The 72,089-nt window shown below is 36.2% G+C and overlaps 2 protein-coding genes across 2 annotated transcripts in view; one reads left to right on the forward strand and one right to left on the reverse strand.

The window, feature by feature from the left end:
• Positions 1-6,056: 6,056 nt before the first annotated feature.
• LOC115993985 (prefoldin subunit 6-like) lies at positions 6,057-23,540 on the forward strand. Its single transcript, XM_031117987.1, has 5 exons — positions 6,057-6,243; positions 6,632-6,702; positions 6,997-7,121; positions 14,118-14,178; positions 23,297-23,540. The coding sequence occupies exons 1-5, from the start codon at positions 6,165-6,167 to the stop codon at positions 23,351-23,353; spliced, it is 393 nt and encodes a 130-aa protein (XP_030973847.1). The 5' UTR covers positions 6,057-6,164; the 3' UTR covers positions 23,354-23,540.
• A 41,772-nt stretch (positions 23,541-65,312) lies between these two features.
• The window catches only part of LOC115950638 (protein PAM71-homolog, chloroplastic), an 11,241-nt gene continuing 4,464 nt past the window's right edge, over positions 65,313-72,089 (reverse strand). The window contains exons 5-10 of the mRNA XM_031067861.1: positions 68,053-68,149; positions 66,634-66,797; positions 66,436-66,501; positions 66,013-66,063; positions 65,810-65,914; positions 65,313-65,725 (exon numbers count right to left, since the gene is read on the reverse strand). Of these exons, the coding sequence (XP_030923721.1) occupies positions 65,660-65,725; positions 65,810-65,914; positions 66,013-66,063; positions 66,436-66,501; positions 66,634-66,797; positions 68,053-68,149 (549 nt within the window). The 3' untranslated portion in view covers positions 65,313-65,659. The remainder of the gene's footprint in view (positions 65,726-65,809; positions 65,915-66,012; positions 66,064-66,435; positions 66,502-66,633; positions 66,798-68,052; positions 68,150-72,089) is intronic.

The raw sequence follows: 72,089 nt of genomic DNA on the forward strand, positions 1-72,089 counted from the left end.
TTAAAGCCATGCAAGTCTATCCAAGAATCAAGTAAGAAAATGCTGGATTTTAAAACTCGACAGCTAGCATCTATCGAGGTTTAAAAGCTATTTCAGCCCATGGCTATCTATCGAGGTTTCTGATATTCAGTTTTTCAGAGCTATTTTTCATCCAATCTGTGGGTATGTGTTTAGGCTTTCTTTTCCCACAACCCTAAACATATATAAGGAATATTTGAAGGACCGTCAAAGGTTACACAAGTTGCATAAGTGTGAAGCAAAGTCTTGTTCATGCAAATTGTGATTGGAGACAGAATTTGTCCTAATTCATCTTTCTCTTAAAAAAACTGCTTTGTTTGTACACTTTAGGGCTTTGTGACTAAGGAGCTTCTTGATCTTCATTGTATGATAAATTAAAGAACTTTGCAGTCAACATCCTTCTCAAGTTGGTAATCAAGTCGCATACTGGGATTTGTGCATCTATTGGTTAGTCATGCATTGGGAGCCGTGCATTGAAAATGAGATATTGTCACTACAGAACTAGTTCAATTGGATATTAGGGTAAATGTTCAACTGTAAGTTGGTATAAGGTATTAGGTTTTCTTTTCTTGTAACTGCTTGTTTTGATAATAGTGGATTCTCGGGAGTAGTGACCTTAAAATCACCCGATGGGGTTTTTGCCGTGTAGGGTTTCCCTATTCATAAACAAATTACTGTGTCAATTTAATTTCCGCTGCACTTAAGTTAATTGATGATTTGTTTATACTGCCATGCATTTTGCATGTTAATTTGATTAATTAATAAACTTGACTAATTAATCAATTAATTCATCACAAGTGGTCAATACATTTTTGGCTTATCACAACATCTTCCTCAAGTTGATGTGTTAGTCATGTATTTGGATCTGTGCATCGATTGGTTAGTCATGTACTCGGAGCCGTGTATTGAAAGAAGAGATTGTCACTACATTACAAGTCCAATTAGGTATTGGGGTAAGGATTCAACTGTGGGTTGGTATTAAGTAATGAGATTTATTTTACTTGTAACCGCTTGTTTTGATAATAGTGGATTCTCGGGATTTTGATAATAGTGGATTCTTGGGATTGGTGACCTTAAATTCACCTAGTAAGGTTTTGTCTCGGTGGTTTTCTCCATTTGTAAATAAATCACCTGTGTCAAATTTATTTTTCGCTGTATTTAACTTAGTTGGTGATTTGTTTGTGCTAGCACACTTATTGCATGAAATTCAATCTAATTAATTTCACTTGACTAATTAATTGATTAATTTACTAAAGGGCTCAATACATTCTTGGCTTATCACAAACTTATCCCATTTTTCTATTAGAGGTTTTCACACTATTCATATCATTTGAAATCCTTGGAATTTCAATAATATTTATTTTCATAGTTTTTCTCTATTTTTGAGGTTGATGAGAGTTTACAATACACTTGAATACATGAAAATTCCTTACATGCTTGAATTTTAATTTCATTGAGAATTATATTGTATAGTCTTAAGTGACCATGTCTGAAAGTGTTTACATGCATTTGTATATGGATTACATAATGTCAAGCTTTGCATAAAATGAAAGAGAGAATATTGGTATTCAATGTACAATCTCATTTTTTCTTTTGTGTGTGTGCGTGTTTTTTTTTTTTTTTTTAAATATATTTTTTTATCTCCTCAAAATGTTTTTTTCCAATAGTTTTTCTATCATTTTTTTTATACGGGAGAAAGTTGTTTTACAACCATAGGTGGATTTTTTTTTTTTTTTGTTTGCATTCCACGTGTGTGCCATTCATTTCTTGTTGTTGTTGCATATGTTGTCCCCTTAGTATCCATTGCATGTTTATTTCTTTCTATTCATGTTTGCCTATGGATTCTTTGTGCTCCTTTGATCATCTTTATGTTTCCTTGGTGAAACTTTATAGCTTTTTGTGCCCGTATGTCAATCACAACAAAAAGGGGGAGAAAATGTAGTTTTTGGAGATTCTTCATGTTAGGCAAAGCAATACATGTTTTTGTGAGGTAGAGATGAGTTTTATTTTGCATTATGTACTTTGCGGTTTTGTACCCTTTTTTTGGTATACATATTCTTGAGTTTTACTTGTTTATTATCTGTCATTATGTTCTACATGGTGCTCACAATGTATTTGTTAAGCGCTTTTAGGAAAGACAGGTATAAAGCCAACCAAAACAACCAATCTTAATTCGTGCTATGATTTCTTGGGACTGACTGTTTTAGATTAGGCTAGTTTATTTAAGTATTGATTCATTATTTGTAATCAATTTATTATTGTATTTGGCTTACATTTTTATTTGAGGTTTTTTCATGGATTAACAAAGGGAGAGATGGTAAGAGTAGTAGCATTAGAGGGGGGTGTAAACACCTTATAGTTGCCATTTTACAACCCAACTCCTTAAAAACATGCCACATCCGATTTGCTATTCTTAAAAAATTGTGCAACCGGCTATAGTAAAATTATATATACACAACTTACTGTAGCCCAGTTGTTAAAACTAAATAATATATTCTCTTATCTACCATAGCTTTCTCTCTCCACTTTAATAAAAAAATATTCACTCTCCCTCTCTTTCTCTTTCTTCTCTCTACCTCTTACCGAATGTTTCTTTCATCCCTCATTGCTCTCACCTCTCCTATCTTAGCTATGTCTCTCTCGATGGCATTGGCAACGGGAGAGGCTTGAAGATTGAAGGTGACGATGGCAGTGGCGGCTTGAAGATTGGTTGTTCTAGGATTTGTTCGCATGGGTTTTTGCTACCGCCGCCGCTGCTACCACTCAACCCAGCACTTTAACCCTTCTACCCATTTTTCCCTTTACTCTCTCTCTCTCTCTCTCTCTCTCTCTCAAACCCAGATTTGTTCTCTCTTTTTCAACCAAACCTAGCCAAGACAAAGAAAAATTAAAAAACAACAAAAATCCATAATAGAAAAGAAAACAAAAGTGTAAGAAAAAGCTAATAATATCCATTAGCTCCTAGATTGAAGCTTCACCCCGATCCTTGTGTTCATCTCATTCTCCAATTTTTTTTCCACTAAAGGGTAAGCTACTCTTTCTTTTTCTTGTCTTTTATTATTATTTTTCACTGTCTTTGGGTACAGATTTAAGCTGTTGACATGTTTTTGTTTTTTGTGTGCAAGTGTGTGTGATTTTCATTGTAAGATGTTTGATTGTGGATTGTGTTAATGTGATTCGGATCGCATATATATATATTTTTTTTCATGTGGGTATTCCTAAAAATTTAGGATTTTGCGGTGTTTTAGTGGTGGTGGTAGTGGTGATGGATGGCTTTTGGTGGTTGGGCTAAGTTTTAGTGGTAGGTGGTTACTGGCTGTGGTGGGTTACTTGTGGTGGCGGTGGTAATTGCTAACCGTGGGTTTGATGGATAGAGAGAGTTGAAGAGAGAGAAGTGAGTTGTTTATATTATATTATTATTTGATGGGGGTAGTTTATATTATTTTAATGAGTTGTATGTAAAAATAGAAGCTGAGATGTTGGGTGAGTTGTAAAATAAAATGGTAAAATAGATAAAGTGGTGTTTAAGGATGTAAAATAAGTTTTTTTTTTTTTTTTTTTTTGTGTATCCTCGGATGCTAATGCTCCAAGTTTCATGTGTGTTGGTATTACCAAACAATGCCACATTATGTGTTTTATTTTTATTTTTTATTGAGTTCTAATGTGTCTAAAAATTTTAATTGAAGATCAAGTTGAAAACACAAGGTCTACTTAAGAAAATCTCAAGAAAAGTGCATTTTCAGCATGTTCCTCAATAGCTGGCTTGATACCTCTCAATAGATAACTCGATACCTACCCAACCTATCAAGATTTAATTTTGTTTCCTTGATAGCTATCTTGATACCTCTCAATCTATCAAGATTTGTGGATTAGCAAAAATTTAGCAACGTTAAAAAGCCCATATCTTGTTTGTTTGAAGCTCGACATATTTATTCGGATATAAACCATTGCTGGACATATATTATTCGGACATGAATCACGGCTGGACATAAACTAATTGACATACATTATTTAGACATTGACCATTGCTAGACATACCTTATTATGTTGAACATGAACCATGAACCACAGCAGGATATGGACTATTTTGGACTTATCCTATTATTAGACATATGACATTTAATTGATTATTCTCTAATATTGGACATCACCTAATATAAATAATTATAATTATGGTCTTCAAATCATTAGTTAATCAAAGCTATTTAATTAAAAATATAATTTATTTATTTTAACCATTATTATAATTCTTAGACTTTGGGATTTATCTATTTTGTAAGCTTAAAAATGCATGGAAGCCATTGGTCTATGTTGCCCAATGTCGAGTTCTAGATTGAACTCCCCAAAACAAATCTGGGTCTAGCAAAGTCACTCATTTAGTGGAAGACACGTGGCTATGCGCCAAAAATGTCCCTGTCAATATGTTTCACTTGGGATAATTTGATATTATTTAGAAGACTCAATTTTGTGGTTATATGAAATTTATTCCTTGTGCATACTATCTTTCAGTGCTTTGACTGTATTTTGGAAGTTTATTATATATAAAAATAATATATTAGTTATTTTTTTTAGAAATAATTTCAACACATGGTGTCTGTTCTTAGTGGTTTACTCTTTAGTTTAATTTTATAGATTATTTCACAATTGATAAAATTTTTTTTTTTTATGGAAGAAAATGCAATTTATCTAATTAATTTTATAAATGAGTAAATTAGAGGTTGTTATTCTTAGTGTTTATCATGCACTCTTATTTTGGTTTTGGCGTTGACAACCATCATTATTGCTACCACCGCTACATTTATTACAATTGCGTCTACAAGAAATACTATAATTATTTGTGCAAGTTGAATGACATTACTACTATGTTTGTTTTGGGTGGAAAAACATATACGGAAAATATTTTATACTTGACAAGGATGTTTGGGTGGATTGGAAAATACGGTCAAATTGAAATCAATTTTAGTTTGAGAGAGAGAGAGAGAGAGAGAGCGTTTGGCAGATATGTTAGATTATAAATATTTTTCAGTAGTCATTTTACGTACAAACCAAACATTGGAAACTATTTTTTGGTGTATTTTCCAGAACACAACCAAACAACTGAAAATATTTTTCTTTTAAAAAAATATTTTCACCTGAAATTTTTTTTCATTGAGCTAAACATAACCTACATGTATTCGAAGCTTGTTTACGAAGTTGTAAATAAACATAAGAAAAAAAGTCACTTAAAAAAAAAAGAATGTTTTTCATAAAGAACTAAACAAGCGATAGCATTCCTGAGTTAACTTTAACATAGAATTCTATATATCTTAACCAATGCATAAGTAATTTAGATTTCATTACTTCATCAAAACTTACATAAATAATAAAATAATGTTAGTGTAAGTTTATTAAAAGCTGATGATGTGGCAAAAATTAACCAATTACTATGGTACTACTTCAATTTAGTCCCTATACCTTTCTCAATTTAGTCCTTTAGTCAATTTAATCTCATTTGTACAAGTATGTTAAGTGTTGGCTAATTCCTTTAAAAAAAAGGGCGTTGTTTAAGTCCAATTTTTGACATTGCAAAAAGAAACAATATCTCTTTTTGGGTTTCTTCGTCAATTGATTTTATAGTGAAAAGATATCTTAGTAATTTTTGTCAGATTTGGATTAGGTGTAATACATTAGTCGATGTAATAGCTATTAATAGATGAGATTAAGAGTTAAAAAAAATAACTTTCAACATCCACCCAATGAATAAAAAAGTAAAAAAAGAAGTAAAAACGTAAAAATTATTGTAAAAATATTTTGATAGTGAGGAGGAATATTTGCACCTGATCCAAATCTATTTTTAATAATGAGTATTAAAATGTTTAATAAGAATTGTATAACGAGTTTCTCTATGAACTCCAGAGAAGAGAAGGTAAGAGGCAACTGTGTTACAAACTGACGCCAATAATATACACTTGGGCTTTTCAGCCCAATTAGGCCTAATCGGTTAATCCAACTTAGACCCACCCATATTCTGCCCCGACACGGGCCCATAGCAATTAGCAAAGGTCCCATTTTGCAAAATCGCTCAAAAACCCAAACCAGAGAACTCAGCAGCAGCGAGAGTCAGAAACCAGAAGAAGAAGAAGAAGAAGAAGAAGAAGCACACACAAATGTCTTCCTCAACCGTCCTTCGAGAGCTACAGCGCGATTTCGAAGCCAAATCTAACGATCTCAGCAAACTCCAAAAAGGCATGTATTTTTTATTATTATATGGTATTAGTATTTACATCCAAATTTGGGTTAGCGATGGCTAGATTGATTTTGGTGTTTGTGAGAGATTAATGGGGTATGTGTGATTAGGAAGATGGGCTCTTATATGCTGGATCTTCTATAACTTTATTTTGTGCTTATTCTTTGTTGTACTTGCTGGATTAATGTATTGCTTCAGTAACTAACTCTTATTAGTACGAGGAAATCCTCGTCTCAGCTGTGCAAGGCTATTTCATTACAGTAACACACTATGTGCTAATAAATTGATTTTTGTTTGAATATATATATTTTTTTTAATTTCAGAGTTTTTACTTTTTATTCACATGTCTGAAATTGAAGCGCTCTAAGATGGTATATAATTTGTCAGATATTGCAAAGAATCATCAAGTGAGAAAGAAGTACACTATCCAGCTCGGCGAGAATGAGCTCGTCCTCAAGGTCTCTCTCCGTCTTTCTCATTTATTTATCCCTTTCCCTTTTTTAATATCTGTTTGTTTAGTAGCAAAGTGAAGGAAAATGAAGTTTTTAGCTGAAGGAAAGTGAAAATAAAAAATTTTAAGTTAAGTGAATGCTGTTGGGAGTATATTTTGGAAGTTTTACGCGATGCAATTTTCCATAATGCTGATTAGGTTTGTATTAGATTTGACTGAATGAAGGATTCTAAGGGTTTTGATTGCAAGCAAGCAAAGTGGTAATATCAATTAGGTTTGAACTCTTTGTTTGTGTTTGTAGGAGTTGGATATATTGAATGAAGATGCAAACGTGTACAAATTGATCGGTCCAGTGCTTGTGAAGCAGGATTTAGCAGAGGCAAACGCGAATGTGCGCAAGAGAATTGAATATATCTCGGCTGAATTGTATGCTTACTTTGGAACTTATTCTTGCAATCTTTGCATCTTTTAATCCACTAGTTGAAAAGTAAGATTTAGGGAACCATGAATTTTGGATAGATGGTAATAGGAAAATATAGATGGTAATTTTGGGTCATTTTCATAGTTAGTCCGTAGTAAGAGATTACTCCCTGGAAAAAAAAAAACCGCACTTTATCCTCATAAATGATAACTTCATGTATCTTGTCATAATTAAAGTCCTTAGCTTCCTCATTTAGTAGTTACTAAAGTAACTAAATGCATTTTTGATGTCTAAAGCTTGACTAGGAATGTAGGATATTTTATTGTAAAAAAATTTGTGCGAGTTAGTTTCCTGCCATTCAAAATGTCTCACAGCAGAAAATTTTAATCAATGGCAGGCAAATCTCCTTAAGTTTGAATTTAACCCATTCGATGGAAAGAGTGTCTACACAATGACCAATGCAGAATATGATCACATAACATATTTCACATCTCTGTCATTACACTTCCTTACAACAAATAACTTGACGCATATTCTAATAAAAATGACATGGGAATTCATGCAGCCTGTAATTTTTTTTTTTTGATTTTTTTTAATGCTTTTATTCACGTAAAGAATCATTTTTTTCAATGTTGTGCTGCTTATTTTGTTTATTTTGTAAGGAACTTGGAGTTTTCAGGTTGGATTGTTTCCTAATGTTATTTTTTATTTTATTTTACTCTCTCTCTCTCTCTTGATGCTTTCCACTATTACTTGGAACTGATATCCTATGATATCTTTTACTGGAATGCGCTATGTGGGGATGTAAAATTTTTCCAGTTCTGGTGGATGGTCTCACCTCTTATCAGTATAAATTTTTGGGTTTATTTGAAGAATATACTCTTGCATTCTAAAGTTCTCTGTACCATCAAATTTTTTCTTGCACATTTACAGGCACTGAAATATCCTTGGATAAATTGAAATCATTACTGCTTCACACCTTGTTTGAGTGGTCCCGGGCTTGGGGTTACTCATTGTACTTCTATATTTGAGTTTCATTCTTCTCCTAGATTTGATGGTTGATACTTTGTAATTGTTTGAGAATATTTGTGTTCATCATCGTGAACATGAAGTAGTGGTTCTTATTAATAAAGCTTCATTACTTGAACTGATGCAGGACAGAAGCTTGAATGAGCTTTGATACCAATGCTGATATAGGATCTTTAGGCATGAAATTAGATTCTTGATGTAGGATGTTTAAGGCATTCAGTGATATCAACATTATGGGAAATCCTCATTTAAGAATTTGAATAATGAAAGTGAAGTTAGTAATGAAGAAAATCTTGTGTGGAACATATTGTTAGATTTACTTGAGAGGCCTGGCTACCTCGAATTAGTCACAAAACTTGTGTTTGTCCTCTGTTGTTATGGGGGGTTCAATTTTCTTTTTCGTTGAATCTAAGACTTTCGAATTCTCAGTCGAGGAGGGAGGTATGTATTTCACATTACACATTTTTGAGTGAAATCGGGATTCTCTCCGATCAGTTTTCATGGGCAGAGAAAGCGCTAAGTGTTTGCTAGCTATTGTGGAGGATCTAATGTCTAATAAAACTCCCGGTAACTTTGCACGAACCTTTAGGGATGATGAGAAAGTTTTTATTTTGCAATTGGGTTCCAATTCACATGGCAGTTTTTTAATGATCTCGGAACTCATCCATGGCCATCGGAAAGGATTTCTCGTGGTCCTAGAAGGGAAAGCTAGTAGTGGGTGGCGAGGTTTTGGATTTCATCTAAGGAAAGCAATTGCACCTGGGACACTTGCAACCAAACAGCCTTTTAACTCTGTCCTGAAACCGAGAGTGGAGAATCACAAAACTTTTCTGTTGGTAGCGGTGGAGGGTGATCGGAGAGAGGGTAGTGGTAGTAGAAAAGGAAAGCAATTAATGCCGGAGTTTCAAATTTCAACCGAATCAAATTTGAGCAATAAAAGCCACGATATACGCGATTTGAATGCTGGGAAGAAACAAGCTATGTCTAAGGCTGAATTGTCGGTTGAGATTACAAAGAGCAACAGCTGTGTCAATGACTCACCTTTAACGTTGGATGTTGGCCTGAGATTGGAGCGTGGGCCAGATGGTGAGTGGGAGGTAATGTGGTCCAAAGTCAAGGAAGTGGGCCGCATAGAAAAACCCAAAGACAAAAACTTTAAGCCTGTTAGCCATTTTAAACCCACAGCTCCCTTCAATGCAAAGCCCAAACTTAATCCCAAGCCCATCAAAGATTGGCGGCCCAAACCAAAACAAACACTTCAAAACGGCGAGACTCACCCAAGTAACTTGACTTCTACTTCGAAGAGCTCAGTCAGCGATCCTCGCAGAGGCGATGTGGATTCTACCTCGGGACTTCCTCAAGTTGACTCCCAAAGCTTGTTGAGGCTAGCCCAGTCGATGAAAGCCTCCGACGGTGTCGGTATTGACCTTATTGGTGCCGATGAGCCCGATAATGAGATTCTCGGCTCCAATGAGTCCGATACAGCGTTTCTCAGCTCCGATGAGTCCGATGAGTAAGCAAACACCTCCGGCGGTGAAGAGAAATTGCACCAAGACATCCATTTGATACTTCAGGAGAATTCTGGCAATGTTAGCAAGAAATGGAGGAATTCAGAATAGTGGCGGTTCCGATTCAAATTTCTCTGCCTCCAGGTGAAGTCACAGAGGTATTGGAAGAGCAAACCCAATTGGCCTTGGTCCCCTTGAAGTGTTCAGATGTTGTGGAGGTGTCATCAGCCCAAGTTGATGAGAATGAAGTACTTGCGGAGGATTGGGTCTTAGACACTTCAGAGTCTTCTGAGCTACCTAATGTAGGGGGTTTGTTGCCTCTAAGTGTAGAACCACTGGCCTTTTCTCTACCCTTGGCAATGGAAGGGCAGGAAGTGTTGGGTGTGGAGAATCCAGTGAGGGGAGAAGCTTACTTTGAGTGGTTCCAAAGCAAATTTAAAGGGTTTGATAACTTCTTGGGCACGTCCCTAAAAGGTTTGGAAAATCAAGCAACCACCTTTTTATTGGCTGTTGAGGCTGAATTACACCGTAGGGCTGCTATGGAAAAAAAAGCACGTGATTTGAAAAGTTCTGGAGTGAAAGGTATTAGAGAGCTAAAGGGTCTATTCAGCTCGATTAATTATGGTTCTACTTCAACTAGGCGCAGTGGTATTAATAGGGAGCGGGCTCTTTCTGTTCCTAAATGAATTTGAAGATGATTTCCTGGAATGTCAGAGGATTGAATGAGGCTGGGAAGAGACTTCAGATTCGTAATTCGTTGCGTGCATGGAGACCTGATATTGTCTGTTTGCAGGAGACTAAACTTGAATGGATTACTAGAGGAGTTCAGAAGGTGCTTCTGGAGGTATTGTATTGATATGGGATCGGAGGGCAGTGGAAAAGGTGGAAGAAGCAGTAGGGCGCTTTTCTGTTTCATGCAGATTTAAAAACATAGGCGATCAATTTGAGTGGGCTTTTACAGGTTTATATGGGCCAAATTCGAACAAGAGGCGTAGGAAGATGTGGGAGGAACTGACAGGGCTGATTAGTTGGTGGGATGTGCCATGGTGCCTAGGAGGTGACTTTAATATAATTCCCTTTCCATCGGAAAGATTAGGAGCTACAACTAGTACTCGGGCTATGTATGAATTTTCGGATTTTATCTCTCTTCATGGGCTGATGGATATACCTATGGAAAGAGGCCTTTATACTTGGTCCAACAATTCCTCTGCCTCTAGAATTGACCAGTTTCTTTTCTCTTCGCTTTTGGCGGATCATTTCACTCTATTTGCATAGAGAAGGTTGTCTAAGATACTTTCAGACCATTACCCAATTCTGTTGGAAGGGGGGAGTCATCGGAGAGGTAGAACTCCTTTTCGTTTTGAAAATATGTGGTTGAAGGCGGAGAATTTTGTTGATAAAGTGAAAACTTGGTGGGCATCCTATTTGTTTCAAGGCAACCCGAGTTTTATACTAGCTAAGAAGTTGGCAGCCTTGAAGCTGGACCTTAAAAATGGAACGAAACGGAGTTTGGCAATGTTACTTTAAAGAAACAACTGTTATGGAACAAATTGAATGACTTGGATGTTAGAGAGGAGACTCAACCTTTAATAGCTGAGGAGAAGTTAGAACAAGTTAATCTTCGTATCGAGATTGAAAAGCTTACTCTTTTAGAAGAAATTAGTTGGAGGCAGAAGTCTAGGATGCTACACTTGAGGGAGGGGGACGCAAGTACAAAATTTTTTCATAGAATGGCTAATTCCAATAGAAGAAATAATGTATTGAGAGCCTTATGGTTGATGGAACCTTGTCTTCTGATCAAGGTATGATTGCTGATTGTATTACTCAATTCTTTATGAATTTATACTCTGAGCAGCAAGTTCGACCTTTTCCAGAAGTCTTGGTATTTCCTAGGATATCCGGTGATAATGCTGATTGGTTAGATAGACCCTTTGAGGAGGCAGAAATTTTTGATGTCATACAGAATTTTAATGGTGACAAAGCACCTGGACTTGATGGGTTTCCAATGGCCTTCTTCCAAGCATGTTGGGTTATTCTCAAAACTGATCTTATGGCTGTATTTCACCATTTTTTTTGCTAAAGGTCAGTTTGAGAAAAGCTTAAATGCAACGTTCATCACTCTCATCCCTAAAAAAATTCCAGCAATTGAAGTCAAGGATTTTCGCCCCATTAGTCTTGTTGGGGGGGTTTATAAAATCATTGCTAAGGTCTTAGCCACTAGACTTCGCACGGTCATGGAAGATATAATTTCTCCTTCTCAAAATGCTTTTGTGAGGAATAGGCAGATTCTTGACCCTGTGCTTATTGCTAACGAATGCTTCGACAGTAAAGTGAAAACTGGTTTGCCAGGGATACGTTGCAAATTAGATGTTGAGAAGACTTTTGATCATGTCAACTGGGGTTTTCTTATGCAGTTACTAGAACGGAGTGGGTTCTCTGCTAAATGGAGGCAGTGGATTTTCTTTTGTATATCTACTATTTGCTTCTCTATCTTGATAAATGGCGCTCCTTATGGGTTTTTTGAGAACTCTAGGGGGTTGAGACAAGGTGACCCATTGTCCCCTTTGTTGTTTGTCTTGGTGATGGAAGCCCTTGGGAGAATGTTGGATAAGGCTGTCCATGATGGTCACATGTCAGGCTTTGATGTGGGTCGTTTAGAGGAAAGATCTTTGGAGGTGTCCCATTTGCTCTTTGCGGACGATACTTTATTTTTTGTGATGCTGATTTGGATCAGGTTTTGTTTCTCCGTATGATTCTCATTTGGTTTGAGGCGGTTTCTGGTCTGAAGATAAATTTGGGCAAGTCAGAGCTGGTTCCTATTGGTATGGTGCATAATCTTGACTTATTGTTGAATGTCCTTAGTTGTAAACAAGGTACCCTTCCAATGAAATATTTAGGCCTTCCTTTGGGAGCTAAATGTAAGGATAAGTCAATTTGGAACCCAATTCTGGAGAAGATAGAACGGAGATTAGCAGGATGGAAACGTTTGTACTTATCCAAGGGAGGTAGAGTCACTTTAATTAAAAGCACTCTATCTAACTTACCCACATATTTTCTATCTTTATTTCCTATTCCTGCTTCTGTGGCTAACAGAATTGAGAAACTTCAGAGGGATTATTTATGGGGTGGCAATGGTGATGAACCGAAATTCAATTTGGTCAAATGGGCTATTGTTTGCACTCCCATTGCTTCGGGTGGTTTGGGGATAAGAAAGGTAAGACTTTTTAATGAAGCTCTGCTTGGGAAGTGGCTATGGAGATTTGGGATGGAGAGGGCTGCTCTTTGGAGGCAAGTGATAGCCGTGAAATATGGTTGTGAATGGGGTAGTTGGTGTACTAGGCCTACTAATGGTCCATATGGTGTTGGCTTGTGGAAAAATATTAGTCGGGGATGGCCTACTTTCTCTCGCCACATTCTATATGATATTGGGGATGGGTCTAGGGTGAAATTTTGGCAAGACCGTTGGTGTGGTGAAACTTCTCTTGCATTTAGCTATCCTGAATTGTTTAAATTCTGCCGAGATCAAGAGGTTAGTGTGGCTGAGGTTATGAAGTTTGATAACGGAATCCTGTTTTGGGATGTAAGTTTCTGTAGGGGTGTGCATGTTCGGGAACTAGAGGCACTGGCTAGTTTCATGGATACCATATATGGTGCGTCGGTTAGAGGGCTTGGTGAGGATAAAATGTGCTGGAAATCTATTAGAGAGAAGGGCTTCACGGTTAAGGATTATTACAATCTCTTAGTGGGCCCTAATGACTATTGTTTTCCTTGGAAAAGCATTTGGAAGCAGAAGATTCCTTCTCGAGTAGCTTTCTTTGTTTGGATTGTTGCTTTAGGGAAATGCTTAACGATTGACAATTTATGAAGAAGGAAGGTTTGGATATTAGACTGGTGCTACATGTGCAAGTGTAATGGGGAATCGGTTGATCATCTTTTTCTTCATTGTCCGGTTGCAGTGGATATGTGGGCTATGGTGTTTGGGTTGTTTGGAGTGAGTTGGGTTATGCCGCAATATGTAGTGGGGCTTCTAGCATGTTGGCAAGGCAGTTTTGGCCGTCATCGAAATGGGTATATATGGCTTATGGTTCCCCATTGCTTATTGTGGTGCCTTTGGAGGGAGAGAAATAGTCGGTGCTTTGAAGATAAGGAGAGATCCATATCAGACTTGAAGCTATTTTTCTTTAGAACATTAATGGATTGGTTGGCTGCATTGCGGAACCAATCGTTTTCATCCTTTCTTGATTTCTTAGATTCTTGTAATTTTTGTTCTTGATTGTTTGACCCCTTGTACACTCCCTGTGTACTAGGGTGTTCCATTTTTTTGAGATCAATAAACTTTTACTTATCAAAAAAAAAATAAAGCTTCATTACTATTATAAAAAATGCGTCATTGTCATTATCATCATGTAATTATTATTGTTGTTACTGCATGTATTTGACTGTAAAATTTTTTCTGCATACTAGGAAACGACTTGATGGCAATCTTCAAGACTTGGAGGAGAAGCAGAATAGCAAGAAAGAAGCGGTTTGTATTCTACCTTTCCACATGCACACACACATGCGCGGTTCTTACTCTAATATCATTAGTTTTTCAAGTTCATCATACTCATGATAATGGGTTGTTACCAGGTGAAGAATCTTAAAGCGTATCAAATTAAAAAAATTGTTTTCAGAATGGAATTTGATGGAATATTTGGGAATTTGTGGAAAACTGGAAGTTTATAGCTCATCACAACATATAAATATAAATTTATACAAACTCCAATGCCAAAATTCCATTTTTCTAGTTAGAAGCTTACAGTGTGCAAGATTTTCTGGTGATATGTTATCTTGAACTGTGAATTAAATTTATATAAATTCTTCTGTGATACTTGAGTAAAATGTATGTTCCACTTGTCACATTTAGCATAAGAACATTCACTTGTGGAGCATCCATAGTTGACCCCAAAATTTTGGGACTAGGGCTTTTTATTGTTGTTGTGGAAGGTAACTACTATATATATATTTATGCATGTATGTATGTAGGTATATTTGCAAAAATTAGTTGTATGGATTTGAAGTTCTTACTCGAACACTTTAGTGTTTGGTTTTCTTCAAGGTCAAACCATGATCTTGGGTGTCATTTATGCATGATGTTTAATATAAATGAAGGTTGTAGATTTTCTGTGGTTTAGGAAGTTGAATTTTTTTTTTTTTTTTGATAAACAGCCCGAACAAACTTTCATTAACTAGAAATAGAAATACATTGGGCTACATCCATTCGAACTTGAACTGCTATACTGGGCGGAGTATCCTCTACCCAGATATTACACACATTCAAAAATTTGGCTTGCCTAGCCATAATATGAGCTGCAAAATTGCCACACCTACGGTTATGGTTGACATCCCAGGCATTGAACTTCCTCAAACTCTCCAAAATTCCTTTGACCACTTTTCTTATAGAACTCGGCATCACACTCTGTTTCTCTAGGGAGTTTGTCACCAACAGTGCATCACTTTCAATAATGACTTCTTTTGACCCGAGGTCCCACGCAAGTGCCACACCTTCCTCAACTGCCTTAGCCTCAGCTTCCAAACCACCCAAAGGCAGCCCAAACTTCTTACTCAGAGCCCCCATTATTTTGCTCCTTTCATTTGTGATAACCACCCCGACGCCACAGCACTTGATATCATCAAACGTAGCTCCATCTGTGTTAACTTTGTACCAGCCCTATTTTGGTGGCCTCCACCTTACTGCATTAGGTGTAGTGGTGTTCTGCGCACATGTTTGCTGCTTGGTATTCCTTTAAATATTCTATGGCTTCCTTCACAATCATCTCATAGCTTTTGCTTTGTCCCTCATGTCTCACTTGGTTTTTGTTGTTCCATAGTCCCCATACAGTAGTTGCAAACAAATCCCAGTTAACCCCTACCCACCTATTTTTGATTTCCCATGCAATATCAATGAAATCACTTGGGGGGTCATGAAAATAAGGGAGTTTTAACCTGGTACCGCACCACACAGCTTCGGCTATTCTGCAGCTCCATAAAGCGTGTCCTGACGATTCCCCCAATCCATACATGTCGCATGCCCCATCCTTGCCAATTCCACGTGCTTTCAGGAACAGTTTTGTGGGCAGTATATTTTTACATGCTCTCCAAAAAAGATGTTTGATTTTGTTTGGACAGTTCAAACGCCATACAATCCTCCAAATGTCCCTCATCCCTGTGCTGTCTGAGCTGCCCCCTTCCTCCCCTCTACGACCTTCTACGTTCAGCACTTTTTGGGCCACATCGTATGCACTTTTAACTATGAATCTTCCATTTGATGTCCAAGCCCATATGAGGGAGTCTTCTGGTAGTCTAGTGCTGATAGGAATACTTAGAATCAGTTCAGCCTCATGAGGAAGGAACATGTTTCTTACTTTCCCCACATCCCAACCCCTCCTATCTACATCCACCAAACTTGACACCAACTCCAATCCCAAGTGGGCGCCGACCGGGCTTGTCACTTTGAATGATTCCGAGGACGGAATCCACCTATCCTTCCAAATCCGTACCCCTTCCCCATTTCTTATGCACCATCTAGACCCTTTGTCAACCACCTTTTTCGCTGTCCATATGCTTCTCCACACATAGGAAGGCCTACATCCCAACTCCGCCTCACTAGCCATGCTATTTGGGAAATATTTCGCTTTAAGCATTCTATGGACAAGAGAATTAGGATTTTGCTGCGTCCTCCACCATTGTTTAGCAAGTAGCGCCAGATTGAAGGCTTTTAAGTCCCTAAATCCCATACCTCTCTCCGCCTTTGGAGTGCACAACCTCTCCCATGAGATCCAAGCCATTTTCCTGTCCTTATCTTTTTGGCCCCACCAAAAGTTCCCCATTAGGGAGTTCAGCTCTTTGCACAACATGTTCGGGAGTTTGAAACAACTCATCGTATACGTTGGCGTTGCTTGAGCAACCGCCTTAATGAGAACTTCCCTACCGGCATGAGAAAGAACCTTACCCTTCAAACCAGCTATTTTCCTCCCTTCTTGGTCCTTGATTCGATTGAAGGCCTTTCTTTTTCCCCTCTCCACAAGCGGTGGCAACCCCAAGTACTTTTCATGGTGTTGAACAACTCTAGCCCCAAACTTCTCCTTCATATATTCCTTTATCTCTCTGCTAGTGTTCTTGCTAAAATAGAGAGAGGTTTTTTCCTTGCTGAGTTTTTTGCCCCGAATCCCCGTCATAATCCTCAAGCACTTTTAAAACCCTATCACTTTTAAGATAGTAAGTTTTGGTAGATTTAATAGAATTGTTAGAGATGTATGTGACAATATTATTGTTTGATTAGGGATTGTGGCAATTTACATAGTTCATAGAAGTTTATTGAACTAAATTGAAAGTATTGGAGAAGGATTAGAGTGAAAGGATGAGGTCTCCCTCGGAGAACACCATTTTCAACTCTCTCAATAGTGGACATATGTCGAAGAGGGAAGCAAGCTTGTTGAGAGTGGTTTTAAAAAGTAGGTCATTGACTTATTGTTGAGTGTCCTTGGCTGTAAACAAGGTACTCTTCCAATGAAATATTTAGGCCTTCCTTTGGGAGCTAAATTCAAGGATAAGACAATATGGAACCCAATTCTGGAGAAGATAGAACGGAGATTAGCAGGATGGAAACATTTGTACTTATGCAAGGGAGGTAGAGTCACTTTGATTAAAAGCACTCTATTTAATTTACCCACTTATTTTCTATCTTTATTTTCCTATTCCTGCTTCTGTAGCTAATAGAATTGAGAAACTTCAAAGGAATTTCTTATGAGGTGTCGTTGGTTATGAACCAAAATTCCATTTGGTTAAATGGGTTACTGTCTACACTCCCATTGCTTTGGGTGGTTTGGGGATAAGGAATGTCAGAGTTTTTAATGAAGCTTTGCTTGGGAAGTGGCTATGGAGATTTGGGATGGAGAGGGCTGCCCTTTGGAGGCAAGTGATAGCGGTGAAATATGGTTGTGGATGGGGTAGTTGGTGTACTAGGCCTACTAATGGTCCATATGGTGTTGGCTTGTGGAAAAATATTAGTCGAGGATGGCCTTCTTTTTCTTGCCACATTCTATATGATATTGGGGATGGGTCTAGGGTGAAATTTTGGCAAGACTGTTGGTGTGGTGAAACATCTCTTGTAATTAGCTATCCTGAATTGTTTAGATTTTGCCGAGATCAGGAGGTTAATGTGGCTGAGATTATGAAGTTTGATAACGGAACCCTGTTTTGGGATGTAAGTTTCTTTAGGGGTGTGCATGCTTGAGAACTAGAGGCACTGGCTGGTTTCATGGATACCATATATGGTGCTTCGGTGAGAGGGTTTGGTGAGGATAAGATGTGGTGGAGATCTGATAGAGAGAAGGGCTTCACGGTTAAGGATTATTACAATCTCTTAGTGGGCTCTAATGACGATTGCTTTCCTTGGAAAAGCATTTGGAAATAGAAGATTTCTTCTTGAGTAGCTTTCTTTGTTTGGACTGTTGCTTTAGGGAAATGCTTAACGATTGACAATTTATGAAAAAGGAAGGTTTGGATATTGGATTGGTGCTATATGTGCAAGTGTAATGGTGAATTGGTTGATCGTCTTTTTCTTCATTATCCGGTTGCAATGGATATGTGGGCTATGGTGTTCGGTTTGTTTGGAGTGAGCTGGGTTATGCCGCAATCTGTAGTGGGGCTTCTAGCATGTTGGCAAGGCAGTTTTGGCTGTCATCGAAATGGGTATATATGGTTGATGGTTCCCCATTGCTTATTGTGGTGCCTTTGGAGGGTGAGAAATAGTTGGTTTTTTGAAGATAAGGAGAGATCCATATCAGACGTGAAGCTATTTTTCTTTAGAACTTTAATGAATTGGTTGGCTGCTTTGTGGAACCAATCATTTTTATCTTTTCTTGATTTCTTAAATTCTTGTAATTTTTGTTCTTGATTGTTTGACCCCTTGTACACTCCCTATGTACTAGGGTGTTCCCCTTTTTTGATATCAATAAACTTTTTACTTATAAAAAAAAAAGTAGGTCCTTGAGCTCATGCAAGTGAAAGAATGTAAAGGGGGTTGAGAGGGAGGAATGGGAGTGGAGGTGCACTTTTTTTGTTATTTAGTTGAAAGGATAGAAGGTAAAGGAAAATTAAAAGGATGGGGCTTCTTCTGCACCCGCCATTTTCAATGCTCCCAATGTGGACAGATTGGAGGAATGAAGGCTTGTTAAGAGGGTATGCGGTTGCCTCGCCTCCATTAGCCGTTCCAATCAGGGTATAATGTTAAAATAATGTATCTGTTTTTCCTTTCTTCATCTTTAGGCTCCTATCAAACTTTACCTTCTTTCCATTTTCCCCCTTCTTCCCAGCAATCCTTTCTTGCCATTTATTTCAACCAACTTAAAACCTAGAAAGAGGGATGCATTTCATAGCCAATGGCTGATTTGTGATGTCAATTTTCAGTGTCCAGTTTAGAGTTCCAATAACCATGAAGCTAAGATGAAGGGCTTTTTATGCAAGTCTTGGTATGTTTTTCTGAAAATCTAATACTATATATAAATGCAAAAGCTTTTTCCTACAATTAAGGCTGTTCTGCCACATAGGAATAAAAGCCTATCTAACTTTCTGCCATGTTTACAATAAAAAAATGAAACATTATTCTGTTTCAGCAGTACTAAAACACCGTTTAACTTAATAAAATTCAATAAAACCGTTCAACTAAATACAAAAGCCCAAAAGGAACGAGAGAGATACAGAGAGGTTGAGAGTTTGTAAGGCACAGATAGAGAGAGAGAGAGACATCTCAGGGCCGCTGCTGTCACTGTCCATCCCCAACCACCAGAAAACTGGCTTTCCTCAACAGTCATACTGTTGGACCGTTATGGGTAAGGTTATTTTTAATAATAAAATACTGAAAATAAAATGGAATGACAGATTCTACTCAAAGAGAGATACCACCGCTCTAACACCCCCTATCAGACGACCAAAACCGCTATACAGAGACTCCACAAGGTGCGAATAGAGAGATCGTTGGTAAAGTTTTCTCTTTTTCTGTTAGGTTTAGGCCTGAGTACTTTGGATGGACTGGTTTTAATTCAGGTTTGATTTTAGATTTTGGTTTATATAATAAGTTATTTGGGTTAGAACTGGTTTGGTTTTGCATATTTGTGTTAGATACTTAGATTTGGTGTTGTTTTGAGTATTTGGGTAATAAGGTTAGAAAGGAATTAAATAAATGCACGGTGCAAATACAACAATCAATATTAAATTTCTCTGCAATTTCTTAACTTTATGCGTTATTTAAACAGATTATATTTTTGGAAGTTATCCCATTTTTTTCCAGTTAAAAACAATTTCATTTTTCAACAGAAACAGGAAATTAGATGATGATTTGCCATAAATATTGATGTGTATATATTTTGTTGCAATAAACAATAAGATTTGTTTATCTAGAACAGGTGATTGCTAAGGAGGCTTACATGCTGATAACTCACTGTAAAAATCTACATTTTTTTCTTTCTTTCAAGGCTACGTGATTGTTCCTATTGTTTGTTTTAAAGCTTTTCTCAAGATTTGTCTGTTCTGTTAAGGGTAACTGGAACTCTCTCATATGTCATCTTAATCTCTTAAGGGGTATATAGGATGCCAATAGAATGAATTAATTGCTTTATGGTAGATGCTACATGTGATCTTAAATATGCACAATTTCCCATGTCATCTTCAATTTGCTTATGTTATATGCATAGTTGTCAGTATCGTACGATACGCGATACGTATTGTACGATACGTATCGTATCGTGTACAAAAAGTTTCGTATCGTAAGGGTGTATTGTAAGTGCTCATGAATCGTTCGATACATAAGTGCGTATCGTATGAATCGTATCGTATCGGTGAATCGTACGTATCGTATGATACATAGACATGTGGATTTAAAATGGGTTTTTTTGTTAAAATTTGTGATTTTATTTGATTTAAACAAGTTGTTAGACTTTGTTAACATAAATTATTGGGAAACTTAATTAAGTCTAATGAAATAGCAAGTCCATGAGTTTTTTCCTCTCTTCTCTTTCTCTTATAAAATTTAGACTATACTCATAATACTCACTTTCATATGTGCAAATTTATTTTCTATGATATTAATAATGTATTAAATGAAAATATAATTATTTTCTATTTTGTTATTATTATTTTGAATCTAAAAAGCTAGAATGCCAAGAAAAAATATAAAGAAAAAATTATTAGAATAAAAAAACCAAAAAAAGAAGAAGTAAATGTTGATAATAATAAAGAAAATGTCTATGAAAAAATAATTTTGCAAAGTGCTAAACATGATGATAACATTGACTTAGATGAAGTTGATTAATCAAGATGATGAAAAGATATTATTATTTTGGTTCATATATCATGTATTACTTCTGAGTGTAATTAATTTGAATGTGCATGCTATAAATATAAGTTAATTTGATTTATTTTGTTAGCTTTGTTAAATTTTATTACATAAGTAATGATTAAATTGGTCATTAGTTGAATATATTTTGAATTTATAATGAATATACATTTTATATATGTATATTTATAATTATTTTATAATTTTATTAGGTGTTTGTGTATCTTACGATACACGATTCGATACGATACACGATACAAAAAAATCAAAAATCGATTCACGATACGATTCACGATTTGACAACTATGGTTATATGTAATTCCTTAACACACGTTCTCTGTTGGAAAAAAATTGTTTTGGCCGTCTAATATTGAATTAGATCTGTTATAGAAACGAAAATCTACTCTTAAAATTTGACTAAAAATATGAAATATGGTCTTAACCTCCGCAATACAGATAAATGCAATATAAACATTTCTAAGCCTTAACACTCTAGAAATTTGGACGTGGTAATAGTTTCCTAACCACAGTGGGAAGGTTGAGATGTGCACTCTCTTTAGTCTGATGCTGAGTTCCATGCTTTGCCTTCTCAACCCTCATCTTGTGACTCAATGTGATTTTTCTTCAAACTTGTTCTTATTCTTGTAACTGAAAGCAAAAGTGAGGAGTTCTGCTTCTGTGGTTTACAAGTAAAAAACAAAAATCCCTCTCCTCCCAGCCAGAATTTCCTCATTTCTTTCACTGCTGCTCTGTTTGTTTTTGTTGATTATTGACTTTAGGGCGGAGTTGGCAAGTGTAAATTTTTGGAGAAAATATCTCTTGTAAGAGCATCCACAATAGTGGTGCTAAATAGCTATATTGCTATTTTAAGCACCACCAATACTTAAAAAGCATGCTGCAGTAGTGGTGCCATAGAAAAAAAAAAAAAATTATTATACTTCTTTTTCTTCTCTCATTAATTTTTTTTTCTCTTTTTCTCTCTCTCTCTCTCTCTCTCTGGCTTCTCCTCCTTCTTCTTTTTTTTCCTTCTCATTTTTTTTTTTCTCTCTAGTGCCTCCCTCATCTCCTCTCTGCTTTGCTGGCCAGCTCTCCGACTGCAGTGGTGCTCATAAAATCCATATAAAAACCCACCTGATCAGACACCTAGCCACCAGAAACAACACCGGATCGGACCACTGCCACCAAAGCAATATCGGTCCACCAAACCCACAAATCATTAAACCCATCCCAACGACCCACCACCACCACCGATTTCAGAACGTCCACCACCACCACCATTGCCTGCAATAAGCGACTCACCACAAACCCGCGCATTCACAACCACCACAAAACACAAACCCACATCACAAATCACAAACCCATGGCAGATCGGTTAAAGTAGAGAGAAGATCACAAACTCATGGCACAACCCACAAACCCATGCCACACAACCCACAACCCACAGGATCCTCGAGAACTTCAATGAGTTCGTCTCTGGTGCTAGCGAGGAAGGTTTCGGGATTGTGATGGGTGGGAAGGAGAGATTGACGACGAGACTTGTTGGGAAACGAAGGGAGAGAAGTGAGTGGAGAGTGGAGAGGCACGACACAGAGATAGAGAGAAAGAAAGAAATTAATAAAATAATCTAGCAGATATATTATTTTATTGTGATGTTTATATTATTTTATTGTATTGAAAGCTAAAATAGATCCACTGATGTTGGATGTTTTGTAAAGTGAGTAGGTAAAATAGATAAAGTAGCTTTTTATGGTGCCAAATAGCTAAAAAAATAGCACCACTTTAGCACCACTGCTGTGGATGCTCTAATAAGCATACCAAGGCAACCATGTAAGAAGCCAAGCGAATACCATGTGGGAGGTTGGTGGGACCAACTTTGACAAAAGAGTATAAAATTGAATTACATGACATTCACTCATTAGTGTTGGCTTGTTATATGGCTGACTCGGTTGACCTGCCACAAGATATACTTTCTCAAAATTCTGATACCTAGTTGTTTACAAGTTTGTCTTGATGTTTTGTAGCTAAATTTTGCTACTTCAAATTTTCATTTTAAAGATTGTCTGAGAAATACTTTCTTTATGGTTTAGTCAAAAAATCTTTGTATACTCTGGTTAAATATCAGTGGTGCACACCATGCAATGTTGAAACCTTTTGTTCACTTATTGTTTGCTTGTTAAAATTTCAGCTATATATGTTTGTGTACTAATTCATCCAGTTTTGGTCATATATTTTAATGACATTAATTGTTTTATTGGTTGTCATCTTGCAGATCTTCAAGTTACAAGAGAGGATTCAGTCTCTCCAGGCTGGAAAAGCCAAAGCATAGTTTGCTTTCACATTAGTATTCACCTTTGGATTTTTAACATGTTTTATAAATCTCTGTGGATGCTTGGATGTAGATACTTGTTTCTAATTGAGGCTGCATTTCGTATTACAAACTCTTACTATTGTCATAGTCATAGCCGTTGTGGAATGTTAAAATTGTTTGTGATATCGATTTTTGTGTTTAGTTATCCTTCTTCCAAACTCTCTCTCTCTCTCTTGTATTTTATATTTTTTATTTTAAAAAAAGGGAATCTGGATTTGCTAAACGTTAAACGAAAACATAATGCTTTGCCATTAAACAGAATAATAATTGATGAATTATGCTTGAAACTGAAATGGGATATTCTCAGTTCTCACCCGTCAAATGTACTCTGCGTCTGCTATACCATGGAATCAATATGCCTTGGACCGTTGTTGCTTTTGTTTTTTTGTTTTGTTTAAAACCAAGAATTGTGCTAAAAACGCAGTTCTAATTGGAAGTCATTTTTAAGTGAAGGGTCTGTAGGATTTAAAATTGATCAAGTTAGTGTGGCATCAAAATCTCCATTTTGTAATGCCTCGAGCCTTGAGGAGTTCAAACTACAGTTTTAGGGGACAGGGATTAAAGGACCCTTTGTTATCCATTTAATATGAGAATTGGGTATACCAAGAAGTAGTGTTTGTTACAGTCATTTTAATTTCTTAATGAAGAATCATTTTAGGAGGGTATTCAAATTGTATGCAAGGGTGGCCGAGACCAAGAGCAGAAAATGAAGATATATGCCTCTGATTTTTTGATAACCGAAAGCATAGTGGTGAACAAACAGATGCTTATGCTGAGGATTATATTGTTGATGTGATACTATCTAATGTGTGAGTCTCATGTGTTGTGAGAGTTTGGCTGTATACACCTGAAACATGTATACCATCTCTGAACGAGAGGAGCGAGAGCTGTTCAATAAAACCGGAGATAACAAATCATATGACATGTGAGATTGCAGGAACAAGCATTTAGCAATATACGGGAAAGAAAAGACTATGGAGGAAAAGGCGAAAAGTTTGAGGGAGCAATTAAGGGTGATTGATATGCTTGGACCTTAATAAATCTAACATTAATGAGCCCTAACAGATCTAACATCCCTGTGCAAACATAATGCGGCAAATTTAATACCAACTTGAATCTAGAGAGGGATTATCAAAAAAAAAAACTTGAATCTGGAGAGAAGCATGATATTCATTAGAAGAGAAATGTTGAAGTTGGAGAGTCATGAAGGAGATGATGTCAAATGAGAGAGAGAGAGAGAGAGAGAGAGAGAGACTTAATCCTATTAGACCCAGTTTTATTTCATCAAAATTATTTCCATTGCAAAAGAACAACCTCACAACACACCTCAGAAAAACATCAAACTTTTGCAAATTCAATTGTGTTCTTCCCATCATGAGTCTTCCTAAAGAAATGCTTTACATAATCTGAATAAAGAACTTGCTTGTACAATACTTTCTCAACCCTTGCAAGCACTTCCGAGAAAGGACCTGATGCAATGTGGGCCGTGTAGATGCAGAATCTGTAATACACAATTACTACAACTCTTCCACGAAACCTAAGTTCCACAAGAACACTAGGCTAGTAGGCAAAATAATAGGGAAAACATCTCTAACAAACTTTTATTAATCAACGCATAACATCAATAATCATCCCCTCTATAAAGAGTATTTATAGGAATAGAATTTCTCCTACTCCTTTTAGGAAAATAAATAATAAACCTATTTCTACTTGAGAAAGGAATCACAATTTAACTAGGAAAGGAAAAACAATTAAAATCCTAATTCAACAAGGAAAAAGAAAACAATATAAAATATTAAAATATTTTATTCTTCTTTAACCAATCTGCGTCAGGACCAATCATGTCACATGGCCTAAGATTAACAAAAATGGGAATTGAAATCCTATTCTTGCCTCCATTGGCAACAACGCGATGCTCAATGCTCTTGTATCAACCATTGCTCATTATTTGCAATGCATCATCAACATTAATCACGAGGGGGCCACTTATGGGTGGATTATGAACCTAGCTATTGTTGTTTCCTCACACGCAGAGTCCGTCAATATCATCCTGAAGGAGGATAGTAAGGTTTGACACATTAGAGTGACGACCTACTCCCATTGTGAGCTCAGGATTAGGACATATGGGATAGTAGTTAAGGTTAATCCTCATCAATTTCTTTCACATTTAACCTCTTCATTAGTGCCTCTAATAACCTTTTGATAACCAATTCAGAACTCCTCATGTATTCTAGAACTTGATCCCTAAAAGCAAACAACAATTAGTCCATTGATAAAAGTAATTTAGTTTACCAAACTAAAGCATGGACTAAATTGTAAATTGAACCCTTTTAGTTTGAAGTCATTTTGATTTTGTCCAAAAGTTTGGTGTGTAAACCCTAATATTATATAAGCCTATAATCTATATTGCTTGGTTGAATGATGTAGCTAGGGACTAGGTATTTTGTAAGCATTATGGGATGTTGGGTGCTAATTGGCTTGTGTGTGGGTGTCTATATGCGTTGGTTGCCGTGTGCCTCTCAAGAAATTGAAGGCAATGGTGGCTTGTTCTAGTTGTGATTTGCGCTGGGTAAGTGAGAAGTTTGGAGGTGAATTAATTAGGTATGGAAAAAAGGGTTTGACTAGTTTGAGATGGGTTTTTGATGGTGGTTCATGGTGGGTGACTGTGCATTGGCGAAACCAAGATTTTTGTTTGGGGGCTAAATTGTAGTATAACGTATTAGTCAAAACAAACCTCCACACACATGCATAAACACAAATACATATAAACCTTAATATTTTAATATTAGAGTAGGTTATAATTTATAGATATGTTGTATACAAAATTATCATCTTTTAAACTCCAATGAGTATAAAAAAGTTGTCTAGTTTGATATTAGACATACAAGAATATCAACAAAAGAACTTAGTATATCCTATAAAAATTATGCTTAGTATTAGTCTTTCATAGGATAAAATTCTTTTATAATTTTCGTAGTGAAATTCGTAAAATTTTTATTTTCAATATATATTTCAAATTTGTATACCAAAGTTAATAAAATTTATTTTATTTGAACTACTAAAGTTTTCAAACACATAAATGATCCAAAATTTTAATAGATACAAGAGTAATTTTTACAATAAAAGAAGAAAATTGAGAAAACATAAACTACCTTGTCTTTATAACACTATTAGATTAATTAGCAAATTCTTTTGTTTATAAGAGCATTATTGGACTAAGTCAAATATTTGGGGGAGGGGGGCAGAACTCCTATAATTTTGAAACTAAATCTATTTTTCATAATTATACATACTATAAAAGATTTTTAAAGGCACCAACCTTGGCTGTGGCTCCGCCCTTATGAAAGTGGCTTTAGTTTTGAAATAAGACCAACAGAGGTGATTTAGATAGGGTACCCTGGTTGTGGATGGTGGTGGCTTTTGGTGTCCATGTTGCCTCTAAAGAAAAATGAAAAATGAAAAACAAAAAATGAAGAAAATATAACAATACTTTTTACTAAAAATGATTTTTTTTTTTTGGAAATGATTTAATTAAAATAACACAATTTTTAAATAAATTGAGGTGACACTTACACTCAATAGTACTGAGTAGAAATAAAATAACTCAAATTAAAGTATTATATAACTTTAAGGGGTCACAATCGAAACTTTTAAATTTTAAACGACAAAAGACTAGAAAGAATAGACATTGTTTCCTAGTGTTGTTCCTATGGACCTCAGCGATGGTTTGAATGAGAAGAGAGGGAAAGCAAATGGAACCACCAGTAATAAGAGCATACTAGAAGATACACCTATATATAGGAATGATATGAACATGAGAGATAGGAAAGATGTTATGGCAAGCAATCCTAAAAATCAAGTAGTTAAGCTTAGTTAACTCATGAGAATGGAGTAGATAGATCTTCCACAGAGAAGAGACATGACATCATCAACATGAGGAGACACATTGAATGGATAGGTTGGTCTATGAACAAGAGGTGCAGAAAGAGCTTCAAATCCTATTTTCGTAGGAGCTACTAGTAAAAAGAGCATACTAGAAGATACACCTATATATGGGAATTGTATGAACATGAGAGATAGGAAAGATGTTATGGCAAGCAATCCTAAATATCAAGTAGTTAAACTCAGTTAACTCATGAGAATGGAGTTTAGGCTCAGAACCCCAAGAGATAGATCTTCCACAAAGAAGAGACATGACATCATTAAGATGAGGAGACAGTGAATGGACATGTTGGTCTATGAACAAGAGGCACAAAAAGAACTTCAAATACTATTTTCTTAGTTATTTGAAATTCTTCACCTCGAATCCAAGTAGTCAAGAAGTGACCTCCAGATGAAACAGAGTGGATAGAGAGATTCGAATAGAATTCTCTAATCAAGGCAGCAGAAGGAGACACTAGACTAGTTCAAAGAGGCAACCGGCTCCTAGACTCTAAATTTTGTTTGAAAATCATCTAGGTTATTCTGCCTTTCATTCCAGATAAACCTATACTTAACCAAAGTCTCAAACTTTTGAGTATTTGGAAGAGTATGAAACCTAATTTGATCAAGTTCCTCATTAGAGGTAGAAATGGACCCTACAACTCTTTTGGCTTTGATTTTGACATTTGTTTTATCTTTTTGTTGGCGCAAACACAATAATAATGGAAACAATACAAAGAGAAACTGAATAATACATTGAATACTATTAATTTAAAGAGAGAAATTACACAACACTATTTGGACTAAGGCGTGACACTTGCTCTCTTTAAGGAGATTCAAGCCCTTGGTTGGCTAAAATTTGTAATCGGTGTAGACCTTCTCTAACTTGTCTCCCCTAGGATACAACAGCCCAACAAATGTTTTATGGCTATAACAACTTCTGCACAAAGTGTTCAAGCCCAAAGCTCCACCAGAAGAACGCCTTTCCTTGGCCCGAAATTTCTCAAGTATTTAGGAATATTATTGAATTCACTCTCTCACACAATACACTTTGCTTTTAACTATTTTCTTCATTCACTCTTAATATGAAATTAGTCCATAGTATAGCCGTATATATAGTCTTCCAACCCTTCACATAACCTACATGTTATTTATTAGTTTAGAAAACTTTTCTTAATTTATTTACTCTAACTTACATACAAGTAACTCTTTCTTTAACAAATTATAACTCATTTCTATATTCATTTTCAGTTATTTTGAGTTTCAACATATTTAATTTAAAATGTACTAACATTCCCTCAACTCATTTTAATATTAAATTTGGAAAATGAGAGATTACCGGGCAAAGAGGGATTATTATGCATCATGAAGGTGTGCTTTGCATTGAACCTTCACTTAGTGAAACAACAATCTCTACTCCAGAGTCAGTAGTAGTCTCCAACTTGAAATATGATTGCTTAAGGGAAATAAAGTATTACTGCTCACACATAATGATCTAGGTGTTGACATGAGCTTTTATAGCTAGCACTTTACGGCTGTGTGTTGATCCCAGTTTCATGAGTGTATTTGAGATTAAGTCCAAATCTCATAGGGAGCGGCCCCACCCCCACACTCACATAGGTGAAATTTTGTCAAGGATGCTCCTGTAATTCTGACACTTCACTCATATGAGCTACAAATTTCATTAAGAGATTTTTACTCAACCTTTCCACATTACAGGATAAATGCACTTACATCATAGGGATGAACAATTAAAAAATTATTTACAAAATAAATAATTAAAAAAATGAATAGTGCATTTCTTACAACCATCGTATGATTCGTTTTTCCCATTGAACCCAATTCTTAGGATCTCTGGTCCTTGGGTTGGGTATGCTCATACATGGCTCATGATTCTATGGATTTTAGTCCCATCCCCCTCGATGTATTCCAGACCCTATCTTTTGCCAAGGCCTTGGTAAATGGATCTGCAAGATTATCATTAGATTTAATATAATCCACAGTTATGATGCCACTACTCAAATAAGATCGCACGGTACTGTGCTTTCTTCTTATAGGTCTGGATTTACCATTGTAATAACAGTTTTTAACTCTACTAATTGTGGTAGTGCTATCACAATGAATTAATATAGGTGGAATTGGCTTTTCCCAAAGTGGAATTTCATATAATAAATCTTTAAGCCAATTTGCCTCTTCACTAGCTGAAGCTAATGCTATTAATTTAGCTTCTATTGTTGAATTAGCAATTATAGTTTGCTTTTTATATTTCCAACAAATAGCACCACTCCCTAAGGTAAAAATATAACTAGTGGTAGAGAGAGAATCACCTAACAAAGTATTCCAATTGGCATCACTAAAAACTTCAATCACAGCAAGGTACTTTTTATAAAATAAGCCATAACTTTTGGTACCAATTAAATATCTCATGACTCGCTGAATAGCTAGCCAATGATCTTTACTAGGCTTGCTAGTAAATCTGCTAAGCACTCTTACTGTATATGCAATATCAGGTTTAGTACAATCAATAGCATAACGCAAACTACCAATGATACTAGCATAATCCTTTTGATTAAACCTTATCATCATTATTCACAAGAAATAAATGAACACGAGAATTAAATGGAGTAGCTACACTTTTGTGATCATGAAAATTATATTTTCTCAATATTTTCTCAATATAATGTGATTGATCAAGATATATTCCATCACATGTTTTTGTAATTTTCATGCATAAAATGAAATTAGCCTCACCAAGATCTTTCATATCAAAATGGCTTTTTAACATATTTTTTGTCTCATTTATAACATGCATATTTGAGCCAAAAATCAACATATCATCCACATAGAGGCTAATAATAACATGTAAATTATTCCATGATTTAGAATAAATACATTTATCACATTCATTTGATTTATAACCATTCTCAATCATGCAAAAATCAAACTTTTCATGCCACTGCTTAGGTGCTTATTTTAAGCCATATAGGGATTTAGTTAGCTTACATACCTTGCTTTCTTGTCCAGGCTCTACAAAGCCTTCGGGTTGATCCATATAAATCTCTTCCTCTAGGTCCCCATTTAGAAAAACAGTTTTTACATCCATTTGATGAATTTTCAAATCAAAAATTGCAACAATAGCAATTAACAATCTAATAGATATAATTCTTGTTACCAGAGAAAATGTATCAAAGAAATCAAGATCAGCTTTTTGTTTAAAGCTTTTTGCAACAAGTCTAGCTTTAAACTTATCTATTGATCCATTTGGTTTCAACTTTTTTCTAAAGACCCATTTACAACCTATGGTCTTACAACCCGGTGGAAGATCTACTAATTTCCAATTTTTATTAGAAATTCGAGATTCCATCTCATCATTTATAGCCTCTTTCCAAAATATAGTATCAAGTGATGTTAAAGTCTCTTTTAAATTTTGGGGATTTTCCTCAATGTTAAAAACATAATAATCAGGACCAAAATCCTTTTCAACTCTACCTCTTTTACTCATTCTAGGTTCCATTTCAAAATTTTCTTGATTTTGTAAATGTGAAGTAGAAGAACTAGATTGTAACAAAATATTTTCTTCACCCCCACTATTTTTCAATTTAAAAGGAAATTTTTCTTCATGAAAAATTGCATCACCAGATTCAAAAATTATTTTGTTTTCAAGATCAAAAAATCTATAGGCTACACTATTAATTGCATAACCAAGAATGTAAAGGTGCACCAGATTCAATTAACATGGCATTTGTTAACTCAATTAAAGTTCTATTTTTTCTTTCAGCCACACCATTAGAAGCAGGTGAATATGGTCCAGTAGTTTCATGGATAATTCCCAAAGACTGAACAAATGAATTAAATGCACTTGATTCATACTCACGGCCTCTATAACTTCTTATTCTTTTTATTTTTCTATCGAATTGATTTTCAACTTCTTTTAAAAAATCTTGAAATTTTTCAAAAGCATCACTTTTATTTTTCAACAAATAAATAGTTGTATATTTTGAGAAATCATCAATAAAAGTGATAATATATCTATTTCCTCCACGAGTTAAAATTCCCTCAAATTCACATAAATCGGAGTGAATTAACTCAAGCAATTCGGTATTTCTTACAACACTTTTATGTGGCTTTTTTGTAATCTTAGCTTGACTACAAGTTTCACATTTTTCAAAATATTTTGACAGTCTTGGAATTAATCCTAAACTACTCATGATTTTCACATATCTACTATTTATATGACACAAACGAGCATGCCAAAAATTAATAGAAGAAAGCATATAAACTGGACTAGTAGATGCTTTATTATTCTCAACATTCAATTTAAATATTCCATCACAAGTATAACCCTTGCCCACAAATAATCCCTTTTTAGTGATTACATAATTATCAGATTCTATAGTTTGCTTGAAGCCAGCCTTGTTAAGCAAAAAACTTGACATCAAATTCTTCCTCATGGATGGAGTGTAAAGTACATCTTTCAATGTTAGCACACGTCCAGAAGTGAATTTCAATTCAACCTCACCACTCCCAAGAACCTTGGTTTTGCTAGAGTCACCAAGCATAACAGTTTTTTCTTCCTTAAAAGGTGTGTACAACTTGAACCAATTTTTGTCATAGCAGACGTGCCTATTAGCACCAGAATTTGCCCACCACCCTTCAACATATTACACCATATTAATGTCTGTAATCATAGCCACTAAAGGCTCTTTGGTTACTTTAGCCTGCGGGATAGATTCACGTTTCTGAAATTTGCAAAATCGAGTAATGTGCCTACTCTTGCCATAGACAAAACATGATCTATTAAATTGATCTTGTGAAGGGGGTCCTTGGTTTTTATTGTAATTTTTATTCGAGTTTCCCCTTCCTTGAGGTCTATTATTATTTTTAAAGGCTCTTTTTTTTTTTTTGGCTTCAATTGACCATTTCTAGGAAAATGATTTTTGGGCATATTATTATTGGCTGAAATAAGGTTTACCTTTGTGGTGGAATTACCATTGCTCTCTTGTGTCATGAGTGCATCTTGTCCTCTAGCCTCCTCTTCCACACGAATGCGTGTGATCAAAGTCTCCAAGGATGTCTTCTTTTGTTTGTGTCGCAAAGTCTTTTGGAACTCCCTCCAAGATTGTGGTAGTTTATCAATTATGCCAGCTACCACTAAATTGTCTCCAATTTCTATGCCTTCAGATCTCAATTCTGCTACAATCATTTGGAAGTCTTGTGCTTGATCCACCACCGATTTTCCATCCACCATTTGGTAATGGAAAAATCTACTAGCAGCATACTTCTTTGCACCAGCCTCCTCGGTATCATACTTGCTTTGTAAAGCTTTCCAAATTTTCTTGGTAGAATTATAAGTTGTATCATAATAATCATAGAAATGATTGGCAAGACAATTCAAAAGATAAGAGCGACAATTATATTCATCTTTTGTATACTTATCTATTTTTTCTTGATGGAGACTAAATTCTTCCTCACTCATCTCATCGGTAGAAACCTTTGATGGATTCTTGTCAGTGAGGATGGAGGTAACATTGAGAAGACTCAAGTAGAAGAGGACCTTTCCTTTCCACCTCTTGGCTCCCTTAAAGTGAAAGGGCTTGTTGAGATCTCCAATAGGCTCATTTGGTTTCTCTTGTGTAGGCTCCATGTGCTGAATCTCCTTAAAATTGTTGGCGCAAACACAATAATAGTGGAAACAACACAAAGAGAAACTAAATAATACGTTGAATATTATTAATTTAAAGAGAGAAATTACACAACACTATTTGGACTGAGATGCAGCACTCGCTCTTATTAAGGAGATTCAAGCCCTTGGTTGGCTAAACTTTGTAACAGGTGCAGACCTTCTTTGACTTGTCTCCCTCAAGATACAATAGCCCAACAAATGTTGTATGGCTAGAACAACTTCTGCACAAAGTGTTCAAGCCCAAAGTTCCACCAGAAGAACACCTTTCTTTGGCTTGAAATTTCTCAAGTATTTAGGAATATTATTGAATTCACTCTCTCACACAATACATTTTGCTTTTAACTATTTTCTTCATTCACTCTTGATATGAAATTAGTCCATAGCATAGCCGTATATATAGTCTTCCAACCCTTCACATAACCTACATGTTATTTATTATTTTAGAAAACTTCTCTTAATTTATTTAATCTAACTTACATACAAGTAACTCTTTCTTTAACAAATTATAACTCATCTCTTTATTCATTTTCAGTTATTTTGAGTTTCAACATATTTAATTTAAAATGTACTAACACTTTCTTTGGGGCCATTTCTAAGGATCTAAAGAGGGAGGAATTTGAATAGAAACACAAAACCAAGGGCAAACTACATTAGAGAGATAAACATGACATATATATATATATATATATATATATGAAATCTTCAAAATCTATATGATGCATGATGCATTGATTCAATTGACGCATGAACTAATGCAATGAGGTGTTCAAATTCTTATAATTTTGAAAAATTGAAAAAAAAAAAAATCAAGTTTTATGAAAAATCCCCAATTTATGAAGAACATAAACCCTAATATTTCAAAAACACCCAAATTGAGAAATTGATTATCACAACAAGTGTAAAACATGTTATAATCAAACAATTAATCAATAACAACGGTTAATTTTACCCAATTGAACAAAATCCCCAAATTCTCAAGAATATATGAACCCTAATTTCGAAAATTTTCACAATCCATGAAAATTTTCAAATTAAAGCAGAGGAAACATGTATATATCATGCATAGACAAAAACCCATTGAACAAATTAGCTCAAAACTCCCAAAATCATCAAAATCCCCAAAATATTTGAGTTGGAAAATTTTAGAGAAAATGTCAGATTAATGCATGAATGTATGTAATTTGAATGAAAAGAAAGGGTAAAAAAGTCTTACTTGATATGAGAAAGAAAACCCTTGAAGCTTTGACTTAGAAAAAGACAAAAAAAAAAAAAAAAGTTTTTTGAAGAGCAATCGAGAGGAGTTGAAGAGAAAGAGAGAATAGGACAAAACTGATCTATCAAGCCTTAAGAATTTGAAATTTTCAAATTTTGATCGGTTGAGAGGAATCGAGTAGTGATCAAAAGAAGGTTTTAAAAATTTTCGATTGATCGAGGAGCAATTGAACAAGAATCGAGAGAGATAGAGACTTTTGGCCTAAAAATTGGATATTTATGATTGATCGAGGATCAACTTCGATTAATCAAGCTAGTGAAAAATTTTGAAAATTTGAAAATCTTGGAAATTTTGCAAAAAATCAATTGAAAACCATTTTTTATGATATAAAATGCACATGAATGCTTCTAAAAGATTTCAAAAACAATTTGCTCTCAAATTTTCAAACTTTTCACAAAATAGAAGTAAAAAATCACTTGATTTAAAAATTTCTAAAACTCTTTTCTTCAAATTCAACTCAAACCAAAGAAAATGTATTAAACATCACTCTATGAGTAATCAAAGATGGCCAGATTAGTCAACACATAGTCATATGTACAGGGTTTAGCATTGATTTGTGTGTAGTGTGTGTAACTAGTAAGTGTACAGAGTACAGAAAATGTGATATGTAGATAGAAATCAAAAAAATTTCTACATCATCAATCACATTGGTTTAAAAGTGATTATCACTTAAAGAGTTACATCATATAACTCTCACATCTTCTAGAAAACACACTTGCAATCATGTAAAAGAATTTTGATTCTTTTTGCCTTTTCTTTTCCTTTTGATTTTTTTATATTTTTCTTTTGAGCACAATCAGACATATCATGCATGGGCATATAGGAGATAGAAAAGAAAATACCCTTGTTACAAATTCCTTATATATATATATATATATATATATATATATATATATTTAAATAACACATTGTTTTATCTTGCTGTGCAAGTGCTACACTTTACTGAACACGCCTTTTATGATTTGCACATAGGTATTCATGATTGGCGAGTAACATTGGTGAGATGGTTATTCATGACTTTTGTCCTAGGATTTTCTAGTCCTAACAATAAAAATATGTGACATCAAAATCAAGATTGTTTGTTCAAAGACTATAAACAACTCACACAATTAAGTACTAAATAGCACAAAAGAGCAAAGTGCAATAAGTAGCTCATCAAAGCTAAGTAAGATATACAGTCATGGAATGTAAATTTCATTGACCAACCTTAATTACACACTTAGTGGTGTGCAATACATTTTTTTTTTTAATTTTCTATTTAAAAAAAAATTAAAAACATCCTAATTAACCCTATAATGAAATGCATGAATGAAATGCAGAAAATAAAATCCTAAGCAAAACATTTTGCCAAAAAACCAAAAGATTAAGCATGAGGACCATGTCAAATAGACTTATTTATGCTGAGTCTTTTGCATCCACACTTTCTTAGATGTAGACTTGAAATTGAAGTTGTTAGACACATAAGATTGCTGATCAACTCCGGTATTGACATAGAGGTTGAGAGCTTTTATCAATTCATGAATAAGTTTCATGGGATCTTGTGCTTTTGACATAGACACTTTTGGTTTAGTTGCTTGCTTGCTAGCTTGCAACTTGAAGCAGTTTGGGTGAGTATGCTTAGCTCTACCACAAAAGTGACAGAACCATTGAGGCTTGTGTTGTTTCTTACCTACAAGATGAGTACGTTTCTTGGGTTTGGTGTCACTTAGATCTACCATGATTTTCCTAATAGCTAGGACCTTATCTTTATAAACCCTAACTTTTGGTTTATGCATAGACATAGGAGGAACAAACTTAGTAGGAGTCACCATAGAAGACAACCCACTCTCAACATAACCTAACCCAGTCTTATCTAATGAAGTTTTTTGAACACTCAACATGTTAGAAGTCCTACCAATTTGTTCTCTAGCAACAAGTAAATTCAGATTCCAAACTTTTAACTTTTTCAATCAAAGACATGTTCTCAATCTTAACAGCAATTAATTGTTCATTAGCATCAAGCTATATGACCAAAAGATTTTTCTTTTCATGTTCAAGAGTGTCTATCTTTTTCAATACTAGGTTTCTTTTCATGTTCTAGAGTGTCTATCTTTTTCAAGCCTAGGTCAATATTCATCGCATCTTTTGCTACAATCTTGCATAGCTTGTTGTCAGCCTCTTGCAAGTCAGCATTCTCAGAAAGTTTCTCATCAGAAGGGTTCTCAAAATTTTTTGATTCACCAACTACAGTAGTAACAGTAAAAGCTATAAAATTCCCTTCTTGATCACTTTTAGATTTGTGACCAGATTCTTCATCATCACTAAGAGTAACAGCCATAACTTTACCCTTTGACCTCAAGTATGTGGGGCATTCAGACCTTACATAACCGTACTCTTGACAACCAAAACATTGTTGGCCCAAAGAATTGTTAGAAGATTGAACAACCTTGACTTTAGGTATTTTTGAAGAATTATTTTTGGTTTGTTCATTCTCATCACATTCTTAGGGTCAGCAACATTTCAATTTCTTGCCCTTCTATTATTGTTTTTCAAAAAGTTTTGAAAATGTTTGGCAAGGTAAGCTATCTCTGTAGATGTGATCTCATCATCAAACACACCTTCACCCAGATTAAAGGTAGAGTTTAATATGTCATTCAGTTTGGCATATAACTCATCAAAATTCTCATCATCTACCATTCTAATGATCTCAAACCTAGAAGTCAACTATTGCAATTTATTAATTTTTACAGATTTTGTACCTCCATGCGTAGTTTGTAGGATATTCCAAGTAGTAAACGCTATCTCTACATTAGAAATCCTTTTGAATTATTCTATTAAAATAGCATTGAACATCGCATTTATAGCCTTACTATTAAAGCTTGCTGCTTCTTTTTGAGCATCAATCCATTGAGTCACAGGAGTGGTAGGTCTTTCCTAACTAGTTTCCACAAACATCCAAAATCTCTCATCTAGATATTTCAAGAAGGCTTTCATCCTCACCTTCCAGTAGGCATAGTTATTCCCTTTGAAGTGGGGAGGGATAAGTAGAGAGTGACTATGTTCCATGACAGCAGGGGTCAAGGGTCAACTCTAGGTAAAACTACCTAATCAAGAGCTAACCTGCTCTGATACCACTTGTTAGTTCGCTTAGACCCCTGTAAACTCAGATTGTTTAACCTAATTTATTCACCAAGTAGTGACTTAGGTTTATTATGAGATCTAGGTTAAACACAAACAATCATATCACTAAGTTCGGAAAAGTAAAGAAGACAAGCGATATAATGACCGAGATGAAACCGTCCAGTTTCAAGGTAAAAAACCTAAGGAGGATTTAACCTAAACAATCCTCAACGTAACAAATTCACTAAATAGAATGAAAGTTTTGCAGTATATTTTTCCAAAAATCTAGACCACACAGCTCCAAATCCACAGACTCTTCTATTTGAATTCGTTGAACACAAACACCCACGTTTATGACTTTGAGATTCTACTCAAAACTTTAGATCATCAGCAGTTGTTGATCTTATATGCGGCAATTTATCTCCACCAGTTCTTGTATATGAATCTTCTTTTCAGTAGATGCTTGTTGAGTTAGAAGATTACAAAACCTTAGAAATCTCACAGGAGTAACTCATAAGACTTCCAAGAAATTCTTAAATGTAATTTAGGGTTTTCCTTTTATACCTAGTAGTATTGGAAACAAACCCTAAACGTTTCGCGGGCTTTGGGCCTGATTTAAATTTTGCAGAATTCAATTCTTGATTGGTCGAGCCTGTCTCTCAATTAGTTGAGCCTTGCAGATTTTGAATACTTCTTTTTGCAGCTTGACTATTCTTGAATCTTAACTTGAACCAACATGAGCAATGTCTAACACTGTTTTAAGACTTAAAAATCTTAAACTAGACATGTTTTAGTTCTCGGTTTGCCAACTTACATAACAATAGAATATAAACATTTATTAATCCTAAATATTTAGAAACTAACAGAGTTTATATTAATTTATAGTTTGAAATCAACTTTTAAGCATAAATTTGAGAAGATATTGTAATGATTTAGTTGAAGTAGACTTATTTGGACTTGATCTGTGATTTTTTCCCTACAAGGAGAGATTTGATAAGTTTAGGTGTAATATTTAAGGAATTAGTTAAAATTATTTGGTGTTTTTCTTAATCCATATGAGATTAGGTTGTTTGCGCATGATCCTACCGTTAATCCAAACCTTGTACGCAGTGTTGAAAACAAGGTTTTAAAATCAAGATCCTATGAAAGATTGGTGGAGAGGCATCACGGATCAGATCTAGGGTTATAAAATTTTACTTTCATTGAAAAGAAGGCAAAAAAAAAAAAAAAAAAAAAGCATTAGCGGTAACTTTTTATGTTGAATAATGATTAGAATTATTAAATTATCAATAAAAACAAAGTTTTCCTTCCATAGAGTGGCTTTTTTGGTCCTAAATCATCATTACATCTATGCTATTGAAACAGAGAGACTTTTACTTCTCCCACTTCAAAGATTTTAAAGCCCAGAATAGCCTTAAGTCCATAGCTCAGTACAATTAAAATCTTAAAAAAAACAGTAAGTCAAAAGACTCAAAAGAAAAGAAAAGACTTTTAATTCCAATCCATCTTTAAATAGTAAGATATACGCATAAGATGAAGGCATCATTTTATTTAATTCTTGAACAATACAATTCTTCTAAGAAATTGTTATTTTTTCCAACTTTGAAGAAATATTGTTATCAAGAAAGAAATGTTCTCCTTCACACAGTCTTATAATTTAGAAAAAAAGGTTGATGATCAAAACATTTAGAAAAGTGACTTAAGACTTACGTATGGTGTACCTAATGTGGGTTACAGTACAACTCATTTGGAAAAATAAAAAGCTAAAATATTGCTTTTTTATTAAATTTTTTTTTGCATGAATTTTACTTTTTGTCCTAACCTTTAAATTTTTATTTTTCATATATATATATGAAAAGTTTAAGAATGAAAAATGAACTACAAAAAATTATGTTCATATAGGAAAAAAAAAAAAAAACAATATTTTTCATCTTTTATCTTTGTGAGTTTTGGTAGCACACATGACACAAGTGCTATGTCGAAAGAGATGAAGCTAGGAGATTCAAGAAACTCAGAACACTATCATTATAGTTCGACACTTATTTATTAAAGAAACTCGGAACACTAGCATGACAGTTCGACGTTTATTCATTATTGCTCAACCAAACCACTCAACGGGTATAGTCCTTCTTAACGAACCATCCCTCTTTCATATTGGGTGCAGCATGCTCTGGTATATTCTTGTGATTTTTGGTCTCCTCCTTTTTCATTGTATGTGTGTGTGCGCGCGGTTAATTCAAACTAAGATTGTCCATGGGTCGGTCGGGTCGGGTTTGTGCCCAACCCACAACCAACCTGATTAGATCGGGTGGAGAAATTCCAAACCCACCGCCAGCCACGAAAAGCCACCGGTCGATTCGGATCGGGCTTGAGTGGACGGTGGTTGGCTTTGATTTCGACCGAAAATACAAAGATCAAACACAAACCCAAAGAACAAAACCAATGATTCAAAAGATCTACAACTACAAACCCAAATAACAAAGAATAGAGAGATCAAACTTGAGAGCTTGAACCAGAGAGAGAGAGAGATAATCATAGATCTGAATTGGTGCAGGCAAGTGGGCGATGTTAGCGATAGAGGCGAATCAGAGGCAGAGATGACCTGGCAACGTTGTGGCCAAAGAGTAGAGAGATCGAGTGACTGAGAGTAGAGAGATCAAACTTGAGAGATTGAGGCGATGGAGGTGAAGACGAGCTAGTGACATTGCAAATGAAGAGCAAAGATCGATGACGAAGAGGCAGAGATCAACGATGGCGAGCAAAGATCAACGACTAGTAGAGATTAGCGAAGAGTAGAGATCAACAAAGAGCAGAGAGACTGTTAGAGGAGAGAGTGAGAGTAGAAGAACTGAGTATGAGGTCTGAGAGTGAGTTTTGAAAATCCTTTTAACCCATTTATAGTCCAGTCGGGTCAGGTGGCTTGGGTTTAGGAAGAAGAGACCTGCTACCGACCCACCGGAATCGGTTTTGGAAAGCAAGGACTCGTCGTCGACCATCGGAGTAGTCGGATTAGGTGGTGGACAATTTGGGTCTGATCGGTTTGGCCGGGTGGGTTGGTTTTGTAGGTTGTTTGGATAGCCCTAATTCAAACATTACAAACTCACAACATATGTATAATATTTAAAAGCTTAATTGTATAAGTGTAATATTTATTGTTGCTATATTTTTGTTGAACCACTCGGTCCATATCAATTGTAAAATCTATTAGTAAATAATTAAATGAGTTATTTTAATTGTTTTGTTCAAATCAATAAGTACATGAAGTCATTTAAGCTTTTTAAAATTAATATGAATCAAACAATATGATCTTCAAAATAATGACACTTATGAATGTTTTTATATAATTTTTTAATAGTAAAAATAACATTTAAATGATATTGTTTACTAACTAAAAAAATCTACAAAGTGACATGATTAGTTAGAATCACATCAACAACATAATAAACAAATTCCTAATTAATTATTTTCTAGTGATATTATAGTTAGTACAAATTTTACTAGATATAAGTCTTACAAATATATATAATATCTAAAAAAACGACGAGTAACATTTATTGTTGTTATACTTGTTTTGAACCACATCAACATAGCATTTTGGTCTGCTGCAGTCCATCCAATTTAATCATCTTTGGTCTATTATGGTCTAATTTGGTTCATTTTGGTGCGCTTTGGTCTATTCGGTCCATTTTGGACCAATTGAGCCTCAAATTGATTCTTTTGTTGGTTGCCTTTTTTAGTTTTGGGCTCAAAAATCTTTTTTTCCCTTAATTATTGGGTTGAAAAGTATGAAATATTATTCTATTTGGGCTAAATTATTTAGTTTTGGGCTAAATAATACAAACAAATAAGCATTAGATATGAGAGATATGAACCTTAAAAATGTAATAAAAATGATAAATATTAAAAAAAATTTCCTTAAAAGTAAAGTTTCAATAATATAGGCATTATACTTATATTTAGAAAGAAAAAAAATGTTACAATTCTAAATTTATATAATAATTTAAACTTAATATAACATGTTACATGTGTTTTATAGAATGAGAGTATACATTTCTTTTTTAAAATTTTCTTGAATATGTTCAAATTATTCATCAACCGATTATAATATATTTGAAAAAATTAATTTTAATAACACCTTCTCCATTTATATAAAACAATATTATAAATTATAATTATGTAATTAAATATTTTGATTAAATTACATTTTTCATATAATATCTATATAATAACTTATAATCGGAACATAATAACATATAATATCTATATTATATTTTGTTTATTATATATATATATATATCTATATAATAACTTATAGTCGAAACATTTTACTTTTTGTTAACCACTTTTTATTATGTCATGTGGCTACACAAATTTATGCTAAGTATATATTTAAAAATACCGAACAATTGTATCTTTTCAATATGTTTATTCACAATTACACCTATTCTGAACTGGTGTCAATGTGCCTATAAAAAGGTATCCCTCATTTCATTTTAAAAAGTTAGTTTTTTCATTTAGAGAGACACACACAATTCTATTCGTTATGCATGGAGATTGTAGTGCTTCTTCTACATGTTGTTGATCATTTTATCTTGGTCAGTTTTATATCAAACATTATGTATTCATTTAGTTTGTAAGTTTTACTTTATTTCTCTTAGGGCACAAACCCTAACAATCTAATTCTAGCATTACCATGAGAGCATCTATTTCAGTACCGAAAAAAAGAATTTCTTGAATGTTTACATAGTTAACTTCTCAAAGTAACATCATGCATATATTATCAATTCAAGGATCTAAACTAATCTGACTGAAGTCAGGCCATGAATCCTATATAAAGATTGATGGTGTACAATAGTAGGGCGGAGCCAGAAATTTTGATTTGGGGGGGCCAAATTACATATTCATACATACATACATTTACACAATTGCATATATTGATGTGTGTATATGTATGTGTGTTTGTGTGTGTATATCCAAGCAAAAATTGCTTTTAAAGTATTGTCACCCCCTAACATTACATATTCTTAGCATAGTTTTTTCCATTTAACATTTTCTGACAAAATCAAGTATTGACAAACAACTTGAAACTTAAAAACAACAATAAAGGAATTAGTCCCAAATAAAATAAAATAACTCTATATATGTGTGTGTGTATCCAAGCGAAAATTGCTTTTTAAGTATTTTCACCCCTTAACATTACATATCCTCAACATAGTTTTTTCCATTTAACATTTTCTGACAAAATCAAGTATTGACAAACAATTTGAAACTTAAAAACAACAATGAAAGAATTAGTCCCAAATAAAATAAAATAACTCTAAGAGGAAATTTAATTTATTAAAAACTTACTATTTGAACTCAACAACCAAAACTTACCAATTAAGAGAGGAAAAAACTAATAAGAAGTAGTACTTTTTTTGGTTACAAGGTGGATAGTTTGTTGTTATTAACAACTATTTTTTGGAACCCAACAATTAGTTGTTCAATTCCTTTTTGCAGGGGCCAACTATTAATTTTAAGGTACAATATTTTTAAAAATTGCAAAATATATATACATTATAAAGTTTTTTAAAAATATTTGGGGTGGGGGGGGGGGGGGGGGGGGGCATGGCCCCTCCATTGGTAAGTGTAGCTCCGCCCGTAACAACGCTAATAAAAAAACTAGCAAAGTCGGCACCGTCATTAAAAGATATACTGTGGGCCACTTCGCCCATCAGTTATACTTCTCAGTGCAAAAAAAAAAAAAAAAAAAAAAAAATCTTGAACTAATATACCTTCAAAGCATCAGTTAAAAGGCTTATATGATTCGCATGCATATGAATCCATATATATAAAAATATATTAATGGATTTCAAGAATACAAAAGCACGATTCCTTAAACTTTAATATTACCAATAAACGTTTATGTGTTCATCAATAATATAAAGACTATCAAAACACGGCATCCTTAACTAAGGGACATGATCAGATTTGTGCATATATTGTTTATTGATCTTATTCAAAAAATTACAAAAGTAAATTATTTGTGTAATAATATCTAACAATCTTAAGACAGATTTTCCTCATTTTTTTTTTTTTTTTTGGTGATTTACGTGGAAAGTTTCTATGTGTGCACTAAATAAGTTTTGAGAAATTATTTTGTGATTGAATTGGGATAGGTATATAAGTTCTACTATTGGTGATTGCGTTTTGCATAAATAAAATCGTGTTTGCACGTAAAGGGAGTTTTGTTTTCAACCTTAATTTTTTTTCTTTTCTAAACTAACTACCTGCACCGTTTGGAATTGGAATACACAATATATATTTATATATAGCAATAACTTATTGCACTATTTGATAAACTTCTTGAAAGATTTCGTTAATGTTCGGTTATTATTAATGGCCCACTAAATTGACCTTTTATATAACTGTTGCAATTGTATGATATATATAACAATCATTGTTATAATATATTATATGAATTTGGTTGATTCTCTATTACTTTTCGTGGTATAATATATTTAAATACTCTTGGATTGTTTTGATTCATAGGGAAGAGAATTAGAAATCTAAGAAGAATAGGATTCATAAGGTGTATAAAGAAATTGTTCAGTATTATTGTTGCTACTGTTGGTGTGGCTGGATTCTTAGACCATTTCATTATTATAATCAATAAATAAATAAATAAATAATAACGCGACTTACAAATAGAAATTTTGGAAAAGATCTACATGTTTTGTATGTTTTTAAGAAAGATAAAAGATAAAATGTTGAGAAAAAGTAACCAAATAAAGAAATCGTTCAATATTATTGTTGCCACCATTGGTGTGACTTGATTTTTGGACGTTTTTACTATTTAACAAAGAAAATTAACTTACAACTAGAAGTTTTGGATAAGACTCACAGGTTTCTTGTGTTTCTAAGAAATATGGAAGAGAAGAAATTAAGAAGTTGCTAAATGAATGTGAACCATTATTTATACCCAAAAAATTATAACCCCTCAATAGGCATATTTTCATTCAATATGCACATTTTCTGTCAATAGACACATTTTTATTTAATAGGCACCTTTTTGGCCAATAAGCACCTTTAATATATATCAAATATGAAAAATTATGACTTTTCAATAGACACCTTTTGGTATATCTAATTTGAATAGTTATGACTTTTTAATGGCCACTTTTTAGTATATATTACAACATATTATATATATATATATATATATATAATTAGGTTTCTTATTCATTCCCACAAAAAAATTAATAAATAAAAATTATTTCTTTCACGAGTTAGCGACTAGTTTTTTTTATATATTCAAAATTGAGATTTTATTATTATTTTCTTTTCCATTTAAATGCTAATGTGTCATTTTTTTAAATGTCAAATAAAATTATTTATTACTATTATTTTAGTAGTCACGTATTCTTTAAGTGTGTTACTCACGCATTGAAGCATTTGCCATAAATATGTTGATGGTAGGAACTAATTTGACAATAAATTAAAAATAACAAGTACTAAATTAACCATGAGAAAAAAAATGAAGATCGAATTGAAAATGATCCCAAAACATAAGGACGAAAATGCTAATTTCGACATTTTTAAAATACTTTCCTTTCTTGAGTGAAGCCAAAATAATCATGCCAACGTTCAAACCAAAGCAAGAGGCAGTCATTGACTCGTTGGGTTGTGCCTGTTATCTTTCTCCAATAAAGTCAAAAAATTTGCACTAATCTTCCAAACTTCATAAAATATATATATAGAATATGTCATAAAAGAAGTTCCTTTCACTTTAACTAGAATTCTCTAAGCACTACTCCTATTCATTTGAAAAATTACTGAACTCTCATGTAACGAGAGATTGTAATAGTGTAGCTCATAGTTTGGCCAAACATGCACTTAACATTTAAGACTTTTTAGTGTGGATGGAGGAAACCCCACCACAAGTTTTTCATATACTTCAGGCTGATTTAGCTGGTTTATTTCAATGAATTTATAGATTTCCCCCTAAAAAAAAAAAAAAAAAAAAAAAAAAAAAACTAGAATTCTCTAAGGGTTTGGTTGGGATGAAAAAGTGTGAGGATAGAAAATGGTAGGGATAGAAAAGTGGTGGAATAGAAAATATTTTAGTTTTCCCTCATGTGCATTTGGTTGAGAGATGGAAACATGAATGGGTAGAAAACTCTTTTATTTGGTTGAGAACAAAAATGAGATAATAGAAAATTGTTTTTGTTAAAATTTACTCTCATGCTCTTATAATATAAAAATAATTTAATAATTTATAATAAAAAAAATATGGACGTTAACTTGTTAAGCTTGGAAAAAAGCAAAGAAACCAACGTTGAAAGTGGGGAGGGGAAAACGTGTAATTTCCCATCTTAAGCCTACTTTCTCCCTCAGTTTCTCCCCAATTTGGTAAAAAACCACACTCTTTGCAAAATGTGGGCCTACTAAGAAAATTGTTTTCTCCTCATTTTTCATCCCTCTAACCAAACACACAAACTAACTATTTTCTCTCTTCCATTTCCCATCCCACTTGTTTTAACTCCTACTAAACAAAATCTGAAGCTTTTTAGGATGGACAAAATTTAGATACAATACAATTTATTTTTCAATTAATTTTTAAAATATTTGTGCACATTTGGGTATCTTGTAATTTTCAGTAGCTTATTTGCATAGCAATTATGTAAAAAGATATAGTTTTTGATAACTTTTATACTAAGAAAATGTGGGAAAAAGTGAAGTTTTAAAAAGGTTTACATAAAATATCAAAGCTAAAAGTTAAAAGTTGAAACTAATGCCACAAACCGATTACGTTTCTGTTTGTGAACAATTTATTTAGTTGAAACTGAAAACTTTTTACTGAAAGTACTATAGATAAAACTAAAATGTAGCTGAAATAGTACAATGAGACCTATGAATAGTATCAAAAAGTGCAATGGGACTCATGAATAGTAGCAAAAATAAGCTGAATAATAAAAAAAGAACAAGACTTAGGTACAATACTTAGGTGCTGTTCTTTAGGTTCTCCTTCTAAGATTCTACCATGTGAATTTTTTCTTATAGGATGAAAGTGTATTTTTTAGTTAAGTAGCCATATGGCTGAATTTTAAGAGAGGAACCTAAGGAACAACACCTAAGATACTGTACTTGAATTTTAAAAAATTGGCTTTTTAAGCCAATGTAGATGACAATTAAGTATCCATTTGAGATCCACTTATTTTACTGAAACTAAATTTTTTTTGCTAAAAGCCTGAAAGTATTGTAGATAAAGGTAAAAATTAGCTAAATAGTACTGTGAGACTCATTAATAATACCAAAAAGTACAGTGAGACTCATGAATAGTACCAAAAATAAGTTTACAAAAATAATTTATGCCATACGCACACTAAATTCAATGCCGTTAGCGTTTGAATATAATTGGGATCCTAATGTATTGCTCATAAAGTATTGTACATTAGTTTAATCCTTATGAGATAATTTAGTAATAGAATTCATAAATATCTAGACATTTGCTAATAAATAGTGGAGAAGTCAAGATTTTAGTTTAAGAAACAAGTTCAAAATAAAAGGTTGAAGACAAAATTAATTTCAAAAATGCTAATTAATATAGGTAAATGTGGGGGTAACAGACTAGGGAGCCCATATCAATATACACGTTGGGCCAGGGGCCCAGTCCAAGGAAGAACCCCTCCTCGGCCATGGGAAGAATCCCTCCTTGGCCAGGGGACAAAGGGAACGACTTATCACTGAGAGTGGCACTGCGGGTCACTCCATGGAACAGGAAAAGTACTGAAACAAAAAAGGACAACAGAAAGAATAGAAATATCTAAGGGAAAAGCTGTCATTATTGCATTCAGTGCCTTGTACCTGACATAACCATACTTTTTTGCCCTTACAACCACTCCCAACAACTTGGGGGAAGGGCTGATGGGACAAGTATTAGCATTAGGAACCCAATTCAGGAGGAATGAAACTACTATAAAAGAGGGTGAGGGGAGGCAGTAAAGGGGGGCTGAAACCCCTATCACTCAAGAGGTACCAGAAAAAGCTCCTCGGACAGTGCCGAGGACCAACCCTCTTTGATAAACTCAGTTCATCCTTGCTTGACTGTGATAAACACCATATTAACTGTTGTCCATGCACTAAAACCTAGCTCTTTGACCCACTCTCTACAAAATTTATTGTACCGGGTTCATTGGTCCAAGATCTCATACATCTTGGGCTTAGGCTGTAAAATGTGACCCTACAGTAAAAATGACATTAAAATTTGTAATACCCGGAAAAAGAAAAAGAAAAAAAGAGGGGTATTTAAGCAAATCTTTTTGTAGGGTTAATTTTATAATTAATATTACTAAAAGAGCTTTTAGAAAATAAGATTGAAACCATAGCTATATATAAGCCAATTAAGTCAGCATATAATGACAGATGTTTTGAGAGAGAAGACTATCCAAAATATTCAAGTAGAGAATAATTGACGGCACACTTGAGGGAAGAGCCTAAGAAATTTCATTCTTTGTCAAATTTAAGCTTTATATGGAATTAGAGTATTTTTTTTATGTGTATATTTTTGGCTAGTAGTGAGACTAGGGGTGTCCACAGGTCGGGTTTGTGCCCAACCCGGAACTGACCCGCTCACATCGGGTGGGACGTTGAACGACCCGTCGCCGATCGCCGACACCCTCGGGTCGAGTCGGATCGGGCTCCGGTGGACAACAATCGGGTCGGTTGAAGTCGGAGTGAGTTTTAACCTCCAGATCTTCGTCAGAAATCGCCAAATCTTTGTCAGATCTAGTCGAATCTTCTCTGGATCTTCACCGGATCTGCTGATTTTTCTTTGGATCTGTACGACAACCACAGGATCGAAGCAAGAAAGACCACCTCAAGCCCAGATTTGAACGAAAACTTCCATCTCATCGCCGGATCTTTGCCGTATCTTCACTGGATCTTCGCCGGATCTATTGATTTTTCTTCGGATCTGTGTGATAACCACAGGATTGAAGCAAAAAACACCACCTCAAGCCCAGATTTGAGTGAAAACTTCCATCTCATCGTCGGATCTAACCAAAAACTACCAAATCTTCACCGGATCTAAGTGGATCTAGGTAGATCCAGTCTTCTTTCACGGGATTTGTCGGTCGGATCGGGTTCATCGGGTTTTGGAGAAGAAAACCCGCCATCCGACCCGTCGAAATCGGTTTTTCGTGGCGAAGACTTGTCGCCGACCGTCACTGGCGTCGGGTCGGCCGATTTTCAGGTCGGCCCGGGCGGTTTGGGCGGGTGGGTCGGTTTTTGGTTTCTGGTGGACAGCCCTAAGTGAGACTATTTAAATTATATTTTTGGTAATTTGGTACTTGGACTGTCTCGGTAATAGTTATTCTTTTCCTATGCCCACTATTGTGTCATGCGTGTAAGTGTAGATGGATTTGCAGAAGGTTAGGCATGGTCATGGTAGGTCTGGTTCTGCACAATTTCTGCTGAGCACTAGCATTAAAACCCCCCAGTTGCTATTTTAGCAACTAAATAATTAAATCCATGCTCCATTCAGGTATGCAAACCCAAAAATTTTTACATCCCAACTACAGTGAGGTTGCATATATGCAACCTCACTGTTCATGGGATTGTAAAGAAAAAGTTCATTTTTTAATCACACTCTCTCTTCCTCCTAGACTTCTCCTTTTTCTCTTCACCTCTCTTTCTCCCACGTTATCTCCACTCTTCCTCTCACAGTGAAAGCTTCTCCTTTCTCTCAAGATCGATTTGTAGGCTTCAGATTGGCATGGGATTCAGATTTTCGTGGGCTGATGGTGGTCGTGGCTCATTGTAGGTAGGGTTCAGATCGCCGTGTGTGGCTGTGGGTGGGTTCAGATCACCATGAATTGTCGTGGGTGGCTTCAGATCGTGCGTGTGGCTGTGGGTTGGTTTAGATCACATGAGTGGCTGTGGGGCCGTTGCCCGCCGTGGGCTGCCATGGTTTGCTCGCCTTGGGCCGCTGCGGTGATGGTCGGTGGCTGATTTGGGGGCAATCACAAATCAACCATGGGTTTGTGATTTAGATGGTCATTGGTTGTCAACCATGGGTTTGTGAGTGAGATACAAAGATCGGTGATGAAGAAATGAGAGTGGGCAATCATTGACTGTGTTTAGCTAAGAAAACACTTACAGAGAACACAACTTTTGACTACCAGTTGATTTTTCACTTATCTATTCATTTATTTTATTGGGTTTTAGTTTTTTTTAATTGTATATGTGTGATGTAGTTGTTGTTTGTGGTGAGTGGTGGAGTGGTGGATGGGTTTGTTGTTTTGGGTTTGTGGTTGGTGGTGTTTGTTGATTGTGGCGTGTTTGTGGTGAGTGGTGGGTGGTGGATGGGTTTGTTATTTTGGGTTTGTGGGAATTTTATTTTCAAATAACATTAAATATTAAAAAATTTAGTTAGTTGTCACGTTTCAAAACAATGTTGAAAACTAGCATCTCGAGTGTCTAAAACTCGAGTTTCAAAGCATCTCAGCTGTCTAAAAATCGAGTCCCAAGATAAAAATTTGTGGAAATCGAGTTTTTAAGACTCGAGTTTCTCTTCTTCTTCCTTACGTTCTTCGAAGTGTCAGATCGTTCTTCGTTCTTCTTCTTTGTTCTTCAACAGCAGATCTGAAGACCAGATCGTGCCTCTTCAAATCAGATCTTCCTCTTCAAATCGTGCCTCAAATCGTTCTTCCTCTATTTTTCTGAATCGTTCTTCCTTTGTTTTGCTTCAGATCTTGAGGTTTTGCTTTTTGGAACTCTAGTCTATAAGACTCGAGATCTGTAGATTGAAATCGAGTCTATGAAACTTGAGATGCTAGTTTCCAACTTTCTTTCTAACGCATCTTAACTTGCAATATTCTCCCTCTTCACTGTGCTATTTTGCACATTCCCCTGGGTTTGTGGTTTGGGTGGTGTTTGTTGATTGTGGCGTGGTGGTGGTGTGGTTGTTGTTGGTAGTTTTAATGGTTGCGTTGGTTTGGGTTTAGCTGGTGGGCGATGGAGGAGCTAGGTTTGGGTGATGGGAGTGGTTGAGAAAGAGAAAGATAGAGAGGAGAGATGGAAGGGGAGAGAGATGAGTAGCTTTATATTTATATTATTTGATGGGTAGTTTATATTATTTTAATCGATTATATGTAACTAGCCTCATCACAAGCTCTTTGCCTGTGCGATGAAACTTTTTTATTTTTTATTTTTTTTAGTGTCATAATTTTTCATTCATTCTAATTTGAGGTTTACACATTTTTTCATTACTATTTTTAAAACTATTAATACAACCAGAGTATCATGAGGCTAGCTTCAAAAAATGAACAAATACTACACGTTTATTTTGTAGAAAAAAAATAAAACTGTGTTTTTATTATATATATATATATAATTTTTATTTTAAGAATTTAATATACAAGTGGATAAAGCAATTTGAAAATCAATAGAACTACAGGAGAGTGATCTTATTTTCTAGGCAATGTTTTAGTGGGAGTTAAAGTTGTATTTTTCCCGGATTGTCCTTTAGTTTGTCTCTACTTAAACATAAGGGTCTAGGGGCATTTTTGAACCAAAACAATGAGAATCCCAAACAGGGAAAGGCCATAGTAGTATAGAAAATAAAAACTGGAATGTAAGGTGTATTATAATGTGAGTTGGTATAATAGATAAAGCAGGTTTTTGGATGATAAAATAGAACTTTTTTACAATCCCCATTGCTAATGCGTTGTTCCGAAGTGAGGATTTGGTGAATAGGAAAGTCAAATAGTGTAGGCTTGAAAATCTGACAAGAATAAAGCATATAGAGCAAAGGTATCCTCTATCTTATGCTCTACTTGAAGTGGGCAAATTGCAGTAAGCAATTATCATGGTGATTTGACTTGGAAACCTATAGTTTGAATGAGAAGAGGCTGTATCTCTAAGTCATAAGAGCCGCTTTAGTAAGATATGCTATCTTTTTATACTTTTTAATTTTAACCTATATTAATAATTATGGTTTATGTAATAATAATAGATATTTGTTATAGTAAGAAAGTCAGTGGCTCAATTGGTGATGCAACTGTTAAACTGGCTCTACAAAAAACTGACCTATTAAATATATTAGCAACGAGATGTGTTATACCATGTTGTATATGCTAGAGTGGATGCGAAAGGGGAAGCATAAAATAGAAACACCGAGAACACGAGAGTTACGTGGTTCGGTTCAGCCTTGTCGGCCTACATCCACAGAGGAATCCCTTAAGGGCTATATCTTTATTGTATAAGAGTGTAGTACAATAATCTATGTTACAATGAACCTGTGGGCACCCAACCTCTGCCTTAAGGACTGGGCCTAGAATTGGGCTCACAATTTACTTATGGAGTGGGCCTAGTGTTTCCTACTAAGGATAGTTCCACTCCAAGTGACACTTTAACTTCCCTTAACCCCAGTAAACACCCTTACTTTCCTCTCCATGCTACTCTCTTCCCCAGCTCTCCTAATTCGCTTTCTTTCTCTCTCTTTTCTCCCTTTCTTTTCCAGAGTTCCCAACCCCCTTTCTTTACTCAATTCTTCTATTTATAGCTTGAGATTTGTGGGGGTTTCATGATTGCATTCTGGTCTCACTCGTGTCGGTGGGGTTCGATGTGATTATTCCTGACATGAAATATATCTCTTTGGAAATGGTGGTAGTGGCTTTGGAACTGATTTCCGCCTCCAAAAGATCACCTGGCAGCAATACTCGCTAAGGCCATACCAAGCCATAGGGGAGGTATGTCGTTCCGGGCATACGCAATCCCGAACAGATCGAAAACGATCGGACATAGGCTTATCTATCACGCACTCAAAACTGATATGGACTTACTATGAGGTTTGGGCTCAACTTTAATTCTTGAAAATGTTTGGGCCGAGGCCCATTGGGCCTGAGGCCGTACACCGTACATTAGCCCCCTTTTGATTCATGTTCGGTCACTGGGAACGAATCAAGAACAACCCAAAAGGTGCCAAAGACTCCTCGGGAAGTTCAACCGTCATTCATTAAATGAGCAGGACGATTATTAATGCCCTTTCGAAAGCAGCACTATGACAGCTTGTCAAGTGTGAGCGTAATCATGGCTTGGTGGTTTGTGAACCAAGGCCACACGTGTGGGAGTTACAAAAAGAAGCTTAAAGGATTTTTTCCGCTTCTTCCCATTAAATTCCTTCCCATTATAAATAGTACCTTTTGACCCATCACACCACTCTTTACCCTTACTCTTCAAATTTCTTCCTCTGCCAAGCATACTTCTTCCGAGCATAGATTTTCAACTAGGATCTCCAATTTCTAGAGCCTACAGTAAGTTCCTTCGCCCATCCTTCTTCTCTTTCAAAGTTTTTGTTTTTTTCTTCTCTGATTCTAGATTCAGAATTGGGGTACTCTCACCTTCTTAACATTGAGGCGTCTCTAACTAACTTTAGAGTGACCTATGGTGTTCTTAAGGATGTAGAAGTAGCTTACTGTCATAAGGGTAACATCGCTTTTGAGTGGCGCCCTCAGGTAGTGTTTTTCCCCTTAATGGCCATCTTAGAAGGAGGGATCAGGTTTCCTGTGGACTCTTTGATACTTAGGACGCTTAAATTTTAAGGGTTGAGTCCCAACCAACTCCCTGCCAATTTTTACCGAGTAGTGAGTTGCGTCAGCCATTTAACCCAGTTATACAGATTGCAGCTAGATCACCATGACATCAATTTCATGTATAGTCTATGTGGTAACATTTGGACAGATTATTACTTGAAAGTTAAGGATGTACGAGTACAGCTCATATCATTCCTGCCCAATTCTAACAAAAATTCAGTAGGAGAATACTTCTGGAGGAGCGGAAATTGGCATGCCAACGAGCTCACCTACCCAACCTCGCCCCAGGAAGTTGGTCGATACCGTGCATAACTAACTATTCGTACTTGTATTTTGTTTATCTTTGTTACTGTCTAAAAATGTGTTGTTTGTTTGTTGTTGTTGTTGTTTTTTTTATTTATTTTTAAATGCAGACAGTAAGAGATTCAAGTTGGACATCAGAGTTGTACATGTAAGGGACTTAAATTTTGTTCTCCAATAAAAAATCTTCGTGAATTTTAACGGGCAGCTCTGAGTGTCTCACCTCATATTCGGTTGCACTCTAGTTTACTCCACCTGGCAACCGTTCAGACAAGCTCTATTAGTAGATAGCCCACTACTATTTTACATTGATGTACGCCATCCGAACTTCCTCCTTCCCAACCTAACCATAGGCAAAGCTCGGGACCTCGGCCCCCTACTGACAAGAGCGGAGTCATTAGTTCCCGTGAGAGACGCATCGGCCAACTCCATTTTCCAAGGTCGTGCTGCCCATATACCCGTTGAGGAGGCTGGTGCCGTGGTTCAACCAACTGAACAAGCAAAGGTCAAGTCGATAAATTCTTCTGAAGTAAAAGCCGAACAGGAAGAGGGCAATATGGTGACCAGAAAGACAATGACGATGGAAAGGTTCATTCCCAGTGCACGCCCATCAGCTCAACAGCAGCAGGCCCCGGGTAGAGATCAACATCCTCCAACCACCCGAACTCAGAAAAGGTAGCGCATTACAGATCCTCCTCGAGTACAAAAAGAAGCCCCCTTGAGGACTCCCCCAGTTGCTGTGACAGGCGGTTTAGTTATTCGGGAGCCCACTGGTGGAGCTCGCCCTACCCGGTAACTCGGATCCAATGTGGCGTCTTCCTCTACACACTCAGTCGTGGAATGGCAGACTATTTTTAGGCTTGGGAACGAGCCCCTCCCTATGACGGCTAGTGTGAGAACCTAGGCTTAGGGCAAAGGTGCACAGGTCGCGCAAAGCCTGGGCCAGGGCCTGCAGCTTTAGGAAGACGTGCACTTCTTCTCGAGTGGTGCAGATGAATCCTTATCCTCCCGGCTTTAGTGGCACACCATAGCAGTAATGCACTTTACTTTTCTTTTGTTTATGGGTAAGTGTTTATACTCTTCCTTCACGCTTGTTGACATTGTTATTACAGGCAGCGCAACTGGCTTACATGCTCGAGGACCGGCTAAAAGAGGCCGCCAAGGACGCTGACCAAGAGCAAGCTTTGAAGGACGTAGCAGTGGTCACAGCAAAGGACAAGGATAAGGCTGCCAAGGATGCCGAAAGAAAAGCACAAGAATATGAGAGAGCCCAAGCATTGGCTGGGCAGAGCTTGGTAGAGACGGGTGAAAAACTAGGGGAGATAAAGCTTAAGCTGACCGAGATGAAGAGCTTAAATCTGGCGCAGGCCACCAAGATCGAGGAGCTAAAGACAGCCCTTGTAGCAGCCGAGGACGAATGGTACAATACAGGCTTCACGGATGCCGAAAATTCTGTGGAGCCTATCATTTACCAATTGAGGCGCCATAGGTTCGGCGAGGGGTAGGTGGCTGCTCTACAAGTAATGGGGGTACCATATGATTCACTATTAAGAAACCCCGAGCAAATACCTTACCCCGAGCCTCCTCTCCCTCCAGTTCAAAATCCTATAGATGCTGAGGAAGGAGACACCCCCAGACTGAGGGCGCTGGTGGAGGCAATTGACTCTCACGTGGAGTTAGTTGATCTCGAGATCACTAGCAACCCAGATGCCCTGCTACACAACGCCCCGTCCTCCAATCCAGATCCTATTACTTAGCCCACCGGGGATGCCCAAGCCAAGCACGCTGCCGACACTACTCCTAGTCAGCTTGATGATCCAGCCATTTAAAAGATTTTACTTATTCCTTCTTTTGTCTACTTTTAAATTCATTTTGTTTGATTTCCTATGGTCACTAGGATGTGGTGACCAAACACTTGTTTTATTTTATCTTCTGCCTTGTTTATTTAGTATACTTATAGTCACCAGCATATGGTGACAAAACATTAGCTTTGTTTAAATCCGTGGACAAGTTTTATAGATATTTGCCTTCGTGAACAATTTTTAGTAATATATTTGGAGTTGAATTACTTCGGCCACGTTTTTCTTTGCTTAACTGAATTAGGATGCTCTTTTGTCTGACAATCAAGATCAAAAGGGCTTCTACTTTCGGATTAAATAGAGGTCAAGATTAATTTTCCACCTGTCCGATGATAGGGATTGAACCGAGAACAGGTTTCTATCAGATAAAATAGGGATTAGGTTTCCACTTGTCCGGTGGTAAGGATCGAACCGGGGACAGGTTTTTGTCCTTAGATAAAATAGGGACTAGGTTTCCAACTATTCGATGATAAGGATCAAACCGGGGACAGGTTTCTATCCTTAGATAAAATAGGGATGAGGTTTCCACCTTTCCGATGATAAGGATCAAACTGGGGTTAGGTTTCTGTCCTTAGATAAAATAGGGATTAGGTTTCCACCTGTTCGGTGATAAGGATCGAATCGGGGACAGGTTTCTGTCCTTAGATAAAATAGGGATGAGGTTTCCACTTGTCCGGTGATAAGGATCGAATCGGGGATAGGTTTCTGTCCTTAGATAAAATAAGGATGAGGCTTCCACCTGTCCGGTGATAAGAATCGAACTGGGGAATCGAACCAGGGACAGGTTTCTGTCCTTAGATAAAATAGGAATTAGGTTTCCACTTGTCCGGTGATAAGGATCAAACCGGGGACAGGTTTTTGTCCTTAACTAGTCAATAAATCAATAATGACGATGCCAGGAGTGTGAATATATATGCATGCATATACATTGTGCACATATGACAATGAATTCAACCTGAGTTACTGCATTCCAACGATCAGTGGTAAATTTTTTTCAAATTATGCATATTCCATGGTTAGGGAAGTGGTCTTGCATGCAAATCGTCCAGATAGTATGCTCTTGCTCCAACAATGGCAGTAACTCTGTACGGCCCAACCCAGGTCGGGGCTAACTTTCCTGCACTGACGTCCCTTGCGTTTCCTACTACTTTCCGTAGCACCAAGTCCCCAACACTAAATTCCCTCCTCTTCACATCCCTGTTGTACCACCAAGCAAGCTTTTGTTGATACTCAGCTAGCTGTATGGTTGCCGATTCCCAACATTCTTCGAACAGGTCCAGCTACTTCACCATTAATTCATCATTCTCGATAGGGACAAACTTCTTGACATCTACGTCCTGGATATTAGCCAATGCCTCAACCTCCGCCCACTAGAACAAACCTGCGATTTCCTGTAGCTCGGGGGAATGGACCAATAATGTCTAGCCCCCACTGCACAAAGGGCCATGGGCTACTGATAGGATTCAAACTTCCTGCTGGTTGATGGATCAACAGGGTGTGCTTTTGACACTGCTCGCACTTCCGCACATACTCAACAGCATCCTTCTGCATTTGTGGCCACCAAAATCCCTAGGTCATTGCTTGGTGTGATTATGAACGTCCTTCAACATGACTACCGTACACCCCCTCGTGGAGTTAGGTCAAGAGCTTATCAACTTTATTAGGGCGCAAGCACTGAAGATACGGCCCCCCAAAAGACCTTCGGTACAGCTTACGGTCTGTTGGTAACTAGTATCGAGTAGCTACCCTATGCACCTTACCTGCTTCATTTTCATCATCTGGCACTTGATCCTCGACCAAAAAGTCAATGTTTGGATCCATCCAGCACAACTTGAACATTGTTGCCACTGAAACACCTACCCCTGCGTTAATACTCGATTCCGCCACTAGCTCCACCTTGATTAACTAAGGTACCTCTTCAGTTAGTGATGACGCCAAATTGGCCAGAGAGTCAACATGCCGGTTCTGCCCCCTGGCCACTTGAACCACCTTTGCCTTCAGAAACTGGTTCATAATCTACCTTATCAACCGCAAGTACTCCATCATTCAGGAGTCCCTAGCTTCAAAACTACTCTGCACTTGATTAACCACCAACTGGGAATTCGAGTAAACCTTAACTTCCCGAGCACCCAAATCCAAAACAGCTCTCAATCCGGCAAGCAAGGCTTCATACTCGGCTTCGTTGTTGGAAGCTCTAAACCCCAACCTAAAAGAATGTTCCAATCTTATTCCTTTCGAGGTAATGATGACAATTCCAGCTCGAGCCCCCGTTGCACTAGATGCACTGTCCACAAATACCTTCCACGGGTGAACCTCCACATGACAAACCACCTCCATTTCCTTCCTCGGAGAAAACTCTGCAACAAAATCTATGAGAACCTGACCCTTCACCAAATTCCTAGGTCTGTACCTAATGTCAAAAGAGCCCAATTGAGTCCCCCACTTGGCTATCGTACCCGTGAAATCAGACCTCTTTAATAATGACTGTAAGGGATACTCAGTCAATACATAAATGGTATGGGCTTGAAAGTAATGGGGCAACTTCCTGGTAGCATGTACTAGTGCTAACACCAATTTCGCTAGGGGCAAATACCTCGTCTCGGCATCGTCCAAAGTTTTGATAACATAGTATATGGGTTGTTACACACCTTGATCCCTTAGTCTTATGACACTCACGGCATGCTCGGATACCGAAAGATACATAAATAAATTCTCAACGGGCTCTAGGGCTGACAACACAGGTGCCCGTACCAAATAATCTTTCAAATCCTGAAAAGCCCTTTCACATTTTTCATTCCATTGGAATCCCTTCCATTTTTTTAGAAGTTGGTAAAATGGATGGTATCGGTCTACAAACTTTGAAATAAACCGATTTAGGGTGGCTAGCATGCCAGTCAGCACTTAGACTTCCTTCGGATTACCTAGTGGCTTGAGGCTCTCCATAGCTTTAATCTGATCATGATCGACCTCTATTCCATGGTAAGTGATCATATACCCAAGGAACTTGCCAGTCTCCACTCCAAAAACGCACTTGTTAGCATTAAGGCGCAGCTTGTGCCACTGGAGCACTTCGAAAACTTCCTCGAGATCACTGACGTGCCCTTTCTCTTGTTTGCTTTTAACCATCATGTCGTCAATATATATTTCCACCGTACACCCAATCATATCCTTGAACATCCTTGTCATAAGTGGCTCCAGCATTCTTCAGGCCAAATGGCATCACGATATAGTGGTAATTGGCATTAGGGGAAATGAACGTTGTCTTCTCCTGATCCTCGGCAGCCAAGGCAATTTGGTGATAACCCTGAAAAGTATCTAGAAAACTCATCCTCAGGTGCCCGTATGTAGCATTTACCAGCTGATCAATCTTCAACATAGGGAAGGGGTTTTTCGGACATGCCCAGTTCAAATCAGTAAAATCTACACAAACCCTCCACTTCTCGTTCTTCTTTTTCATTACCACAATATTTGCAAGTCATTTCAGAATGAAAACCTCCCTTTTCGCCCCTGCTTCTCTCAACTTCTGGACTTCCATCTTGATTGCCTTGACGTGCTCCTTGGTCAATCTCCTCAACTTCTGCTTCCTAGGAGGAAATAACAGGTCTACATTAAGTTTATGAACTATAAATTCAGGGTCCAACCTAAGCACTTCATATAGGCTTCAGGCAAACACATCGACGTTCTGTATCAGTAATAACAACATCTCCACACTATCCTCGTCCTTCATGCCTACTCCTATCTGAAAACTTCTATCCTTGTCTGGCAGTATCTTCACCATTATTAAGTCTCCGGAGTAGCTAGCCCCCAATCGGTTGGGGTTCCTTTAATTGCTATAAGGGAACCCCCTCAGTTGATTCCTTTTACTTCATCTCCTGGTTAACAATGGCCACCAAGCATTGCTTGGCCACTTGCTGGTTTCCTCTTACTATGGCAGTACCATGCTCAGTGCAGAACTTGACCTTAACGTGCAGGGTAGATGGAACTACCCCCATTGCGTGGATCCATGGCCTTCGAAGAATCGCCGTATACAGAGAAAATGAAGCAACTACTATAAACGTCACCATTACTTCCTTGCCTTCCATATTTATAGGGAGGGAAATCTACCCCTTCAGGATCACCATCTGACCATCAAACCCCACCAAGGGTGTGTCGTACTTAAAGAGATCCTCTTTCTTCAAGACAAGCCCCCTAAACAAGTCGAGATACATCACTTCAGCACCACTCTCCTGATCTATCAATACCCTTTTCACTATAAAACCATTTATCCGAGCTGTGACCACCAAAGCATTGTCGTGCGGCTGGATCGTCCCTTCTAGGTCGTCATCACTGAAGGCAATGGGCTCCTGAGTGAACTTCAACTTCTTCTTGGAGGGTTACTTATCCAGACAACTCTCTACGGGAACCACGACCAATACCCCTCTCTTCTTGGTCACCAGGGTACCCCTTGAAGTTGCATGGATGACCTCTAGCACTCCCAATAAAGGCGGGAGAGGATTCCCCCGAGGTCGGATACCCTGCCCAGCTTCTTGATTTCTTAAGTCCACCACAAATTCTTTCAAATACCCCGCATTTACCAACTACTCTAAATGATCTTTTAACACCCTATATTGTTCAGTGGTATGCCCCTTATCTCTATAATAAGTGTAGTACAAATTCTGATTTCTTCTCGACATGTCACCCTCATCTTGTTTGGCCACAGAAAGTATGGCTCGTTCGTAATTCGATCCACAATCCTGTGCACCAACTCCTTGAACGTCACGTTCACTTCCCCTACCTGTGCGCTCAGTTCCTGGATTCTCAAGTCCTTTCGGGGCCTTGACTGAAAACCCCCTTACCGAGGCTGACTCGTGACCAGAGCCTTGCCTTTATTCTGCTGCCGATCATCCTCCAATATTTTATACTCTTCGATACGTCTCATCAACTGCCTCATATCCTTAGGAGGCCTCCTGGTCAATGAGTCTTGCAGCTCAGAATCCTTGGGAAATCCTAATCGAAAGGTGCTCATTGCGATTTTTTCATTACCCTAACCGATCTCGTTATATAGTTCCCTGTACCGGCTAGTGTAGCTACGAAGGGTTTCCCAGCTTCCATCTTCATAGATAGCAACGCGTCCACCAGTTGTGGCACCTAGCTGCAGGTCATAAATTGGACACCAAACTTCTGAATCAGCTCGGCAAAACTATGAATCGAACCTTTCCTCAATCCATTGAACCACCTCGAAGCGGTGGGCCCGAGGCTCGAAGGAAATACCTTACACATTAGTGCATCATTATGAGTGTGCAAGGACATCATCTGGATATAATGGCTTACATGTTTTACCGGATCCGTTTTCCTGTCATAAAAGCTAAATGGGGGTCTAGTAAATCTACTCGGCATCGGTGCCTGTTCTATGTCTCCTGAGAATGGTGATCGAGCAGCTCTTCGCAATGCTCAGCTCATGGCATCCATGGCAGCATTCTGGGGTCATCACCCCTCCAGGCAGATTGAGTCCCAGTCCGCATACTCCCAAGATCGATCCTAGTGTCGATGGAAACCGGACTGGTGGGAAGTTTCTCCATAGCCCCTCCCACACTAGCAAATCCCTCTGCTCGCTCTTCGCAATCTCTTCTGCAACGTCTACCTCTTGCCTCCAACTCCAAATCCCTTACCAATTTACGCAAGTGTTCGAGTTCCTCATCCCTCCTATCAAAACGCTCACACCCCGAAGTGCCTGACAATGCTCGGTGCGTTTGAAATAACCTTTCTCCGAGGCCAGATTGCCTTTCCTCCTATTCATACTCTTTATCTTCGCGTCTCTTCTGCCTCCTTTCCCGCCAAGTAGATCCTCAAAAAGATCTCCCAGAACCATTTTCAGCATAGCTCCCTAATTGACCTTTGGACATTTTCCCCGTAAGAGTCTCAGCAGAACCACAGCTACGTAGGAGATTTCCATGGATAGCGCCAATTGTAGGCACCCAACCTCTAGCTCAGGGACAAGGCCTAGAATTGGGCTCACAATTTACTTATAGAGTGGGTCTAGTGTTTCCTACTAAGGGTAGTTCTACTCTGAGTGACACTTTAACTTCCCGTAACCCTAGTAAACGCCCTTGCTTTCCTCTCCGTGCTACTCTCTTCCCTAGCTCTCCTAATTCGCTTTCTTTCTCTCTCTTTTCTTCCTTTCTGTAAGGTTGAATTTAATCAACCATCTTGTTGGCTTTATTCCATGCTAAATTTGCTTGTATTTCAGCATTTAGTAACTCTGTATTTAGGTGGGATTGTTGTAAGGGTAGTGAGTGAGATAGAGTGTTGAAATGCTCAAGAGTGTGCAAGAAAATAGAGACTCGCAACTGGATCTCGCGGGTGACTCGTGGCTTCAAGCTGCCAGAAGCAGCACACGTGCCAAGCATGCCAGAAGTTGAAGCGTCATGCTAGCTGGAGTACTACAGGACAAAATAGGACAACTGGCCATTCTGTTATCTTGCGGCTGGATCTCGCGACTCAGTCAAGTCGCAAGGCCAAGCCGCGAGCCAGCCCTGTTTTGAAAAACCTGACTCTTCACATTCCATTCTCACCTCAGTATAAATACCCCTTATACCCACAAAAGAAAGAGAGCTTCCAGAGAGAATTTTGAGAGAGAAACCTTAGAGTAAAACAAGATTGATTCATCCACAATCTTAACATAAGAGACTCTTCAAATTTCTCAACTCTTTTCCTCTCCATTGTTAAACCCTTGAGAGGTCTTTTTACAAAAACCTTTTCTCACCATATCCATTACTGTGAGAGGGCTGTTAGGTGTTCTGGGAAGTGGTTAGGAAGGAACCAATCTACATTGGTTGATGTTATGGTCAAGTAACGGAATCCGGAAAGCTAGAAAAGAAATAAGTTCGGCACAACCTCGTTGGAGCAAGAAGTTTAGAAGGCTTAGGTACACTGGGTAGATTAGGCTTGGAGGGTCTATTATTGTTTATGTATCCCAACTACATTTTCTAGTGGATTACTTATCGCTTGGACGGCGGCGGAGAGGTTTTACACCAAGGGCTTCGGTTTCCTCTTCGATAACACATCGTGTGTTGTCTTTGTGTTTGCATCTTCCTTCCCTTTTATCTTTGCCTTTTATTATCTGTTGTAGTTGTGATTTTAATTGGCTTAGATTGTTTATCAATTCTGTTTACAGATTTTGTTCATTTTCCGCACACTAGTTATTTGTTATAAAGCTTGAATTGGTTATTTTGTAATTGGGGGTCTAAACATTCAAGGGTGTTTTATACACTATTTGAACTTTCACTTTCTTTTCTAGAGTTCCTAACCCCCTTTCTTTACTCAATTCTTCTATTTATAGCTTGAGGTTTGTGGGGGTTTCATGATTGCATTCTGGTCTCATTTGTGTAGGTGGGGTCCGATGTGATTATTCCTGACATGGAATATATCTCGTTGGAAATGGTGGTAGTGGCTTTGGAACTGATTTCTGCCTCCAAAAGATCGCCCGGCAACGATACTCCCTAAGGCAATACTGAGCCACAGGGGAGGTATGTCATTCTAGGCATACGCAATCCCAAACAGATCGTAAACGGCCGGACATGGGCTTATCTATCACGCACTCAAAACCGATATGGACTTACTATGAGGTTTGGGCTTAACTTCGATTCTTGAAAATGTTTGGGCTGAGGCCCATTGGGCCTGAGGCCGTACACCATACAGAACCCTAACATGAGTATATATAGGCGACTAAACCCTAGACTACTAGTACAAGAAGGAGTGGGCTTGGGCCTATTACATTGAGTTAATATGTCTTATATATTTCTAACATGACCATTGCTCAAGTTGATGTTTTGTACAGTTATGATAACTATGGGTTATGGTGATCCTAGCATTACTTTAATTGTATTGAAATGAATTGATGTCAACTGTTTATTTAATTGTACATCTGTTGCAGGATATTTTTCCAAACAACAGACTTCAATTTCAGTAAGTATTTTGGCATAGGGTTGCACATAATGTGCTTGGGAAGGAGACATAATTTATATTATATAAATTAATGATGGTTCTAAAATATGGGATAAGTCCCCTAGGATGCTATTTTTGTTCTTATGAGAAGAGTTAATAATGAGAAATTATTGGATATTTTTAGTAGTTTCTCTTTTAGCCGGGTACTATTATAAGTTTTTCTTAAATTATTTGATTATTGAGTAAATGGTGCCTGTAAAATTGTTTTAGGTAATAATTAAGGATTTTAGAGGAAGTGTTAGGGAGAAGTTTTTTTGTGGTGAGCTAGTTGAGATAAGTAATCTTATCCTAATTGGTTTTATTTTGCTTATACTACTGTATTTTAACTACTGAAAATTGTTTACAATTGTTACAATTTTATTTTAATTGTTTTAGCTACATTGATTTAAAGTAAAGAATAAAGAATTATCACAAATATATTTGATTACTAAATATATGATTATATATGTGTGTGTGTGTGTGTGTGTGTGTGTGTGTGTGTGTGTGCGCGCGCGCATGCGTGTGTGTGTATGTATTTAAATGAGATATATTTTTGTTTGAACTTTGATTTGAAATATATGATTTTGGACAATATGACTATTTTTTGACTCTGATACCCAGCCAATAAGGGTTATTCATTGGTACCGAAACTAGTTCTATCTAGGGCATCACGAGCCTATCGTGTTTCTAGACCTAGCTAACAGGAGATATACATTAGCGCGGAACTAGTTTCATCTGAATCTAATGCCTAGTCACGGGGATATAGCGTGACCATAGTCATAAAAGATTGTTAAGAATATGCATTATATTTGAGTATTTGAACTGTTTTGAGTTCTTGAAACTGCTTATCTGTTTTTGGAACCTATTGTAAATTACAACTTTTGATATATAGAAAACTGATTATTTTCTAATCCATCTATGATATATTTGTAAGATTAAAATATTCGATCTATGTACAACTTATTATTTTACAAATCTATTCGCTTGATAGAACTTATTAGGACTTTAGTTACTTATTGAGTTGTCAACTCACCCCTTTTTCCCTTATAGTTTCAGATTGTGAAGAATAACAAGTTTTGGGAGTTTTGTTGTTGTGTTGTGAGCAGCAAATCTATTTGCTTGATAGAACTTATTAGGACTTTAGTTACTTATTGAGTTGTTAACTCACCCTTTTTTCTCCTCTAGTTTTAGATCGTGAGGAATAACAAGTTTTGGGAGTTTTGCTGTTGTGTTGTGACCAGGAAAAGAAGCTTAGTGATATTGGGATTAGATGATCTTGTAATAGTCTTATTTCTATTGGCCAATTGGCATTGGCATTATGTACATTAGGTTTGGATTTTGTTCCTTTCGAATTATTGGAGATTTATTCATAAAGAAATTGTTGAGATATTTTGGATTTATTTGATGTAATTTTTTAGGATAATTTTTAGTTGCTAAGAAGGCCTTGCACACTTATAGGGTGTTTATAAGTGTGCGGCCGTTGTCATGTGCCTATCTTTATAGCTGGGTTCGGGGCGTGACAAAATTATTTTTAAAAATGGTTAAATAGAAAAAATAATGTTAATATAGGTTATAAATTTTTTTTTCTCATGTCTGGTGTTTGTTTTGACTTTAAAGTTTTCTAGAATATGAATCATTTTTTAAAAAGCATAAAAGTATTAAAGGTCTCATAATAAACCTGATTGTTTTAAAAAAAAAAAGAAGTTCTATATATGTCTTAATTTTTTAAAGAGACCCTATTAAGTTTTTATTCTTAAATAGCATAAAGGTACCAACATGTATCCCTTCCCTTCCATCTTAGCTTTCATTTCCAAAAGAAAAAAAATAATCCAATAAAATTTGACACATTGGTTAGGAGATGTTATGATATGCATATATAGGATAATTATTTTTCTTGACTACACTAGGGTAATAGGAAAATATTTTAGTACTGCGATTTTTTTTTACTACATTAGGGTAATTGGAAAATATTTTAATACTATGGTAAAAAAAAAATTGTGATTCTAGAATTGAACCTCCCAATTTTCTTACTGTCATTCGTTTAACTTTGAATACAGAAGTGGGAGACTAAAGAAAGTGTTTCTACACCACTTGAATACTGATCAAGAAAAACAATCTTCTTCTCAAGTTCCAAAGTAGTGATGCCATGGCCTAAACATGTTTCCACACATTCTAAACAAGAGACACGAAAACACTATTAACATCCAGATGTTCAGAGATTTATGAGTAATCATACCACAAAAGAGAATGTAAGAAACAATGGCCACTCACTCATTAGATTTTTTGAAAATATTCAGGTACAAAAACTTCTTTCTGATATCATTCTAAAGATCTAACTATCTTACAAATACCTCTATTACAACAACAGGCACAACTACAAGAGATCAATATTGAGCCTCGTGAAGTATGATATATGCCTCTCATACACAGCCCCAACAGTTAAATGTTGGATTCCTTATTCTACCTCTTTCGCTATTGATTCATTGTTTGGTCTTTGTGTGTGGCAGTGTTTTATTGTAGTTGTGCAAACAATGCTCTCTCTCTCTCTCTCTCTCTCTCTCTCTCTCTCTCTCATGGACGTAGAAGACTTCATCAGAAAACTCCAAAAAGTGTGGCCATGGCAAAAACTAGGAACAGCGCTCCCCCCAAATAGCCAACCTGATTGAGGATTGAGTGAGTTGCAAAGAAATCAAAATGCAATTTCTAGTTCTTAATAGCAAGTAATACTGTAATAGCACTTACCAGTTTTTCAGAAATGTAGTTGGCAAGAAAAGCTCCTCCTAGAATAGCTATAGATGTAGCAACTAGGTGTCCAGCAATGGCTCCACTTGCCACACCCCATGGGGACTGTAGAAGAGGGGGGAAGAGGAAAGGAAGCAAGCTATGATTTATATTTTGTAAAATATCAAGGTGATACTTTTTTTTGGAAATTTCAAAAATCATACCTGTGCAGCACCAAGAGCAATTGTTGCAAGCATTGAGCGATCTCCCCATTCCTAGAAGCAATCAGAAGACACAATTTGTAATGTGTGCTTGAAGTAAAACTGGTAACACTTGATACACCCAGATATAAAGTTTATTATTTTTCTACAATCTCTGTGTACATCAAGTTACCAAGGGCTGCTGCCATTTTACCAAAAAAACTAAAAAGTGAACATAAAATGTGATGAGGCAATGCTAGGTTCCAGGTGAAACGACAGCAACTTTTGCAATGATGTGATGCTAAAGGTTGGGAACCGCACAATATGAACAGTGACTAATCAATTAAGTTTCCTATGTTTTCCCATTACTAAAAAATAATTAAAATCCAAGAAAACATCTCCTACACTACATAAAAAGTGACTGCAGATAAGGACAAAAATGCTTACAGCAAAGAAAACAAGGCTGAAGGACTTCCAGACAATTTCAAATGGATTCGAGAGCCGTTTTGACACCTGAGACAGAAAAAATATCAATATCATCAATTTGAATAATCTGACAACACATGGTCTGCCAAAATGATTGGGAAAGAAATGAAACCAGAACTTAAGCTCCATCATAGGCAGGTTTTGAAATTATAGGATTACCTTCTCTTTGACAAGCTCCTCAGCTTCAACATACTCATCAAGTTCATGGCTACTCTTGTCACCACTTTTAACTGCATTTGTTGGAAGGTCCCATGCGTCTTTTATGGATTTAAGACCGAAGAACAATAAAAGAGTTACAGCTGCATATTCTCCAATTGGCAATGCTGTTTGGATGACAACAGAATGAAATTTTCATGTGAAAAATGACTGATAGGCAGTCCATCAGGACAAAAATATTATATTTGAAAGAAGGGAATTCAAGGATGAGCAATTTGATGTATAAAAATACTGTAAAAAACAATTTCAAATATAAACAAAAAACATTTAAACTTCCTCTTGGTGGATATGCAAGTGAAGCTCTTCCACTATGAAGACTTAACTACAGAGGAAGTTGTCCAGTATTGAAACTGGAAACGAATCATTTGTAGTCACCTAGAAACCGGTTCGTCCAATATCTCTCCCAATGACATAGTAGCATGTCCAGAAGGACCAAAACAGCAAACATTCATAAAGAGGAGACATCTAGGTCCATTTTGGTTAGTGACTGGACATTTATTTTCTGGTTTAATCAATTCAGATATATATACATTATCAAACAAACTTGTGTCATTGATCTAGAATCTATTATTCTATTCATAAATAAAGAAAAAGATAAATCCACCTAGATACTTACATCTATAATAGATAACAACAGTAGTGTAGGGGTGTTTGGGGCCAATGCACTGACAGATATGACTATATGAGACATTTCTAAATTGACACGTGTAGCTTAAAGGGGCCTCTTATTCATGCAAGTCTAGGACTTTCCAAATCAATTATTTCTTAAAATGAGATTCTGTATCAAAAAATGCCAGCTACTTTTGTAAATATTCAGCTGCAATTTGAATTTTTTTTATGAATATCACTGTCATTTTAAACAAGATCTTTCTAGGTATTAATTGAAAGGGATACAATTATTCCTTAATTGGCAATGTGTGACTGGAGGGAATGATAGGAACTAATGTACAACAGGGACAACAATTGCACCATCCTGGAGAGAAAATTCAAGAAAATTTCACATGGACAAGAGATACCATAATCTGTTGAGGACATGAAGAAACAATGGTCTAATAAAGATATAGTGCAAGATGAAGCAAACTGCATAAACTTGGGGTCTTATATAGCTTACACCAAAAAATTTATATAAAGCTTTGTTGTCTGTCAAGCTGACTTGAGTTGAGTTCAGAGACTATAAAAATCAATAGTGTGATTTGATGAAAAATCAACACATTCACATGTTTTTTATTGTATGTTTAAGAAAACAATATGTGTTAGGAATACAATTTGATGGCCTATATGCTCATATTGTTAGCTGTTTAGAAATATTATGCATGTAAGCAAACTTGATCAAGATGACAGATGCCGATAAATAAAACTTACTGGTCTGAAATTGAGCAGGCACAGAATGAAATATCCGTCCAATTACAACTGATAGGATAGACATAAGTCCAAGAGCACCCATTGACCCCAACAAAACCTGATCAATGATTAAATACATGTGAGAAAAACTAACTCTCAAATTTGTTGCAAAATCAGTTTGTGGACATTATTAAATGGCATCTGCAGTATAATAAACATTTATTTGATCTCAGAACTTGTTTCAAGGGTAATACATTGAATGTTTAGTATTAGGGCGCATGAATATCACAACATTTATGCATTACACAAATGCAGCCATTCCAAGCAATAATCAAGGAATTAAGATATTGGCATAAATTAATAACAGGAATATTATTTTCTAAGAAAATTTAAACTACTACATTTGCCCATGAGCTAGACTAAATAGGAAGTATAAAATGATGAGAGCACCACTTAGAAATTTTCCTCAGCAGAGGAAAAGTTTGAAATTTGACTTGTTTCATTTGATTTACCATTCTTATGAAACTTATTAATATTTGGTTGACCCATTAAAAGCTCCAAGACTACATCTCAGTCTACTTCTGAATCACAGTCTAGTTTTGAGTCCCAGCCCACCATGGAATAAAACCTTAGAAACCACGATTAAAACCCTCCAAGACCTATCCACCCTATAGAAGTCCGCAAAGGCTTACTTATCACACAAAAAAAAGTCCGTAAAGGCTTCCCTTGAAAACAGGAATGAGGGCGAAGACCCATACATGAGAAGCAATAACAAGGGGTGAGAAGGTGCAGTATCCCATTCAAGGTAACCTTCATAAGCTAGATCTTCAAAACTATAATGACTTTAGGGAGCCTAGTAATTTCGAGGAGAGTGATAGGATGTACAAAAGTTGAGGCACCCATTTTTTATGGTTTCCTAGACCTTCAAATTGGTTGTGTTAGATGGACGACATCTTTGAGTGGTACAACTTATCCGAGGACAAAAAAGTTATATTTGTAAAAATGAAGCCAATAGGTAGTCTAAATTTTTTGGGAAAGCATCAAACAAATCCTCATTAGGAGGAACCAACCTTTACAGACTGGATAAAAATGGAGAAATTTAAGAAGTATCTCCCTTCATCCTATGGAAGCACCTTCCTAGACTAGTAGAGGAATTTAAGAAGCATCTTCCTTCATCCTATGGAAGCACCTTCCTAGACTAGTAGAGAAATTTAAAAAGTTATCTTCCTTCATCCTATGGAAGCACCCTCCTAGACTAGTAGGATAACCTAAGGTAGTGTAATAGACCCATGGCTAACTACATCACCCAATTAGAGGAAAACAAAGATGCAATGCAACTGGTCGAAAATGAGATAATGACATTGTGTAGGTTTAGAAGAGGCTTGAATGACAACCACAGGAAAGAGTTAATTCTCAGTGAGGTCATCACACTAGACCATGTCTAAGGTCTAAACCCTTGTCCAGAACTACGAAATGGAAAGCAAATCACAGCTTGTTAAGCATTCGAGTAGCCCTCAGTCTTCGAGTGGTACACCACCAATAGCTCCACCATAATTCAAGCCCAAGACGAGTAATGTGTCAACTAGTAAAGATGAAAAGAAAAATCAGATGGTTAGTGAATCCCTCACTTTGAAATCTTGAGTCAAATACTTTAAATTTCAAGGCTTTAGTCATGTTGCTGCCAAATGCCCCCAATAAAACCCCCATTGTTTATGTATAAAGGCAGGAGAGTGATTAAGAAGATCCTGAAAAACTAGCCTATGAGCCTAACATTGCTTGCTATTAATGTAATTTTATTATAATTGAGGATCATGTGGGACTATGTTTATGGTTTAATTATTTTCCTTATCAAAACCTAGCTGCTAAAAAGGCCAATAATTTTTTAGTTCTATTTGCATCCCTCAATTTCTTTTGAACTTGTGCTGCATCAACTTGGTATAAGAGCAAAGCCCAATCTAGTTCACAGTATCTACTCCCTAAGCAACCACCTAACCACCACCAAATCATACAAGCCCACTAACTACAATAACCCACAATCTGTCAAGCCACCATCACCAAACCACTGTGACTCAGCCAACAGGCACCACCATTCAAATCTCAAAGCTAATCAGATTCACATCTCAACAACAACCCAAAACATCCAAAATTTAATAAATAAATAAAAACTGTTGTCATCAACAGTTGATGACAGAGTCGAAAACACACCCAGACAAAACCCATCAAGCCATCAGCCCATCAGCACCACTTAACTATCATGATCCCATGGGCACAAATCCCCCCCTCACTGCCCAAAACCCTGAAAACCACCACTGAATCCTCAACCAACATCACCGAACTAAAACTCAAAAATGAACAAACCCTAAGCTTCACCACCTAGAGTTATTCTGGAATCACCACCAAGCTTTATGAAAAAATTCCAATGTAATATTGTTCATAAAAAATTCAACATGTCCCACAATGTTCTTATGGAGCTTTTAAGTAGAGGCTCCAGGGTTACAATTAATGAAACCAAAAATGGGTACAAACCAAATAAAATCCATCAGCATTAATTATAGTTGCATTCTCTGCATCATCTTAAGCTATATAGAAGCTCAAATAGAGCATTTTGCTTGGGTATGAACCACATATTTCTTTAATATAACAAGACTTTCTAGTTGGCAATTGGGTTAGGTGAAGTGGCTCCAAACCTAGTTCTCTCTGTTATTCTCTCATAGCATGCATGCACACATGGGGTTGATTAGGGAAGTAATACTCAGTTCCACCTGATCAAGAAATATGACAATCACACATGATTACAACCATGTTACATTGACAAGCCTTCTATATGGGAAGGGGAATGCAATGTAGTTTCTAAATACATGGAGGACATTTTAATTATATTTATTTTGTCAGATGAATCACTTATGAAAATCTGACATTTACTAAATTGATCTATTTCACTGATTAGAAGGCATGCCAATCCCACATGATTGCAAGCCAATTTAAAACCAGAAGGGACCTGATTGATGCACTGTATTTGCCATATGGGCAGAGGAAAATTTTCAAATTATTTTGCTTCAAAGGGTACACACACATGCATGTTTCATTCATAGCTCTCTCTCTCTCTATCTCTCTCAAATAATTTGGTGAGAGAGCTCTGCCATGGCAACACAATGAAATCAAGGCACCCTACTTTCTAGTCTTCACTCCCACAGATGGTAGCTGGATTGCATCCCAAATGAGCCCACTACTTTTCTTTTCTTTTTTTGATAGGTAATAGAAGTTTTATTGATAAGAAAACTTAAGTAGATGTATCTACCAAATTTTCCTCAATACAAGTCCACTATTTAAAAGTTGTGAGATGCTGACCAAGGCATTGCCACACAAAATTTGAAGCAAATTGTACAGTACTCCATCCCATCTCAGAAATTGTGATTATATATACCTTAAACCAATGGCCGTGCAAAATAACGTTTAGGATTACTTTAAATGATAATTACACAATATTCTTTTTTTTTTTTTTTGGCAATCTAAGTGCATATTCATTCAAGTGGATACAAATTTATTAAGGAAGACAGATCAAAAGGGAATTAAAAACAAGTGTGAAATTACTACAAAAGATAACGTTCAGAAAGAAAAGGTTTGAGCATCTTCATGTTTTCCCATTCTATCTTCTACCAGAAAAAAATTATATCTAAAAATTTATAAAAAATTAAAAATTAAAAAAAAAAAAAAACTTTTTATCTCCTATATCCCTAGCAAATGGTTGGCAACAAAAATTTTCAGAATTCTTCATACAAGTTTCATGCTTGTCACCTTGTTCAGCAACTCTTTCTATCCAAGCTTTTTTTCAATTCAAGATACATCAAAATCAAATTTTAAATAGATAAAAGATAAACAATGAAGGATTTGCAGAATAATCAAACAGAAAAGATTCATTCCAAGTGTGATGAATGATGTTCATTATCAATAATCATTTTGTAGAGAGAAAAAAAAAAAAAAAAAAAAAAAAAACTCCATTTTAGATAGGATGCTATGCTGTTTTTGGAGACTTCCAATCTCCATTTTTGATCCTTGAG

This window comes from Quercus lobata, chromosome 6 (genome assembly GCF_001633185.2).
Source record: "Quercus lobata isolate SW786 chromosome 6, ValleyOak3.0 Primary Assembly, whole genome shotgun sequence".
Lineage (NCBI taxonomy): Eukaryota > Viridiplantae > Streptophyta > Magnoliopsida > Fagales > Fagaceae > Quercus > Quercus lobata.

Bases quoted from the DNA above. Each gene is read 5' to 3' on its own strand.
- LOC115993985 (XM_031117987.1), top strand. From the start codon at position 6,165: ATGTCTTCCTCAACCGTCCTTCGAGAGCTACAGCGCGATTTCGAAGCC. The intron at 6,703-6,996 runs GTCTCTCTCCGT...TTGTGTTTGTAG, and splicing joins AGAATGAGCTCGTCCTCAAG to GAGTTGGATATATTGAATGA. The intron at 7,122-14,117 runs GTATGCTTACTT...TCTGCATACTAG, and splicing joins GAATATATCTCGGCTGAATT to GAAACGACTTGATGGCAATC.